General features: G+C 39.4%; 4 protein-coding genes and 1 pseudogene across 4 annotated transcripts; all 5 read left to right on the forward strand.

Annotated features, from left to right (window-relative positions):
• The first annotated feature begins 25,541 nt into the window (after positions 1-25,541).
• On the forward strand, positions 25,542-27,192 carry HBE1 (hemoglobin subunit epsilon 1). Its single transcript, XM_037521749.2, has 3 exons — positions 25,542-25,729; positions 25,851-26,073; positions 26,918-27,192. Exons 1-3 carry the CDS (start codon positions 25,638-25,640, stop codon positions 27,044-27,046), a joined length of 444 nt encoding a protein of 147 aa, XP_037377646.1. The 5' UTR covers positions 25,542-25,637; the 3' UTR covers positions 27,047-27,192.
• Positions 27,193-29,931: 2,739 nt separating this feature from the next.
• On the forward strand, positions 29,932-31,933 carry LOC119254987 (hemoglobin subunit epsilon-like; annotated as a pseudogene).
• Positions 31,934-38,608: 6,675 nt separating this feature from the next.
• On the forward strand, positions 38,609-40,029 carry LOC119254650 (hemoglobin subunit beta). Its single transcript, XM_037521751.1, has 3 exons — positions 38,609-38,793; positions 38,908-39,130; positions 39,777-40,029. Exons 1-3 carry the CDS (start codon positions 38,702-38,704, stop codon positions 39,903-39,905), a joined length of 444 nt encoding a protein of 147 aa, XP_037377648.1. The 5' UTR covers positions 38,609-38,701; the 3' UTR covers positions 39,906-40,029.
• Positions 40,030-46,704: 6,675 nt separating this feature from the next.
• Positions 46,705-48,122, forward strand: LOC119254651 (hemoglobin subunit beta). Its single transcript, XM_037521752.2, has 3 exons — positions 46,705-46,865; positions 46,980-47,202; positions 47,869-48,122. The coding sequence occupies exons 1-3, from the start codon at positions 46,774-46,776 to the stop codon at positions 47,995-47,997; spliced, it is 444 nt and encodes a 147-aa protein (XP_037377649.1). The 5' UTR covers positions 46,705-46,773; the 3' UTR covers positions 47,998-48,122.
• A 9,967-nt stretch (positions 48,123-58,089) lies between these two features.
• Positions 58,090-59,049, forward strand: LOC119254652 (olfactory receptor 52Z1P-like). The gene has a single exon (XM_037521753.1). It carries the CDS (start codon positions 58,090-58,092, stop codon positions 59,047-59,049), a length of 960 nt encoding a protein of 319 aa, XP_037377650.1.
• Positions 59,050-65,030: the final 5,981 nt, after the last annotated feature.

Below are 65,030 nucleotides of genomic sequence, written 5' to 3' on the forward strand. Positions count from 1 at the left end.
CTTGGTGGAAAGGAATATACAAAGCCAATGTGGCTCAGAATCATCACTCTTGGCTCTCAGACCCTTGCCCCTATCCCATCCCCAATGACATTGACCACTGTTTATCTGTTTGGTAGACCTGTTTGCTTTATTCTATTATTTTCGAATCTCCCAGAATCACCTAACTCTATGGTTACCCGAGGTCAGTGGTACTTAAAGTGGTTGCAGAGTCTACACAATGAGGAGAATGAGATAAATTGACAGAGTTCCCTGCACTATGTGGAAACTCTGCAAAAAATGCATTTGTGCCTGACAATACATCAGAGGTGATAAAGATTCTTAGGCAACCCTACTGATACTGCATGCTACTACAGCACATCAGAAACAGATAAAAGTGAGATAATCAGAACAAAGATATTTTGATGCCAAAACAACCAAAGACCAAAAATCAATTCAGATTCCAGATGCCTTGATACCTCCCAAGGATTAATGAGAAGACTCTGAGTTGGTGATGTCTGATGTATTTCATCTAAAGGAATGAGGAATCTGAATCATATATAACACAATAAAATACCTTTTTTGCATACATGAGTTATTGTTCTGTGTTCTGAAATTCATAACCACTTATACTTACAAATAAGTGATAATAGTCACAGAAGCATTCAAATGAAATGTTTGCAAAGGTAGCATTTTATCTTTTCCTAGATTGGAAGACTTGGTAATAAACTTGCCAGGAAGTACAATTTTATGGTTTTGAAGCACATAAAATAGTGAATGAATATTCACATAGGTGCTCCCATACATTTTATTGTCTGCAGTGGCTGTCATGATTAGAATTTGTGGACATGACAAGGATCTGCATGCACATGTGTACATGTGTGTCTGTGTCAGGGTGTGTCCAGAAACACCTTCTTGCCATGGTTTTCTCCAGACCTCATATAAATCTTCAGTTTCTCCATTTGTTAAACATGGATATTTTGTTTTCTCCCTCTCCCTCTTTCAATTAGCATACTGTAAAACTGACTTGTTCAGAATTCAGAATACTTCAACTCTGCAAAATAAATTCCTCACACTGCCTTTTTTAATTATGTATCTCACCCTGAAACCTCTTATCCCTGGCAATAACTGATCAGTTGATATTTTTCTGTCACTATAGTTTTATCTTTTCAAGAATGTCAACAAAAATATCATGCAGAATATAACTTTATCAGATTAGTTTCTTTCATTTAGCACAATGCCTTTGAGATTCATCTAAATGGATGTGCAAATCATAGCTCATTCCATTTTAATTGCTGAATAATGTTTCTCATATAATGTTCCATTACATGGATGTGAGTGTTTTCCAAAACACATGGATGTAAGTCACTTCCAAATCATTTTTAATTGATTAGCCTTCACTTCTATTCCATTTAACCACTCTTTCCCTTGTTCATGCATAAGACATTTCCTTCAATCAGAACTCTCTTATATCCAAAGGTTCTGTTTTTCCTATCTTTCTATTTCTCTTACTCATGTACCTTATAGAAATCATTGTGACTTGGTGTCTCTGTTATAGGTATCATTCTCCTCCTGCCTTTATGCTTTGTCCATCCTTTGCCCATCTGCTTCCTCTATGTGACTTCTTACAGATTCCATTTACTGCATTCCTACCCTCAGCTCCCCTGACAGCCCACCCATGCCTTTTTGGCCATTATCAAATATTATCATCATTGAACAGGTGGATAGTAAAGTATTGTTTATAGATGGGGTTAGGGAACAAAACCAGCAAGATAAATTGTAATAAGGATAAACAGATACTGCACTTTGATTAAGACTGAACTCCACAGCCAAAAGTGGGAAAGTGGGAAATACAGGTAATTCTCTAAGATGGCTTGAAAAACTTCAATTTGAAACCTGGATCTTCACATGAGTCTAAGCTGCACCAATTAAGTACCCAGATCCTGTTATTACCACTGAATGCCCTGAACACTTTCTACTTGTATCTAATCGAGCTTCACAAAAATTCTTTGGATTACTTTTCATTATAATTCCTAATATGCAAATGAAGAGACTGAGACATAGATGGATTACTCTATAATGTGCCTGGATGTCTCTGTTTCTCTGAATGTCAATGATAAACTCATAATAACTATTAAAAAACATCAAAGGACCATTTAGCATTTATCCACCAAAATTCATTAAGTGCCTAATATGTACCAAGTCCTGCAATAGTTATTGCAGAAACAAAAATGAATAAAATATAATCCCCAATATTTATTTATTTATTTATTTATTTATTTATTTATTTATTTATTTATTTATTTATATTTTAGATCATTCTTCATTTTGGTACAATGTATGCTTTCTCCTCTCACATGTAGTCCCTGAAATTCCCACCACCAAATCACCTGTGCCTGGTCACCATAGTCCCTTGTGCTTTTCCCTCCCTTGTTTTTATCTCTCTCCCTCCCCATCCCTTGCAGAATGTCTCTGATTTATAGTTGCCTGTTAATTTTGTTTTTTTATTTATTATAATTATTTTTCTCCTGATCCCTTATTTAGTCCCCCTCACTAACTTATTTCACTGACCCAGTGAAATAAGCCAGATGGAAAAAGAAAAATATCAGATGGTTTCACTTATAGGAGTTATGGAAACAACCCAAATGCCCAAAAATAGATGACTGGCTCAAGAAGATGTGGTACATATACACAGTGGAATATTACCCAGCAATCAAAAAAGACAAACTCATGCCATTCACAGGCAACATGGATGGAGCTGGAAGGGATTATGCTCAGTGAAATAAGCCAGAAAGAAAAAGAAAAATATCAGATGGTTTCACTTATAGGAGGAATGTAGAGGAGACAAATAAGGGATGGGGGGAAAAGTAATTATAATAAATTAAAAATCAAAATCAACAGGCAACTATAAATCAGAGACATTCTCAGGGAAGAGGAGAGAGAAGGATCAGAACAGGGGAGGGAAGAGCACATGTGGACTATGGTGATGGGACACGGGTGAATTGGTGGTGGGAATTTCACGGGGACTACACCTGAGAGGAGAAAGAACACATTGTACAAGAATGATGTAAAATATATACAAAATGAAAAAGAAAGAAAGAAAAGTAGGCTGCAGCTACTGCTATGACCAGTAGAGGGAAGGGCAGACCTGGAGTTCATAGCCCAGGTGATGGGAAGTCTCACTGGAGGAAAGTGTGGAAGGGGTCTCTTGATTGAAAGTGGGTGGTGCTCTCACTTTATAGAGACAGAACATATGGATACCCTCCCAGCTTTCCTTTTCCCCATTTATATCTCCTGAGGAAATATCTACTCTCTCTTCCCTATTTTTTTATTAAATATTTATTTATTTATGCATATAAGAACTGGGGTACAGGGCAGAGGTGTGAGGGGTGAGAGGATTCACCAGAGACAGAGTGGGCAACAGAACAGGCCGACTGACTGAAACACACTGCTGAGGGGAGCAGCAGGCGAGACAGGAGAGGTCTGCTGCGCCGTGTGGGTAGCTCCCTGGCTGGGGTTGGAATTGGTGCTGCAGAGGCTGAGGATTGCTTCATAGTGCTGTGCTTAACCCCTTGCACCACCAGGGAGGCCCCGCTTCCCTATTTTTTAACGATAAATGAAAGAATAGCAAAATATCACCTTGCATTTCCAAAATATCACACAGACCTTCAAAATGACTTTAGATATTAGTCTGCCTTTATTTATCCCAGGATTGTAGGAAGGTTAATATTACTTTCAATTTAATGTAATGAATGGAAAGAGTTTTTTCAAGATATAAGGAGAAATTTCTTTCCCAAGCCTCCCATTCTTCTTTCCTTTCCTCTCTCCCTCTCGATGTCTCTCCAGATATTATTAATGTATTCTGGAAGATTCCTACCAAACAGATCAGACTGGTTTCCTCTGGGGAGAGGAATATGATTGGGAAGGAAAGTTTGCAAGGAATCCTTTAATTTTGGGTTTAAATGTTTTTACATTGTTAGAGTATTCTATAGCATAAATAAAATTATTTTAGAACTTAATAATGTTTGGATATTTCTCACATATTTTGAGATATCCTTTACTCATTTACTTACTGCACAGAGTATTAATGATTAAGTGAAATAATGAATATAACACCCAGTTCAGTATGTGACCCACAGGAGGTACATATAAATATATATTAAAGTAAACTCTTATAAGATTTTAACTTTATGCAAGGCACTATAATAAGTTCATGGATACATTAGATAATTAAGGTCTAATTTAAACACACTATAGTTTAAACACACTATTACCCCAATTTCATATTTGAGACCTCTGGGCTAATAGAATTTAATTAAAGTGCCCAATGTCAATTACATATGTTCCAGAGACTAAACTCAAACTGCAGTTTGTATAATCTCTCTTACACATGGCACTCTCCTGCTTCTTTAAAAAATATTGTTCCCTGGTTATTATGAAGATATGTAAACACAGAAAAGTTTGGGTTTACTCCCTTAAAACAGTCTCAGAATTAAGGTAGGTAGTTGAGAGACTCCAGGGTAGTCTGGGTGCCAAAGAGTGGTGTCAGAGTAATATTTCCACTTAATTTCCATATCCAACAATCTAAGTCCCCCCCTCCCCACCTCCACACCTTCCCCTCACACACACACCTGAGCACTAGCATATTGTGCTATAAGGGTTTTGTTTATATTATGAATGAATGAGTATTGCACAGATAAAGTAAATCCTTGCCTTCATGTTTGTCTTCCTGACCTCTTTAAAATGCACTGGCCCCAGATCTGAGATACTTACTGAGATATTTGTTGATTTAATTCTTTAATGCACAGGTTAGATTCTGATGTAAAAAACACTCATAAGATTTGCATAACAATTTCTGACCCACACCTCAATGTTTCATAGGTGACTATATTAAGAGGTTCAGGAAGATGTTATTCAGGAATGACTAGTAATACCTCTTTTATTATATCTAAGACCTCAGCTTTTCAATATTTTTAGTTCAAATCCTACTGCAACACAGCTCAGAAGTAAATAGGCATGTTTAACTAGGTTAAACATGTTAGATAAAGGAAAAAAGTATGTTGCCCCTCAAAGGCATAGACTCAAATGTCTCAACTGTTCTCTAATCCAGAAAATAGTCAAGAGTCATCTCTCTGAGAGCTTCAGAGACCAGAATAAGGACTTGACTTCACTGTATAAAACATTCCCATTCTACAGCAATTACAGGCATGGGGCAATGCCCTTAGGGGGAACCCTTGTTCTTTGTAGAAATTTCTACCTTAAAATTAAACAAGGTCTTTGACTACACCCTGTCAACTCAGTCTGCATTTTCGGAAAAACTCAAGATTTCCTTTTTTGATGGAAGCTTTTAAAGTTATATAAAAATGAATTCATTTTTTTAAAGGTACCACCACACCATTTCCCATTCAGGTTGCACCAAATGAAGATGAAAATCCCATATGCTCCAATAATATCTCTTCTAGGTATTTACCCAAAGAATATGACAACTCTACTATGAAAAGCCTCTACACTCCTGTGTCATAGACAGCAGCACTGTGCTCAAGTGCCAAGCCACAGAGCCAAACTCAGTGCCCAAGGACAGACGACTGGATAAAGAAAATGTGGAATATATACTCAAGGAGTTACAACTCAGCTATTAAAAGAGATGAAATTGTGTCTCTAGGGACCAAATAGATGGGCCTTGAGGAGATCATGCTAGTGAATAGGTGAGAACGTGAAAGACTGACACCAGATGGTTTCACTTACCTGGAGAACACAAATAACTAAAAAAAAAAACCAAAGTGGACAGCACAGCAAAAGCAATTCTCAGACTTTCTGAAACACATACTGGGGACCAGAGGGAACGGTGGGTGGGCAGGCGGAGGGGCTAGAGGGAGGAGGGGGGTAAGGCACTGGAATGAGCAGTTTGGTGGAGGCTAAACGAAGCATGTGACCCCAAAGTCATAATATACTTGTGAATGGCTGACAAATTAATAGAAATTAATAGAAAAAAACCCTCTAAAACAAAACAAAAAAGAGTAACTTTTGATCTCCATCCTAAGCCAACCCCTTGAGAAAATTAATGTTTTGCGCATTAACCATATATTCTCTGCTGTCTACTGTCTCTCAGCAGGGTCAGAAATCAATCATTAAAATGCTTTGTAATGCTGTTCTTTGACTTCCCACCATGTGCCAGGCACAAACATATGTGCCACACAGGAAACATCATAATAATTTGGTTAGTTTCTTGATAATCATATTATTAACAGAAGAGTTATACCAGGAGATGATAGCGTTCTCTGTTATTTATCAAAATATTACTTTTCCAGACACTAACAGCTGAAAGCTATGGTGAACATTCACAGACATAATGGCTATGATGAAATTAAATCTATTGTTAATTTATCAACAAAACACACCTGCCCACACATTTTTCCCACTGAACAAGAGAAACAGGAAGAGATTAAAAGAATAGCTTTCTCAATGATTGCTTGATTATTAGGGGAGGAGAGGGCTGTCTGTGAATGGTGTGCTGGGCCAGACGAGGGCTTGGTGGGACGGCATGTAGTAAGATGACCAAACCATCATGTTTACAGCACAGAGCCCGCTGGAGTTCAGACACTCTAAAGGGGTTCGGGGGCTACACAGACCTCTGAGTGTGTTACTTTTCTTAGGAAGAGAAGAGTTGTAGCCAGAGATTATGAAGCGTGGGCCCTCTCGCCTCTCTCCCACGTGGCACCAGCTTCGCATGATAGGATCGCCCCGCCCAGTGCTGGGCTGACACACTCCAAGCCCAGTCATGGCAAAGGGCCTGTCAGCACTCTGATAACACTATCTGTGGGGCCAGGGCCCAGGAGGGGCAGGCCCTCCTTCCCAGTCCCTGAATAGGTTTGCGTATTTATTTTTTTAATGTTTTATTTATTTTTAAAAAATAACCAGGAACCCATCTAGTCTTGACTGTGGCTTGGCAAGTTCTTAAGATATTTTAGGTTTTTTATGTTCCTTCTCTCAGAATAAGGACAGTCAGAGGCAAAAGTGTTCTGTGCAAGTGACTGGACAGCGAGTCAGAAACTGAGAGTCCAAATCCAGGCATTTCCAGGACCAGGAAGACACACTGAAAAGTCCTGCTCTTCTCTGCGCTTCTGTTTCTTCTTCAGGAAATAGCAGGCTGGATAGAACACATGGTCCTTCTAACACAGAATTGCTGTTCATTAAATTCATAAGCTCCCTCAGCTCCTAAATTGGGCATGTCTTGAACCCAATGCTCCTCAACCAGCAAGATGCCCCCAGGTGTCACTCAACAATGAGCTTCTTCTCTTGCACCAGGCCCACAGGGTTCTAGCTGTATATCACTGGCTCATGTGTAGAGATGACCTTCTCCCTTCTGTTCTCAGATGCCTCTAGAAAAGAACTTGATACATTCCCCGCATAGCCATCCCCACTAACTCATTTCAGAGATTTAAACCCTTTGCTGCAGGGAAGTAAATTTTGGCAGTAGAGAGCCAGTGAGTAAGTGCAGGGACACTGATGTCAGACTGCATGGAATGGCTGGCAACTCACCCTCCTACTAACTAAGACTCAGTTCTCTCATCTGCAAAATGGGGTTTTAATATCCTTGTAATATTGTGACACTAAGGGAGTTAATACATGAAAGAGTTCTGAGTGAAGTGAAAACCACACTGTTCCCCCATACTGGGGACTCCAGCAGGTGGGAATTTAAGGCTTTTTGAAGTGTGACCTAAATTCAGGAGCCCTGCAAGATATGCAGCAGAAAGAGACCCAGTGTTCACCAAGTAAATTTCGTTCTTGTGACAGGGAACCTGCCCCAAACTACCAGAACCTCTCTCTTCTGTTTGTCCTATAAGAATCTGCTGGTCTCCACCCATAAACTATTTCCACAGTCTTTGTCCATCTTGGATGAAAGAGTTACCCAGGAGGAGTCTGCCAGCATCCAGACTCATTCTTAGATTCCTACCTTCAGCTTCCAGGAGGCCCTGAATCTAGTTGTCTAGTGTTTTTTCCCTCAGTTTTTGCATTGACCTTGATCCTCCTTCTTCTCCAGAACCTTGCTGAGATGATCCATTTAGGAAATACCTCACTGTTCCAGCTGCTTATGGAATGGTGGCCATCTCTGACATGGCACCATGGCTGCCCTCAGGCCTCTTGTGAAGTCAAGGTCATCCAAAAGAGGGCAAAGGAGTCCATTTAGCACCAGTCAGACCAATATGTCAAATTAAACCTAACTGGTAGAAACCCAGGGGAATTTATAACAGAAGAGTCAAGGGCCCACATTGGTTAGGGGAGCCACAACAAAACAAAGTACATGCTATCTATCCAGTGGCCAGAAATTGCTGATGAACAATGTCAAGAGCTTGAAGTGCTGCTAATATGCAGCAAATTTCGCTGTGCTGAGACTGATCACATATACTCCAAGAAATACATAGTTATTGTGGAAAGAGCAGTCCAATGTCCATCAGAATCACCAGTCTGGGCCGCACAGTCAAGAAAAGCAACCCATGTGGCACGTTGAACTGTATTAATAAAGTCATAAAATTTCCAAGTAAAAAAGAGAGAAATGGCCTCCCTGGTGGCACAGGGGTTAAAGACAGCACTGCAGCATGAGTTGGCCAGCCACTGCAGCATGAGTTCGATCCCTGGCCAGGGAGAAACCCACATGGTGCAGCAGGACTCTCCTGCCTCGTCTGTCCGCTGCTCCCTCAGCAGTATATTTCAGTAGATCTGCCTGTTCTGTTCCCCACTCTGTCTCTGGTGAATCCTCTCACCCCCCCACCCCCATCTCTGGTTTACACCTCAGTTCTTGTATGCATAAATAAATAAATCTTTAAAAAAAAACATGCCTAGTAATAGTAATATGGTAATATTATTGTGATATCCAAAATCACTGCAAATAACAAGGAGAATCACTAGGAGACTACAAGTTAGAGTGAATGAAGGGGAGTAAAGGGAATAAGGAGATGGAGAGTGAGCCGGAGGGTTATAGGGGAAGGACAGCAATAATGATCACAAAATCCACTGCTGTTTATTAAGACATTTTATATTTCAGAGTTTAATAAATTAAACCACTGCTTTACAGACAGTGTTATATTTCCTTCCATCCTCATCCTAACTCTGCATGATAGCTGCAAATATCAGCCCTGCTTTTAGATGACAAGACTAAGTTCAGAGAATTCAAGGCATTTTCCTAAAGGTGAGCATGTAAGATGCACCGCTAGTTCTTGGATCTAATTCAGATTCTGAATCTACTGCTCACCAGCCCTTTGCTGCACCACTGAGGAGGATTAAATGGATGAACCTAGGAAAGCAGGGGCTCTGGTCTGTGAACGAAAGAAGCAGGAATGGAGAATGGATGATTATAGCTTTAAGAGAAGGACTTCAGCAAACTTTGACTCAGCAAACTCAAGGTCCCCATAAAGACTTTGGGAGCTGGTCTGTCTATCAAAAGTTGCAGAGAGGGCAGGGCCAGGGTTAGCCTTCAGCTATCAGGGCCCAGAAGGATGACAGGTTTGTGGGCTCAGATAGAGGCTCAATTCAGCTTGGCAACTCTGGGTGGAGCCCATGGCTCTCAGGGGAGATAGACTGAGTACTGGGGTGAGCATGGAGAAAGGCAGGGTGGCACAGCACAGCAGTTTTTATATCCTATTACCAAATGACACTTTCCCTCTTCAAATGAGGGCCAAATACCTTGACTCTTCTGACCTGAGTCTAGGAAACAAGGGTAAAAATTGTATATCTCTTGTGAGGTGACTGTGAGGAGCAATAGAGATATACACTTCTGCCCAGTGCTGACCATTCAGGTGAGCATTGTGGGCGCCCAAGCTCCCTCGCACTAACCACTCTTAAAGATGTAGTTGAAACCCCAATGTTTGATTTAGCAATGGCCTGATGCTGTGTAATAGAAACCTCTCTTCTCCAGAGTGAGCATCCTCCCATGTACTGCAGTCAAAGCCCAGAGCTCAATTTTAAGGGCTGAAACACCTGATGAAGGTACAGATGAAGGTAACGAACAGCAACTTCACAGTTTCAAAAAATCTCACTTCATCAGGAGTACATGAAACCTAAGATTCTGAAGCCCATGAGGTTCACTGAGAATCTGATCGGTGGTTAAACAAGAAACATGATGATTGAAGGGCTGGAGACCACAGGAGAGGGGATCTAGGGTGGAAAAAGATGGAAAGGGGTAGGAATTAATACTTAGTGGAAATTTTCTGCATATTGGGCTTCATTCTAGTACATTTCAACAATCTTTTAATATGGTAATTCAGAGAAATGTATGCTAGTGAACATATAGGAATCCTTGTTCATGATAAGTAATATCATTTGAATACTTAATATATTTTAAGATAGAATTTAAGCTTATTGTATAACTAAATTTATCTTTATACCCATACTCAGAAGTGGATTCGTCTCTCTTAGAGGGAGGAAACCAAGGCACAGAAAGTGCAAGGAGAAAAATTTGAAGTTACACAGTTAATAAGAAATCAATTTATGGTTTGAAGCCAGGGGCTCTGGGCTCCCCTCCTGTCCACGTGATACTGTCTCTCATTAACAGTGACAGTCAAAGAGATGGAACGAGCAACTCTCAGAGCTAGTAAGCAGTGAAGCTAGGATCTAGGCCCTGACCTGCCACTGAAGAAGACCACACACTGACCTCAAGAAAACACCCACACAGTCATGCACTGAGGATCCAAGACACAGAAGCAGGCCCCCTCTCCATTCCCCCTACTTTCAAGATCAGCAGTTTGGAGCTCAGGGTTCAAGTCACAACTGCAGAATGTGCTTCCTCAACATGGGAGCATCTCCTTAGGAAAGTTCAAGCAAGAAAGAAGTAGTGGAAAACCTGAAAGTTCATACCATAAAGAGGTTCTAGCCTGTATTATAAAGATTGTTGCTAGAGACACATATGTGTCCAGTTGTCACCTTGACCCCCTAGGCTAAGCTGTGAGTTTGGTTAAGGAAGAGAGTGTGTGCGTTTGTATTCTTCTTACTCCTCAGGCCTGTTCTGCTCTTTCTGTCTTTACCCTGTAGTAACTTGTAACCTCACTGACCCAAAACATATACATATCTGTTTAAGTCTGTGTGCCATGCTCACCAGAGCCAAGCACCGAGGACCCCAGGCACGCTGAGGGCAGTGGTGATGAGACAGTACAAAGCGTGAGAATGAAGGCTGCAAGTTCGCTGCTCCTTCCTTTGAGGAGTCTGACAACAAAAGTTCCTCAAATAAGATCAGTGCAAGATCACGCTCTGTATGTTAACTTCTCCACAGTCATTTTGGATTTCCCACTATCTTTCTCATCTGGAAATAGTGGAAGAACTCAACATCAATCCTATATTATCTGTGTTGTGCTGAGATTTCCTACTTCCTTTCTCAAAAACCATTCATCATGGTTTCTCTTCTAAATCGAAACATAAGACCTTGCATCGCCTGGGGAAACATTCACAGGGCGATGGGAGGCCAAGGTGAAGGGCACCATGACAGGAACTAGAGTGATGGAGTGGGTGAGTGGGAGGGTCAGAGAAAGAGAAGGTAGACCAGAACTGCAGTATGATATAGTCTGTTGTGTAAATATCTCTAATATAATTATTTAAGAGGTCTGAATATTGCTTCGAAATAAACTGAATCAACTGTGAAGTAAAAAATCAAGAAATGCCAAAGGAAGGAAATAAATTAATTCTCTCGCTTATATGAAGAAGCTAAAAAAGTTGAAGACACAGAAGGAGAAAGTAGGGTAGTGATTGCTGGGGTGGGGAGGCGAAGGAAATGGTGAGAAACTGGTCAAATGGTACGAAGTTGCAGTTATATGGAATGAGTCAGTCCAGAGATCTAAAGTATAGCACGAGTGTAGCTAGTGGTGCCGTGTTGACACTGGCGATCTGCTAAGGGTAGATTTCAGATGCTCTCATCATACACGAATTAAAAGTTAACTGAGTGGGCTTCCCTGGTGGCACAAGGGCTTCACACACAACCTATGAAGCTATCTGCAGCCACTCAGCATGAATTCGATCCCCAGCCAGGGAACTACCCATATGGTGCTGCAGACCTCTCCTGTCTCACCTGCTGCTCCTCTCAGCAGTGTGTTTCAGTCAGTCTGCCTGTTCTACTCCCCACTCTGTCTCTGGTGAATCCTCTCACCTCCCACACCTCTGGCCTGTACCCCAGTTCTTGTATGCTTAAATAAATCTTTAAAAAAAAGGTAACTGAGGAAAATCATGTTAGTTTGACTGTTATACTCATTTAACCATATAATTGTGTGTATATAAATATATTTAAGTTTCACAGCATAATGATCTGTACATCTTAAATATACATTTATTTTTACACCTTAAATATAAGTAACTTTTAGTAAAAATAAAAAGAAAAATGAAAGACCTCAAAATAACTATTTTCAATCATTATTTGAGAGTAAGATGTTGCCCTAATAGTTACATGTATGTACTTACTATTATAACAATAGGTAACATTTAATGAATGTGTTCTGTGTTCCTATCTCCTATGCAATAAATAAAATGAATCCTGATAACGAACTTACAAGTTAAGTCATTTATCCTATATTTAAGAGATGTGGAGACATTAAGAAACCAGCCCAAGGTTATATAGAGCAGGTGGGGCTGGTGTTACCGAGTCCCTCCCAATTCCTTATGGCAACATTTGACTAAAACATTGACTGTCTTATTTCATTAGGATTCATTGCAGACCCATCAGGGGAGAGAGACTGTGACTCTTCCTTGCTGTGGTTTGCCTGACCCCAGTGGGTATATAAAACTTCTGATGTGAAGAGAGAAAAAAGGGGGAGACTTTTGTGATAAGGATGCAGTCTCTTTCTCTGACCAGGCATCTGGGGGGCTTCCCCTTTAATACTAAATCACATGGTCTCATTGTATTTTAGCTGATTCTATATACTTTGCCTGAAGGGAGGTGGAGAACAGGTATTTGCCACCATGAAAAATCTATTTTCATTTCTTAAGGTTCAGATTTCATTTCCTTAATTCTACAAAATCTTCTGGTCCATTCATTAGTCCCTCAAAAGAACCCCACACTTTAAAAGTCATAATCTTTCCATATATATATATATATATATATATATATATATACACACACACACACACACATATATTTTTATATATACACATATATACTCACATACACCCATATGTGTAGATAAATGTATATATATATGTTTGGTAAGGAATATTGTAATGTTATGTTTTAATTAGCTGCTGGTTTTGACAAGGCCTCTTGCAAGGCAGGGTATATGTGTTATTTGTGTCTATGGTATGAGCACTGAAATTAGTGCCTAGCACATAGCAGGTACTCCAAAAACATTTGTAGAATGACTGAATTTTCTGTAAGCCCAAATCCCACTAGTCTCCTCAACTCTATTAAATAAGCTTACATTTTTTTATTAATGTATATTCCATTTTTGTATTGGCCTTTACCGTTGCTCCCATAGCCCAAGCATAGTCATTTCTACCAGGGCGCCAGTCTGACTCAATATCCTGCCCCTGTCTTCTTGGTCTGCATATTCTCCTAGGCCAGCACCTGCCCCAGGACAGCTGTGATGAGTCATGCTGAGTCATGTTGGCTTAGGGTGTGTGACCAGATGTTTTTAGGTTTGAGTGATGACTGCTATCAAACTCCCTAGCAGGAGACTTACACACAGATGGTATGAAAAGGAGAAGTTGTCTGCCTGACTGTAACTCCACCCCAGCCAGCTTCATGAAGCGAAGGGGATCCCCAAGGCAGAAAGTGACATGTCCCAGAATAAATTCCTCTCTATTTCAAAAGACTTTTTCTTATTGTCCCAATAGATACAATAGAACGATCAGTCACTATTCATCAAATATTCACCTTGCGGGTTGTCTCTCACACCTGGAAGCAGAAGAAAGGCATCCATTGTAGTACATGTATACAGATTTCTAGTTCATAAAATATATAGTCATTAATGAAATGCTACTAGCATAATTTGAAGCATAGGCCCTTTGCTAGTGAGCCTTCTGGCTTTCTTGTGTACTGTAGAACCCAGGGAGGAAGCTGAGTTTCCTTGTATATAAAGATGTAGCAGGGCTGCATGACTAAAAGCTCTTTCCAGCTTTCACTTTTCTAAGATTCCATGTTCTGAGCATCACCTTTGCACTGAATCCTGTAGAATAGGGCTGAGATGCAAGTATGAATGAGGAAGGCATGAAACAGAGAAGAAGGAAATCACAATTCACCATTTTAAGGTGTCCCCACACATCTAGGTGACAAAGGCCCTGTGGTTTCAGAGGGCACTCACGGAAATTCTGGGTCAGGTCTGACAATGCCTATTACTTGGGAACCTTCATTTTAAGAAAATTCTCAGGCCAGTCTTGGTTCCTATCACTCCAGTCGGGGAAGCACAGAGAATTCCAAGCATAACACAGAAGAAGCATTGTTTGAAGATTGTTGTGACAGGGAAATGAAAACAGGACAGCTATCCTGTTAATGTTTTTTTTTTTTAAAGATTTCTTTATTTATGCATGCAAGAATGCAGGTTCAGGACAGAGGTGTGGGGGCGGAGGGTGAGAGGACTCACAAGAGACAGAGTGGGGAACAGAACAGGCAGATTGACTGAAATACACTGCTGAGGGGAGCAGTGGGCGAGTCCAGAGAGGTCTGCTGTGCCATGTGGGTTGCTCCCTGGCTGGGGATCGAACTTGTGCTGTAGTGACTGCGGATAGCTTCATAGGTTGCATCTTAACCCCTTGTGCTACCAGGGAGGCCCCTATCCTGCTGATATTTATTGATCTCCCACGTGTTGGTAACTGTCAAGGACCAAAAATGAAGGAAAGCCATGAGACAGAGCCTGGGAGAGAAACACAAAGAGGTTAAAGGGTCAGAGAAGGCCTCCAGAGGAATGATGTTTAAGTAAGAGTTTTAGGAGTTTTTCAGGAGTTAATGTGTGAAATGACATGAGGAATTATACAATTGGGAAAAACTTTAAAGAGGTAGATAGAATAGTTCAAATGATCCATGAGGGATTTTTAGATTTATGTCTGCTCAATTTATTACATTGCATTTCTTAAGTTGTGCTGATTCTGGACACCTGGTGTCCACTTCAGACTCTGACATAATTTTCAGTATTTGTTGGTGATTCAGTGACTCCTTGTCAGCCTACTTGGTTCTGATAGGAGTATAAAAAGAAAATTTAGTGATGCCATATTAATACTGTCTTCTAGGGATAGAGACAGGCTACATGATACTTGTCTAATGTAAATACAGGAATGTAAAAAAGAAAATCTGTCTGAAGAATATTTACAAAGATGAGAACATGAGAGTGAGATGAGTAATACCAGTGAGAGAGGCTAGAATAGGATTGACTTAAATTACAAATTAATGAAAGCAAAATGATGGAAGAAATTGGGGCATGGTATTAGAGACACTAGTATAGTTTAGGTTGAGGAGGGTGCTTAAAAGAGTGATATTTTACTGAACTTAAAAGTTGTGACTAAAGACCCAGAGAATTGCTCACTCCGTCATATTAAGTAAGGAGGTAAGCCTGATGGATGACGTCAGAGAGTTTAGGAATAAGGCACTTTTGTCAATGAATGGAAAAAGCCATTCATTCATTCATTCATTCATTCAAGCAATCACTCAGCAAACATATCCAGAGTACTGCTACATAACAGGCTCTGTGTTAGAATCTAGTTTATTAATTTAAATAAGTGTAAATAAAACAGTTAGTAGACTTCAGGATTTCATGTATTCTGGTGAGGGCAGTCATTCAAGTAAACAGATTATTTTACTGCAAAGTAATAAATATTGTGATGGAGATGTGATCACAGAAGCAAGTTATTTTGTCAATATTCATAGACGAAAATTATAAATATAGATGAATGATGATCCAGTACAAGGAACTGAAATTAGGAGGTGAAGTTAGTAGATGATTAGAATAAGAGGAGTTAAAAATGACAGGGTTCTGAATTAGAACAAGAAGAAATGAGGCATTAAATCAAGACCAAGTGGTCTGTTATAGTCTAGTGGTAAATCAGAAGAGATTATAGGCACTTTAGCTACCAGCTAGAATTCAGTCTCAGGCAGAAAGTTCAAAACTCAAAGAAATTCAAGATTCAGAATAAAGGAAATCCTGCAGACCAATGTTCTAGTAGACATTATTCAATCTGTGTGGAGTTTAAACTCAAAAAGTATTTAACATATGTGCAACTCAGATCCTAAAATTATCCATCTTAAAGCAAATTTGTTTCATATTTTCTAAGGAACTGGCAGCATTTTTAAAATTGTTTCTGTTTTGTTTGTTTATTTGCTGATGGATTGCCATACCCTTGAATAGTGGTTTAGAGTAGGTAATCAACAAATAACCATCAAATGAATGACTACAGCAGAAGACATATTAATAGGAAGGGACTCTGAAGGCCACAATCTAAAAGGCAAGTCTTGACCAGTAGTGACAGAAGCTACATTACAGATTGAGGAAATTATGAATGATGAATGAGTAGCCAAACACACATAACTCTAAGTACAGGACACACATACATACATCTACTACTCTAAGTATACAAACAAATCACTGGGATAATAATGGAAGTGGTAAGGCCAGCTAGAGCTAGTAAGACCTCAGACCTCAGTAGGCAGAACCTTAATGGAAGTAATGAGCTTCAGGATATGATCCATTTGTTTTTGTTGGTTGAGATTGTTTCTTGAAGGCTTATTCTGGTCAAAATAAAAGTACATTAAGACTAAAATAGAAGCCAGGGCACTTATTTATTAATTTACATTGAGATTTATAGCTGAATGCTCATGTCTGTGAACATTGAAGGTCTTCCTTACACCAGTTAGGTAAAAGTAGAGCAAGGAAACTATGCTAAGGCAGGTAGCTGGATGCAATCATCCAAAGTAGTCATCTAGCCAGTGGAGTGGGATATGGTGTATTTATCCATCTTCATGATGAATGCTAAGATTAGCCAGGATATAAATGTTATGTGAAGTTCAAACCATGTGTAGGCTCTAAGCCAGCAGAGCAACTGCCCTTTGTGTATACTTCCCTTGTCGACCCACCACTTAGTGATTTACACACTTCTCTTCATACATCTAAACATTCCATAAAACTATAGTTTGGAACTTCTGGCCCCAGAGTCATTCTGTCTTTTTTTGAGTGCCTTTGAGTTTTTTTGTCACTAATTTCATTTTTAATCTTATTTAATTTTAGAGAATAAAATTTATTTCCCTGGATTCCTAGACTTTATACATTATCTAGTCACTATAATCTTCACATTTGACAACACTCAATTATTTGTACACACACACACACACCCACACATTACAGAGTATATTTATCAGGCATTTCTGAGACTTTAACTATTCAGGACCCTCAAACACTAACCCAGAAAATCTTTTTTATTTATGATCTACTTGGATAGGAACCAAGAACAGGGTCTTTGAAGGCAGTAAAAGAAGCACTCTGGCTGTCAGGCTGTCATGTCTTTAACTAGTCCCCTCTCTTGCCACAGTTCTGTGTGGTCCTGAACCCCTATCTGTGTCCCCAGTCTCTGACCCCACCCAGTTATCCCCAGCCCAGTCTCCAGAAGGAAAGAAACATTGAATCTGACTGCCTCTGTTTATTAAAAGCAAAACAAAATAAAATAAATGAACCCAGTCTCAGAAAATAAATGAATAAACAAAGAAGAAAAATGAAGAGAAGAAAAAGAAACAAAAATGATACAGGAAAGTCTATTGACATTAGGACCTAAGTGAGACTAGAATATAAGAAAAACCTATATTATCCTGTTGGCATAAGAACCTAAGAGCTGTTTCTGTCCCTCACAAATGCCTCAAACTCAATGAGATAAGGGTTGTAAGAATTTGGTTTCAGAAATAACCCTTTTAAGGCTAAAAGAGTTGTGGGAAGGGCAATCATTAATTGTCCTCCACTAGTTGATACTAAACAAAGGAGCTTGGTTTGTCATTATTCTTCATGGTGGATGCTCTTTTTTAACAGATGGGGTCTACTGTTATTACTTACAAAGTTATTACATTGCAAGTTATTACTTACACTGTGATTTTGCTTACAAAGTCTCAAATTTATCCTTTTTCCCAAAAGATACTTATTTTCTACTCAGAGAACATGCTGAAGCAAGAGCTTCAATATTGAATACCCAAAACACTGCAGGTAATGTGCTTATGAGTAAAAAAAAAAAAAAGTCATTAACTGCTTTTTAGAATTCAAAAACCACCAAATCAGGGACTTTCTAATCTTCTACAGCGAGGTGGAATCTTAGCACAGAATTGTATTTTTCCAACATTTTCTGGATATAAAAATTTAAACCTCACACCTAGAAGACTCCCATTTGAATTAATACTAGGTAGAACTTTAAATATTGAGTTTGTGCTTCAAAAGACTACATTTGAACAAAGTTTATAAATTACTGCTTGACTTAGGGATTGGTTAAAAGAATTTTGATATTGACCTATGATCTATGATAGTTTAATAAACTGAAGGGAAGAAAGATTAGAAAACACTGGCTTAATAAGTATCATTCTCAATGGTGAAAAGCTGAAAGCATTTTTATTAAGATCTGGAACAAGACAAGGATGTCCACTCTCACCACTGCTTTTCAATATAATACTGGAAGTCCTAGCCAGAGCAATAAGACATGAGAAAGACATACAAGGAATCCAAATAGGAAAAGAAGAAGTCAAACTATCACTATTTGCAGATGATATGATAATATACACAGAGAACCCCAAAAACTCCACAGAAAAACTAATTCAACTCATCAATCAGTTCAGTAAAGTGGCAGGATACAAAATCAACACGCAAAAGTCACTAGCCTTCCTATACACAAACAATAAATCTGAAGAAGAAGAAATCAAAAAAACCATCCCTTTTATTATCAAAACAAAAAAAAATCAAATACTTGGGAATAAATCTAACAAAAGAGGTAAAGGACCTATACAAAGAAAACTATAAAACACTGTTAAAAGAAATAGAAGAAGATACAAAGAAATGGAAAGACATTCCCATGGATTGGAAGAATAAACATTATTAAAATGGCCATCCTACCAAAAGCAATATACAGATTCAATGCTATTCCAATCAAAATTTCAATGTCATTCTTCAAAGACATAGAACAATTATTAATGAAATTCATATGGAATCACCAAAAACCCTGAATAGCCAAAGCTCTCCTGAAAAAAAAAAGAAGGGAATGGAGGCATCACACGCCCAGACTTCAAACTATACTACAAAGCCATAATCATCAAAACTGCATGGTGTTGGAACAAGAACAGACACACAGACCAATGGAATCGAATAGAAAATCCAGAAATAAACCCACAGATTTATGGTCAACTAATCTTTGACAAAGGAGCAAAGAATATGCATTGGAGCAAAGAAAGTTTGTTCAATAAATGGTGCTGGGAAAACTAGATTCCTGCTATGAGGGGGACCATCTGGTATTTTTCTTTTTCTTTCTGGCTTATTTCACTGAGCATGATCCCTTCCAGCGCCATCCATGTTGCTGCAAATTGCATGTGTTTATCTTTTTTGAATGCTGAGTAATATTCCATGGTGTATATGTACCACATCTTCTTGATCCAGTCATCTATTTTTGGGCATTTGGGTTGTTTCCAAAGCTTAGCTATTGTAAACAGTGCTGCTATAAACATAGGGATGCAGGTGCTCTTTGGAATTTATGTTTCTGTGTCCTTTGGGTAAATACCTACGAGTGGAATTGCTGGATCATATGGAAGCTCTATGTTTAGTAGGTCCAGAAATCTCCACACAGCTCTCCATAGTGGTTGGACCAGTTTGCACCAGCAAAGAAAGTTTGTTCAATATGGTGCTGGGAAAACTGGGTTGCTACATGCAAAAGAATGAAGCTTGACTACTACCTCACACCATACACAAAAACCAACTCAAAATGGATTAAAGAACGAGACATAAGACCTGAAACCATAAAATACATAGAAGGAATATAGGTGAAACACTACGTGATATGCACATCAAAGACATCTTATCAGATACATCACTCAAAGCAGTGATAGTGAAGGCAAAGATCAACAGCTGGGACTACATCAAATTAAAGAGTTTCTGCACAGCAAAAGAGACAATAACAAAAACAAAGAGAAACCCCACTGACTGGGAGAACATTTTTGCACACAACACTAATGATAAAGGACTGATCACAAAAATCTGCAAAGAGCTGATGAGACTCGATAACAAAGAAAATAATCCTGTCAAAAAATGGGCAGAAGAGGGCCTCCCCGGTGGCACAGCGGTTGAGCGCTGGGTTGTGAAGCTGCCCGCAGCCTCTGAGGCGCCGGTTCGATCCCCGGCTGCTCCCCGGCAACCAGAGGAGGGTCCCACATGGCGTGCAGACCTCTCCTGCCGCCTGCTGCTCCCCTCAGCAATGTACTTCGGCCCTTCTGCCTGCTCTGGTCCCTGCTCTGGCTCTGGTGAATTCTCTCACCCTCCCGCGCTTCTGACTGTACCCAGTGCATGTATAAACAAAAACAAACAAACAAATAAATAAATAATACATACCTCTTTAAAAAAAAATGGGCAGAAGAGCTAAAAAGAAACTTCTCTGAAGAGGAAATGCAAATGGCCAACAGGCATATGAAAAAATGTTCAACATCACTTGTAATCAGGGAAATGCAAATCAAAACTACCATGAGATACCATCTTACACCAGTGAGAATGGCACATATTAAAAAAACTAGCAACAACAAATGTTGGCGAGGTTGTGGAGCAAAAGGAACTCTCCTGCACTGCTGGTGGGAGTGCAAACTGGTCCAACCACTATGGAGACCTGTGTGGAGATTTCTTGACCTACTATACATAGAGCTTCCATATGATCCAGCAATTCCACTCCTAGGTATTTACCCAAAGGACACAGAAACATAAATCCAAAGAGCACCTGCATCCCTATGTTTATAGCAGCACTGTTTACAATAGCTAAGCTTTGGAAACAACCCAAATGCCCCAAAATAGATGACTGGATCAAGAAGATGTGGTACATATACACCATGGAATATTACTCAGCATTCAAAAAAGATAAACACATGCAATTTGCAGCAACATGGATGGCGCTGGAAGGGATCATGCTCAGTGAAATAAGCCAGAAAGAAAAAGAAAAATACCGGATGGTCTCCCTCATAGCAGGAATCTAGAAAACTTAAATAAGGGTCCAGGAAAATGAATAACTATAAGAAAGTGAAAATCAAAATCAACAAACAACTATGAACCAGAGACACTCTATGGGGGGTGGAGGGTGGGGAGGGGAGGGATTGGGGTCAAAATAAGGGTGTTGTAATTGTATGGGGAATATAAAAATAAAATTTATAAAAATAAAAAAAAATACAAAAAAAAAAGAAAACACTGGCTTAATAGTAGTATCATTCTTTATGACTATTTGAGAGTATTTTTTCTTATGTTGTCCTTGTTCATAGAATGCATTAGGCAATACTATTTAAAATAAACAGAGTAGGAATTTCCTAAAATTTATAGTCATTAAAATAAATAAAGACAACTTACTTAAGATAAAAAAAATAACAATAATCAGGAAACCAAGACACTAAAGCTGCATTCAGGGAAAATGGGAAATTTTTAGCTCCCTTAAATTGTCTGATTAAAACTTTGAAAATTGTGCAATAATGATTGGTCCTGGCTTTTCATTTCCTTTTCCAATTAAGACCCCTTTTACTCAACACTCACACATGTCTCGTCTCTGGTTGTACCTTGGGTCAGTGGCCTCAGAGGTCAGTCAAACCACTAAAGTTCCTGTTCTAAGCTGCCAAAGGAAAGAAGTTACTGTACGAATGAGACCCAGTCTGGTTTAGACACATCTACAAACTGAGAGTTGATACAGAGGTGCAGTGTGTGGAAAATGGTGTTACCTGACAGTTAGTTCTGGTTTGTTCTCTTGTTCTTTTCAGTCGCACCAAAAATTATTCATGGATTCCTGCACAGCAGCCATAAGAAATTCCTGCTACTTGCAGTACCCAAATTATTCAGGGCTAAAGCAATATCTAATATAATTTTTGACCCCATGTATTTCTGTTGTGGGAATATAAAGTCAGATGCATAATGGAAAAACAAATTTACAGCCTCTCTAAGTAACTTCAGATATTTTAAAAACCTATTTATCATCTTTCAATTTTAAAATTAAAAGAACTCATTTGTGGTAAAGAATAATTTTTGATGTAATTTATGTCAGTTAATAGTCTAAAAATATGCAGTTGATCAACTTGTTATAAATTTATAATTTATATAATTTTTCATACTAGTACAAACTAAAAATAATACATCATTTGAGTCATAATATTAGTATACACATTACGAAACAATTAGCAAGGTTTAAATAAATACTTGCTCTTTCTTGCTGAGATACCTTATATTTTAAAAAAATTCTTTATAGAACTTACAAAAGTACAAAAGTTATAATATACCTTAAGAGGCATAAATTAATTGTTAACAAATTTTACAGTTTCTTTTTAAAAGTTCTTTAAAAAGTACCTATGGACCTAACTTACTTTATTAATTTTTAATTTTATAGCTAATAGGTGAATATTCTTACTGCTTATTTTTCTGACCATTTAATTGTCCTGAGTTCTCCTGCCTAAATAACCATGTCACTTATCTCCCTAAACTTGGCATTTTCATCCAAGAAAGGGACACAATAATCATGGTATTTCATAGGAGAAATAAATGAAATACTTCCAAATGAGCAACTAAGATAATTTGGCTGGAATCAACAAGCAGCTAACCAGTAGTGAGACCACAGTCAGACACCACTGACCTCAGAATCAGAAGGAATAAGCCTTGTACTATTGAGCCACCAACACACTGTCTTTCAACCCAATAGCCTTTCTTGAAGTCTGTTCCCACAATCTTTAGTAATAATAAAGCAGGGGGAAGCAAGTGAGCTCTGGTCCTGAAGGCTGTTTATAGAAAAAGAGAGAGGAGTCCTGCAGTGAATGTGAGGCAAGGAGGAGGTAGACCACTCCCACACTCTGAATCTAAAAGAAGACTGTCCTCTCTTCACCACAAAATGATCAATGATGTAAAATATATATAAAAATAAATTAATGAAAAAAATAAGACAAGTGTCTACACTTTGAATTGGAAGGAGAATGGGACAAACTTACAGGGTCTGCTTCAAAAAGAGGCTTTTTCTCTAACCTTTTGTCTTAAGAGTCTGATTCTTTCTTATTTCTGGGGTTTGGCAACCTCTGATCCCTACACACAAGGTCCAAGGGAAAAAACCACTGTCCTCACACTGTGGATATCTAGAAAACTTGTCTTGTAAACCTAGAGCCCTACCAAGAGATTAATTAAAACAACTCTTTTTCACCCAGAACTATTCTTCACTGAGTAGCAAGCTGTTTCTATTTGTTTGTTTGTTTATTTATTTGTATTTTATATCATTGTTCATTTTTAAACAATGTTTGCTCCCCTCCCCCCCTTCAGGTGTAGGCCCCATGGAATTTCCTCTACAAATTCACCTGTAGATTCATTGGTCCTCTGTTTCAGTGAGCAAATATCTCCGCTCTCAAGCTAGAAGCCTGTCACCCCAGGCTATCTACTCCACCCTAGAGAGACTCTCCTGTGTTTCTTAAAGGGGAAATCTTAGAAACCTTGTTGAAGGTGACATTTCAGCAACACCTGTCCACTAAAGATTGAGTTTTAGAAGTATAATTAGAGAATGCTTCTCCTCCACCATTTCTTACTAACTGATTGCCTGGACTCCAGCATAAGAACAGTGGATCGCAACTGAAAATTTGCAAAATACAGATTTTATTCCATGAAGGGTACTTGGAGTAGTTCAAAGACAAAAGTGCAATCAAAACACAAGGACAAAAAAGGAATTTGAAGCCTCTGGCACCTTTGGCTGCAAAAGACATTCCGTATACTCCAATTCCTAGCCTGATTAACACAGCAACTCATCTTTTTCTCTGGTCACATTTTATTTTTAAATAATTTCAAATACCTTGGCTGTCTCATAGGCATAAAGAAGTAAAAGTAGGACAGAAAAATCAAGAAGCAAATTCAGGGAAATCTTGCTAAAGTAGCCAGAACTCTCTGTAGTCACAGAGAAATGAACAGAGAGGGTTCCCTGGTAGCACAGAGTGAAGTTTATTCTCTGCCCCCCCTGTGAAATAGCCCCAGGCTACTGTAGTTTGCTGCTGGAGTCTTGGCCCTTTGTAGATCTCTTGTTACTATGTTTGACTTCCTGAGGTAACCGCGCACTTAATTTGTCTCCTTTGGAAACTGAGTTCTAGAGGCTGAAATTCTGTGTCAGCAATTGTGCATTGTTTCCTTGGCCCTCTTCTTGTCCCTGTCACCATTCTCAATCTAAACAATAAAACTGTTTTGCCAGAGACCAGCTTTCGGCAAAATGTCGTGTCAGGAGTCCCTGAAAGGAGGAGACAGCCTAGGTGAAGCGAAAGGGGCTGAGGGGAAGGAGATGAGGTAGTGAGGAGACACTGACACTGGACGAGGTGCAAGTATCTTCTGCCGAGAGACTTAGCAGGTCTTTATTTATTCATTTTTAGCAAGCAGAAAAAATACATCATCATGTGTAAAGCAGAAACAATTAGTGTATTTTGTTCCCATGGACTACTGGCTCCTACGGGTCCCAGCTAGACGGTAGCCTTCAAGGTTCATAGATAAAAAACTAAGCCTTACAATGAAACTTATTATTTCAGCTAGACAATTACCCAAGACGGTTGATAGCCACCAGTACACTCCTATCAGCTAAAGCCTAAGCATCAAAAGACTCTTCTATTCATATGGCCTTCAGCTGGAGACCAGCTGCTACTCAGCTATCAGAACTTTTTCTACCTAGAAACTCCTTAACACGGTTAACTTCATTTAAAAACTTTCCTAAGAAACTTCCTAAATAAAAGGAAACTTCCAAAAAAGCAAAAGAAGGATTTACTATAATAGTTGTGCTGGATTGCTTGTCAGATATGTACAATAAATTGTCTCCCATTGTCAAGTGGGCCAAATTGTTTAATAACTAATTTTATAAACAGATAATTTTCCAAACAGATAATTTTCCATGCCATTTACTTGCAGTATACTGATACATGTAATTTATTGCCTAATGTACTTTTTGAGAAATTTTTCTCTCTTTATGACCAAGAACAAAAAACAAAGTGATGTTAAATCTTCAGCCCCACAGTGTGAGGCCCTTTAGCTTCGGCCCCACGTTGTGAGGCCCTTTTTCTTAGCTGCTAGGTGTCTTATCTGGCTGGGGCAACAAGGCCCCCTTAGCACTGTTTCTATCAGAACTTTTTCCCTCTCTAGGGGATAGTTCCTATAGGATTTCCCTGGAGAAAGAGAATGCAAGAGGGGGATGTTATCGTGGAAGATGAAAAGGGGGAAATGAATGGGAAATTGTGTTGAGGATCGTGGAGGAGCTAACAATGGAATGATGTCTCAGGAACTAACTCGTTATCACAAACTCAGAGAGTGTCCCTCCCTGCTGACCATTTCCTGGCCTGACTCCACCCCTGAAGGACACAGCTCAGCTTTGACCAATGACTTCAAAGTTCCAGGGGGGCCGAGGGCTCAGAAGTTCAGCAGCAGAGAATAAAAGGCCACAACTTCCAGCAGCAGTATCCACTTGCTTCTCGCACCTCTGCGGTCGATCGCTGGCAAGCTCCCAGACTTGACATCATGGTGCATTTCACTAGCGAGGAGAAGGCTATTATCACTGGCCTCTGGGGCAAAGTGAATGTGGAAGATGCTGGTGGCGAGGCTCTTGGCAGGTAGGAACTGGGTTTCAGTGCACAGGAGAGGATGGTAAATATGAGTCTAGCAAATTGACCAGGAAAATCCTCAAGGTTTTTGAGACTCTGATTTTCCATCTGCTGTGGTCCTATCTCGTAGGCTCCTGGTTGTCTATCCCTGGACCCAGAGATTCTTTGACACCTTTGGCAACCTGTCCTCTGCCTCTGCCATAATGGGCAATCCCAAAGTCAAGGCCCATGGCAAGAAGGTGCTGACCGCCTTTGGAGACGCTGTGAAGAACATAGATAACCTCAAGGGTGCCTTTGCTAAGCTAAGTGAGCTGCACTGTGACAAGCTGCATGTGGATCCTGAGAACTTCAGGGTGAGTCAGAAAATGTTCATGTTTTTTTTTTTTTTTTTTTTTTTTGCTTTTTTACTCTGGAATAGTGATTGAAGTTTAGTCTTTCATTTTAAGAACTAACAAAGATCTCAGAAATCATGGGTTGATTTCTAGGCAAAGTTCAAGGGTACATGACCAAAACCACCTTGATGCAGGACTAGTGACAATTAAATGCTTAAATAGACTCACAGCTTGAGTCGATTTAAAACTTTTAAGGAACTTTTGAAAGATATATGTCTACTTTAGAGTATTGTATCAGAGCATAGCAGAATTATTCAAGAATTATTCACTATTCAAGAATTTCTCTTTTTTTTCTAATGAAATTTGACTTTTGATAGATGAATATCTATCTCAAGAAAGGGTACATGTTTTATTGTACGTGGTTACCAATGACTGATGTTTAGGAAGGGACATGGTGGGTATTTTTAGACAGATTGTCGCAAATGCAACTTCTCTCAAATATGTTCAATTACTAGTCAGTATGGTGACCAAGTAGAGGGCTGTTTCTGCATTGAGACTTTAACTAAACTCATTCTAAGAATCTGTGCAGCTCAGAAATCCATTTTTCAATTTGTTAATGAGAGAGGGAGGGTGAGAAGCAAACAAAGATGGTGAAATGGGAGAGAGGATGGCAGGCACAATATTAAATGAAGTACTTAAAAAATTAAATTGAATTCAGGTACTAACTCGTTTGAGTAATTAGATAAGTACAACACTTATAGCAGTTTAACGCAAGGAATATAGGTGTTCAGTCATTTTTTCTGCAATTCTTTTTGGAAATTTCTACTGAACATGTCTATTTGTCCCTCTGTCTTTCATCTAACAGCTCCTGGGCAATGTGATGGTGATTGTTCTGGCTTCTCATTTTGGCAAAGATTTCACCCCTGAGGTGCAGGCTGCTTGGCAGAAGTTGGTGTCTGGGGTTGCCACGGCTCTGGCCCACAAGTACCACTGAGTCTTCTTTCCAATTCACCAGGGTCCCTTTGTGTCCCCAATGACCTCCTTCTGTACATGGGGACTGGGGTTTGACCTTGGCAGTGAAGAGTCTGTTTAATAAAGTGCATTCTATTCAGTAATCAGAAATTGATATTGTTTTTTCTTCATCTTTTACCCTTGAGTTAAAGGAGGACAGGTTTATTGGATGAGGGTGAGGCAGACATTTGCAGAAACAAGAGTTCCTTTGAGAAGCATGTAGGGATTCATCAAAGGAATGTAGACATTATGGGAGGACTCTCAATGGTCTAGGAAGATGCCAAGATGAAAAGAACATTTTTCTTAGGTAGGGAAAGGGTTAGTTATTGAAGGGGGCAGGAGCTTACAGAGAAAAGTGACAAAAAGTGGCTTCAGAGGGGAACACAGTTGGTGGTAAGCAGTGCTGGGATGGGCAGGGTGGGGGTAGGGAAGTGTAGATTTGTGGTGCATGACAGAGTTCACTTAAAAATAGTAAAAATCTTTGTAGGAATCCAAGGTCTAGGCTAGGGTTATTATTTTAACTTCAACTATTGTGCATTTTGAAGATAACTTGTCAGATGCCTTGTGAGACTGAGTTGGAAATAAGGGGATAAGTTGAAGGATGGCTGAAAGATTTCCAATAAAAAGTCTCCATGAACCAACAATAGTCTGCTCTTTCCAGAAAGTTTCAATTGTCTCACTGGGAAGCCAATGAATCATTGTGCTTTATCTTCTGATTGAGAGTAACATGCATTAAGCTAAAGTTAAAATTAGGACATTGAGAGAATTTTTGTGGGGAGAATGACCAAGACATCAGGTGGGAGATAAGATACCAACAAAAGTTCGTAATCTAAAACCAGTAAGCTAAGACTTAGTGACAGTCATGAAAATGACTCTTTCAAAGCAGTAGTATAAGACATAAGCAGAATATTATGAAAGACTAGATAATGCAAGGCCTTGAATATAAACATAAAAGCTATCACTATGCTTTTGGCAAGAGTAAACAATACATATTCTTAGAACTTTAAATAATTCAAGGAATAAGATTTGAGGGGAAAGTCATACATACAAAATGACTAGATGCAGATGCTAATTCAATAAAACAGACACAATGATCTGGTTGCAATGAGACTTGCAAAAGGTAAAAGATGAGTAAGGAGAGGAAGACATGGTATCTGATTGGTTGGGGTGGGTGGGAAGGAAGAAATGAGATGGGAGTAGGTGACTGAAAGATCCCAGTCTGGGTCAATTTAACAAGAAGAGTCCAGACACTAAGCTGGTGAAACTTGTGTAGAAATGAATTTACAAAACCACACTTGAAGGAGCTATAGCTAGGGTGCTCAGGGACACTTGACCTTTAGGTCATCTGTCAGTCTCCCCTCAAGACTTGAGCCCTTCACACTACAAGTTAGAGTGTCATTAGCTTGACAACTTAATTCTATTATGCATTTTATTATCCCACACATTGATTGCAATTTGTTATGAAAACTTTCTAATTTGACCTTATGTCTCCATAACACCAGTGAGAAACCAGTGATTATCATAGTTGCAGACTGTCAACAGCACTGGTCTTTGAGCTGCATGGTCTCTCATTATTCCACTAAACAGAGTAAGTAGAAGTTATTCATAGCACTATACAATACATTTTTTTTTTTTAACCTAGTCAGTCAGTGAGTCAGTCAATGAACAAATAAGAGAACATTTTCCCTCTTTTTTGCCCTTCAACAGTTATTCTGACTCTGAATGTCAAGAAGTAAAGCATGGTGATGATGAAGTTGTGGGCATAATTTACTTTCATTTTTCCTTAGGGATTTAGATTTTTCCAGTTCAAAACAACTTAACTGAAAACAGTCTGTAACAACTTCATAATTAACACACACCTGCACATACACACTCATACATGCAAGTCTAAATGACTCAGATCTGTAAATGATGAAAGGATAGGTCATTGTCAATAGACAACAAAATACATGAGCAAATTCATAAATGCGTGGAATCTGTCAGACTGTTGTCCAATGTTATCTTTTGGACAGATAACTACACTGACTATTAAAAGAATTAAAAACACTAGGTAACATGCAATTCTGCCCTATTACTTAGTTCCTTCCTGTCCTGCTTCCTTTTGAGGTTGGCTAGAGGTATTTATTATTTTTTTAGAGTATTTTTTTAAGACTTATTTTTATTTATACAAGAATTGTGGTATAGGCCAGAGGCACAGGAGGGTGAGAGGATTCACCACAGACAGTGGGGAGCAGAACAGGCAGACGGCCTGAAGACACTGCTGAGGGGAGCAGTGGGAGAGACAGAAGAGTTCTGTGGCACCATGTGGGAATCTCCCTGGCCGGCCAGGAATTGAACCCATGCTACAGAGGCTGCAGACAGCTTCACAGCGCTGCGCTCAACCCGCCGTGCCACCGGGGAGGCCCTAGAGGTATTTATTATACTTTAAAAAGTGTTGAATTGTGCACCCAATGTCATCTTAAGAGAACTGGCAGCCAAAAAATGGCTGTAGCTTCTTCTATACAAAGACTTACTGAATAACAGAATGATATATTGTCACAGCTCTTAACCCAATGTCTCATCCGTTTATAACTCAGTTCTCATCCATGCCTTATCATCAGCCTTCAATCATTTCAAGATAGTGGTGGTAGGGACACTGAGATATGAATTGCTGGCTAGATGGAAAGGGAAAGGTGAGCTATAGGAAGAAACAGCATGAAATTGAATGGCAGAGTCTCTCTGAGGGGGCCACTCAATACTATCAGAGCCACAAATGTCCATCTTGCTGATCCTCCCTAACCGAGCCCCTCCCCTGCTGGTGGCATTCCACCCTTCACCAACAGTCTCATTTCATTGGGAGAAGCAAGGATCTGGGGCCAAAGATGTGGGATGAGAGAGCACCTCAAGGAAAAGAGGCACAGGATTGCGGCTGGTGCATCAGTGGCCACCAGACATCTTCCAGACTCCATGTTATCTTTTGGACAGATAACTACACGATTAAAAGAATTAAAAACACTAGGTAACATGCAATTCTGCCCTATTACCTAGTTCCTTCCTGTCCTGCTTCCTTTTGAGGTTGGCTAGAGAGATTTATTTTTTTTTTTAAAGAGTATATTTTTAAGATTTCTTTTTATTTATACAAGAACTGGGGTACAGGCATGTTGCTGCTGAGGAAAAGGCTGCTACTGCTAGTCTGTGGCCAAGGTGAATGTGGAGTTGGCTGGAGGAGAAATCCTGGGAAGGTGGGTCTGGAGGCCAAGGCAGGGGGCAGAAGGGCAGGTTCCTGAAAGAGGAGGTGGTCAGGTTTCTTACATAGTCTTGACACTCCGTCTGCTCTGTGACTGTGATCATCCCGCAGGCTCCCGGTGTCTACACCTGGACCCAGAAGTTTTTTTGGCAATTTTAGCAGTTTGTCTTCAGTCTCTGCAATAATGGGCAACCCCAAGGTCAAGGCTCATGGCAAGAAGGTGCTGACCTCTTTTGGAGATGCTGTTCAGCACATGGATGACTTTAAGGGTGCCTTTGCCAAGCTGAGTGAGCTGCACTGTGGGTCCTGAGAACTTCAGCATGAGAGCTGGATGTGTTTGTGCTTTTTGTTCTTTAACCCTAGGTATTTTCTCCATGGCTTCTTTTGAAAATAAAAACCCCTCTTGCAAAATAGGGGTTAGATGTAGGAGATGCTATTTTAATGATAGGACTGATTTACAGAGTTAGGTTGCTGCAAATGATATAGATACGATTAGGAAGAAATATAATCAAGGGCAGTGGAAGGTCACTTGCATTTGATATTTCTGAAAATTCTATCTTTGAAGAATGCTTACCAAAACTGAACTAAGTGCTTTGTACTAAAGAACGCAGCTTCTGGTAGGGAGAAATCCTCTTGTCTTTGGTAACTGAAAATTTACATATTTTTTACATAATTGTTCATTTTTGTACAATGTATGCTTGTATGCTTTCTCCTCTCAGGTGTAGTCCCCGTAAAATTCCCACCACCAATTCACCTGTGCACCATCACCACAGTCCCTCGTCTCTTCCCTCCTGTTTTGATCACCCTCCTTCACCCTCCCCTGCAGAATGTCTCTGATTTATAATTTTTTTATTTATTATAATTATTTTTTTTCCTGATCCCTTATTTGATTCCCCTGTATCCCTCTTATAAGTGAAACCATCCAATATTTTTCTTTTTCCTTCTGGCTTATTTCACTGAGCATAATCCATAAGGAAACAGTTTTGAAAGAAGTTGACTGCAGCAATGACAACTGCCTTATGCACGCAGCACAAGGTCCTGTGTGCCTTGTTTGTTTGTTTGTTTGTTTTTTCACATGGGTGTTCTGAAAAATTGTACCCATGTAATACCCATGTAATGACCAGGGATGCATACTATCCCTTCACACCCCTGGCAGCGCTGTAGTCTTGCTTTTTAAAAAGACAAAGTGAAAACAATCCTAAATGGTGATGTGGAGTCACTAGTCAGCAGGGCAGACAAGAGGATGGACTGCAGTGGGAGACACAAGGCGCAGATCCCATGGAAGTCCGTGTGACATCCACAGGGTTGCCCCTTTGTGGAGCACGACCCTGATGAGATCTCATAGTCTCATCGGGAAGGAAATGGGTGTTGTCTGTTAAGACATCCCATCTTGAGATTTTATATTAGTTATACACATCTCTTTATCTCTGCTTCCCTCCCCAGCTCCTAGGCAACATGATACTGATCGTCCTGGCAACGCACTCAGGCAATGACTCTACCCCCACATGCAGGCTGCCTGGCAGAAGCTGACAAGTGCTGTGGCTCATGCTCTGGCCCACAGCACCACTGAGTAGCCGTCCATCTGTATTGGGGGTCCCTGGAGCACCTGTGTCCTCAGAGTCCATCTCATGAGGACAGAGTACAGTGTCCTGCCTCCAACTTAATTCCTATATGATGCAACAAAATAAACTCCATTCTAAAAGAAATATTCTTTTCTTCTCTTCATTGTCTTTTGTGTCTTTTCCAAAGAAAGCAAGAACTCCATGGGGCTTAGGGGGTGTATGGAGAGGACAAAAAGGATGCTCTTGGATATTACAAAATAGTTTTTGATCACTTTACTGGGGTAAAAGTGTTTCCCAGAGTATAAGTCAAGGACCTTTAACTGATTTTTCTCAGTGTTGTCAATTATACTGGTGAGGACCCATCCTGAAGACATTGGAACCTACTCCATTGGAGGGAATCTGAGCAGCACCCACTGGCTTTACAGCCTGCGATGAATTTCTAAACACTCTAGGCCTTCATTTCATTATCAAGTTTATCAAAGATTATTTTGCAAAAATTAAATCGATTGGTGCATCCACCATAATAAATTCTCTCTCAACATATATAATTAATTTTCCATATAATGTTAATCTATGGTAATTATGTATGTATCTACATGTATATTTGTATGTGTATTTATATAATCTTTTTGCTCCTAATAGGATTTTAATTTTGTATTTATTTGTATGAGTAGCTATCATTATTGAAACCAACTGAGCTTTGATATAAATAAAAAGAATGTTGTGAGGAAATAGTAAATTCAAAATCTGAGTTTCAGGAGTCATCATGCCAGGTCTGGGTGAAAGGGAAGAGATGAGTCTTTTAAACACAGGGTGTTGATCTAGTTAAATTTGGAAAACAGTGTAGAGAACTCTGATGAAGGAAAAACAAGTTAGTATTACATGTAATAGGAACCAGTTAAAATTTTTGTACAAAACTGCAAATATGGGCCTCTCCAGTGGTGCAGTGGGTTGAGCGCAGCGCTGTGAAGCTGTCTGCAGCCTCCGTGGCAACGGTTCGATTCCCGCCCCGGGGGGTTCCCACATGGTGCGGCAGACCTCTCCTGTCCTGCCCGCTGCTCCCCTCAGCAGTGTATTTTGGTCTGTCTGCCTGTTCTGCTCCCTGTTCTGTCTCTGGTGGATTCTCTCACCCTCTGGCGCCTCTGGCCTGTACCCCAGTTCTTGCACAAATAAATAAATCTTAAAAAAAAAACCAAGACTGAAAATATAAGTAGCTAGTTTGGGGAGCAGTGATACATGTATAGATGTGTAACAGATCAGAGAAGTGAGTCTAGGCGCAGGTGTGGCTGCTGGAGCCTGCCTTACCTATAAATGAGGGATTGGCCAAGTATTGGACTGTGACAGGAACAATGTGGTAAGACAAAAAATAATGCAGAAAGGGACAATCAGGGCAAAGATTCAGCAAGGCTTTGAAACTGATTAGTACCTCTTGGATAAATCACAGATACTAACCTGATTCCCAGAGTAGTAAGTAAGGAAGAAGGGAGTGTATTGATAGAATGAAAAATGCCTAGATGTCCCTTTGGAGCTGTCAATGAGTTAGTCACTCTTGTGGGAATCATTTCAAACTCCAGGACCTTGAAGCAACCTCTATTATGCTCAAATTGACTCAAGAAATAGTTAATAGGCTTGAGAAGGAAATCTCATTTTGTATTATTTTTAAAAGTAATTAATTAATTTTTGCTGAATTCCCTTTATAGAGCAACCCAACACTATCAGAGGAGTAAAGGTTCATCTTACTGACTTTCCCTTGTCCAAATACCACCACCATGATCTGATGATTACAACTCATCCTCGATCAGTAGTACTATTTCAACAGGGTTCTGGGGGCCAGAGATGAGGAATAAAAGACCACACAGAGGAGCAGAGGCACAGACTTGCACCTGACACATTACTGATCACCAGTAATTTCCCACACACCATGGTGGATTTTCTGGGTCAGGAGAAGGCTGTTAGTGCTAACATGATGGACAAAGTGAAGAATATTTTTGCCTCCTTGCAAAAAAATTCTTGAAAGAGGGGTTGATCAGATTTCTTACACAGTTTGGCTTTCCAGCTGATCTGGGACTAATCATTCCATAGGCTCCTGTTCATTTACCCAAAGATTCACAGGCCATTTGACAATTTTGGCATTTTTTCTTCTGTCTCTATAATAATGGAGGACCCAAGATCACAGTTCATGGTAAAAAGGTGATGACTGCCTTCAGAAATGCTATTGGACATGTGGATGACCTCCGATGAAGTTTTTCTGACCCAAGTGGGCTATACTGTGACAAGCTGTGTGTGGATCCTGGAACCTCAGGTGCATTCTGGTGCCCTTGTGCTTTGTGTTTTCAACCTAGATATTGATGCTATGGATAAGTTAAGACATATAGGCACTTAAGTCTTATCCTTACAGTTATTTTGGAAAGCTAATATTTTAGGGATGAACTTGATTCTTTTAGGTAGGTGGTTTTAAAGGTCATCCTTAAGTCCATTTATAATAGTCATTGGAAGCCACTGGCTTTCTGATTTCTGAAAAAATACATATTGTGACCCGCAGTGGCCAAAACTGAGCGAAATATTTTGGCCAGGAGAATATAAATTGGTCCAGGGAGCAGAACATCTTTTCTTTGGTAGGTATCTAAAATTTTCTATATGGTTCTTGAGTTACAATCAAGATTAAGCAGTGCAAAGTGAGGGCATCTTTTTCAATAAATGCTTATAATTGGCCCTCCCTTTCTCACCCCACCTGTTAGTGATAAAATGTTTTCTTATATGACATGACATTCTTTTTAATAGGAGTGTCCAAACAATTTGAATGATTATACTATCTGGAGACCTAGACTACATATCTTAAAGATCTCTGCAGTACTATAACCCTACTTTTCAAAATATCCAAGTCTTTAAAGGAGAAAAATAATCTATAGCCATATTTTGAGGTCAGATGTTGGCAGGGTGAATGAGAGGATAAAACACGTTGGAAGCTAGAGGACTGGGAGTCATACTAAAGCCAATGTAAAGTCTAAAATGATGCCCCTTGTAGGCACATGGGCCTGACAGTTGCTCAGACTTTTCAGGTGGGAGATGGCTTTTGTGTCTGTTTGCTATAAAGCCAGCTTAAGACCTTCTGTTCAGTGTATCCAATTTTTTCCTACACTCTTTCTTCCCAGCTCCTAGGTAACATGATATTGATCATCCTGGCAACCCACTTCAGCAAGAAATTTATCCCATAGATGCAAGCTGCCTGACAACAGAAGCTGACAACATTAGCTGTGGTTCTTGCCCTGGCCCACAAGTACCACTAAGTTACTATGTTGGTGCCCACTGGAGGTTGTATTCCCCAGAGCCTTGTGAAGACTGGACAACTATGTCTTGTCTCCAAACTTTTAATCCTATATGATGCAAATAGTTTAAAAGAAAATATCCTTGAATATCTTTCTGTCTTTAAATTTTAAGTTGATTCAACAAAAGAAAGTGTTCATATGGGTGTGGGAGCTTTGGAAATTGGGAGTCTGGGAGGATAGGGAAGATACCGTGTGAGATCATGCAAGAAGAATGGCTCCAATGGGAAGTTACTCCTAGAAAGGGAAACTATATTCTTGAGTCAGTCAGAGACTTTAAAAAAAAAAAGGAGAAATATGATAAGATTGTTGATAGTGAATAGGGGAATGTTAGTATCATAATAGGGGCCCTATGTGGGCTATTATTTTATAAACTCAGGATAGTGTTCTTCCTGGGCTATTGTTCACTTCTATTTAATTCAAGAAATAGATATTTTATTAGTTATAATACAGTGAAAATAGGAGCTTCCCTCTTGTGCAGGGTCATGCCTTAAACTTTTTCTCAATATTTCCAGAGATTTTAATGGCAGGACCATCCATAAGGCACATGGATGGGCTGTCTTGGTTTGAGTATGTACTTCATCTGCACACTCTGTGAACTGGAACATATTCTAATTCCACTAATCTTTGGAAAGATACAAGGCCTTTTCTGAGGGGAAATGATAGGTTAGGGAATTAGCATGTCACGTTGAAGTGAGAGAGGAGAATGTGGTCTGTAAAAGAAGTGAGATGGTATAAACTTAGAGAAGCTGCTAAAGAGAAAGGGCAGGGAAGAAGCTATTGTACTAGCAAAAAGAACCAGTAAAGGTTCTGGTATATAAGACTAATATTTGAATAGGGAATTTAAGGGAAATTGATCCATATGTGGGTGAAGAACTAACGAGGGTCTAACTTGGGTATAACCTAAGAGTTTACTCTAATTATAATGAAGCAGTAGGCAGAGGTGAACTTGAAAGAAACAATGGAATGAAGAATAACTAAAATAAGAGACCATGTGGCAGAGACTCTTTGGGACTTGGAGCATTGTGAAATAGAGTTGAAAGTCACAGAGTAAAAAATGCCTAGAAGTCTCTCATTAGCAGTTGGCAATGAGTTCACTTTTGTAGAAATCACTTCCAAATCCTGTGCACAACTGAAAAGAAATGAAAAAGCAGGACTTTGGGATTAACAGAAAAAAGTCAAACTAAGCCCCATCACCTTAAAAAGTTTAGTTGACATTTTTAGAATTAATATCCTTGTTTGTAATACGAATAACAATCCCTACCTTACAAATACATTCCAAGATTTCAAGGAAATATTTGTATAGATGTCTGTCGTTTTTGAAAAGCCAGTTCAGTGGCTTATCCAGTGTACAAAGGTCTGTTTCTCCATGCTGACTCATCATGCATTCTTGACCTCATTGTGCTTTTCTGAGCTCTGAGCTCATTTATCTGTTTTCTTAATATCCCATTTTGGATCATTCAAGAGCACATGACCTACAGTATGTCCAAGACTGAACTCCTAATCTTTCCCTAACTTACTCCTGCTAACTTGACCTTCTTTTAGTGTCCCCATGACAGTGGCCAACACATCATTCATTTCTCAAGTTTGAAAAATAGAGATGGCCTTTTTACTGTGCCTCCACTATAGTATCACCCAAACTATTTGTCTCTCATTTATTCTACTCCTAAAATCCATTTTTTCATTGAAATCAGAATAATTAAAAAAAAAATCAAACATGCTCCTTCCTTCCTTCAATTTTTCAATAGTTTCCCTTGGCTTTCAGATAAAAGATAAATAATTGATAACATTGTTTAAAGATCACTCATGCCTCCTTTGTGCCTTCTTACTATATGATACTCCTTCTTGTCATCAAAGTTATAGTGACATCATACATCTTTCTATTTAAGTCATATGGTTTCAGTTATTATCTCTGATTAATTTCAATCAATGTTATGCTCTACAATTCATCTGTATTGCTGCATGTGAGGCAATATTTGTCTTTATTGCTTTGTAATTTGTACAAAACTATTTATCTAACAGAACAATTTATTCCACTAAATCAGAAACATTTAATTTGCTATTAGCTTGAGGTTCTAATGCATATTAATGTCACAAGCTTTCCTTTGTTTTTTTAAATTGTATTTATTTTTTTACATCATTGTTCATTTTCAAACAATATTTGCTTCCCCCCAACCCCTCAGGTGTAGTCCCCATAGAGTTTCCTTCCCCAAGGCACCCGTGCACCATCACCTCAGTCCCCTGTGCTCCTCCCTCCCTCCCTCTGATCCCTCTCCCTCCTCCTCCCCTGCAGGATGTCTCTGATTTATAATTGCCTGGTTTTGATTTGTTGTTTCGTGCTGTTATTATTTTTTTCCCTTGAGTACACATGTCTCTGAATGCACTCAGACACACATTTCTATATACCTAGAAGTATAATTTTTAGTTCATAGGTTTTGCACCTTCAGCAAAAGTGTAAGAAGGTTTTCCTTCATCTACTTCATTACCAAATTTTGGAATGTCAATCACACCTCCCCTTTACTGATATCCTCCTCCTTTCCCTCCCTTTCATTTCATTCTCTTTCCTCCTGCTGCTTGTTCACTCCCTCCCTCCTTCCTGTCTTTCTTTCCAGCTACACTGGTGAGTGTGTACTGACATGTTCATTGCAGTGCTACGTGAACTGTGAAAGGAGTGAAATTCCCTTTGAATTTTTATTTCTGAATCTATCTTAGCTTTTTTTCCCTAAGGAAACAGTTTTGACATTTGTGTATTTGTATTTTTCTAGAAATCCTTCCAACTTAATATGAATGAATAAGGTTAATCTTTGCAAAACATATCACATGCTTTATATATCATATATTTTTCTTTATTTCTAATCAAATAGTTACCCTTTTATGCATGCTCCCAAACTCTATTTCAGCAACAGGTAGAAAGACAGTAATAACTATTTTTGAATATTTTAATGCCCATTTATTTCAATGAAGGAATGAAACAAAAGAATTTTCTGACTGGAAATACTCAGCCAAGATGAAAAAGAAATCAAATAAAAACTAGGGCAGAATATGGATCAAATCTAATCACTTATAAAAATTTCTAAGGACAAAAAGAGCTTCCACAAAGAGTAAAATTGACAAAGTTAATGTTTTCTAGGTTTCAATTTTATTACATATAAGAGGAAAGGACAAATTAAACTAGTCCACTTTGTGAGATGAAAACATTTGTGCATAAATGAGCCCAGGAGAATGTTAGCAGAAAGCACTGGGGAGAAGAAGAGGTCAGAAATAAGTAGAGGGCGAGCAAGTGTCCTGAGCCTGACATGCTGAACTAGAACCCCTATGCCAGCTGAGCTAAAGGGAACTGAGGAATGAGGGTGTATCATAAATGCTAACTACCCAATGAATTTCTTTTTTTGCATTGGGCCAATCAGCTCCCAGCAGCAATAAGGGCAGGGCCAGGGATGGGCATAAAAGGAAGAGCAGAGCCAGCTGCTGCTCATACTTGCTTCTGAAACTACTGTGTTCACGAGCAACTAACACAAACAGACACCATGGTGCATCTGTCTGGTGAGGAAAAGGGCCTTGTCACCGGCATGTGGGGCAAGGTGAACGTGGATGAAATTGGTGGCGAGGCCCTGGGCAGGTAGGTGTCCAGGTTACAAGGCAGGGTTAGGAGAGTGAGGAGCTGGGCATGAGGAGGCCCTGGGCTCCCAGAGGCTCTGACTCTCTCTGCCGTCCATGACTCTTCAACTTCTAGGCTGCTGGTTGTCTACCCCTGGACCCAGCGGTTCTTTGACAGCTTCGGTGACCTGTCCTCTGCTTCTGCTATCATGGGCAATGCTAAGGTGAAGGCCCATGGCAAGAAGGTGGCCAACTCCATCACCGATGGCGTCAAAAACCTGGACAACCTCAAGGGCACCTATGCCAAGCTGAGTGAGCTGCACTGTGACAAGCTGCACGTGGATCCTGAGAACTTCAGGGTGAGCCTCAGAGATGTCCCCTTTCCTCTGTTTGCACTTTCCCTCTGGTTCCTTAACCAGCATGTTCTCTCTCCCATTCCTTTTATTTTTCCTCTGTGTCAAAGTGTAAATAACTTGATAAATTTCCTTTCAATGTTCCTTATTTCTTCTCTTTTTAAAATCAAGTTCTTTTTAATGATGAATCTTCCCCACCACTTTCTAATTTTCCCCTAGCTTCCTTCCCAATACCCACTTATATATGTGAGCTCTCATCTGCTACTTCTAATTGGGGAAACGCATTCCAATACTCAACACAGGGACTGAAAAGTCTCCGCAAAGAGCAGCACATAGAGGCTGTTAATAATTTATGATTAAAGAATCACTGGGACTTTATAATGTCAAGACTAAAAGGAAAGGAAAGGAAATAGGTGATGATAAAATACCAGAAGACAAAAAGAAGGCAGCAGTTATTGGTAAAAGACACCCATTGCACAACAATTAACCAATGAATTAATGTACGTGTGTGTGTATGTGTGCGCGCGCGTGTGTGTATATTTTCATTTTTGTTGGTGGGGATAATCTGAAGATCAGTTTGAGGGAGAGTGTGGGTAGAACAAAGAAGCCAAGGTTGATTTCTCTGTTAATCGTGTCTGTTTCTCCCTCCCAGCTCCTGGGCAACGTGCTGGTGTGTGTGCTGGCCCGCAACCTTGGCAAGGACTTCACCCCCCAGGCTCAGGCTGCTTTCCAGAAGGTGGTGCTTGGTGTGGCCACTGCCCTGGCTCACAAGTACCATTAAGACCCTGACCTCTTCCTGGGGAGCATTGGAAGACCCTAATTCCCTACATTCTATCCTCTGAACTTGGGGAATAATGCCCACCTTCAAGGGTATGTTTTCTGCCTAATAAAGAACTTTCAGCTCAGCCCTGCTTCAGCTCACTTATTTGTTGTCTGAGGACTTGGGGAATTCCCTGAGGGTGTAATAAGTTGGGGACTCTTGTGTGTTGTAGAAAGAAATCAAGAGAATTTAGAGGTGGAAGGGGACCATACTTGGCCACTGATAGGTGACACTTCACCTGTAAATCATAGGAATGATCAAGAAGGTCTGAAATAGAGAAAGAATATTGGCATTCAAGGGCTTATGGAGCCTCAGACCTAATATTTAACTCTTAGGGTAAGTTCATTTCCTTTTTTACCTTTACTCAGAAGAATGAGCTCAGTCAGTGCCGTAATGGTTGTTCAGGCACAGTTATATTTCTTTTCTTTCTGCTTCCCTTGCCTGCCCATTTTAGCACCCAGTGCTCTACTCCCTAAGGCTCTGGGCTCTATGGAATAACCTCCCTCCCTCACTTGTCAAAAACAACCCCCAAACAACCCTCATCCTAACCTATAGAGGCAAAATTCACTGCTCACATACGATTTGTGTCCTGTCTTGACCCTGACCTCAATGAACTCCCCAATATCTTGCTTAAGGATATTTATCCAAACCCTCCTCTTCCACCTCTCATCCTTCCATGGTGAAGAGACATTTCAGCCTTTGTGCTACCCTATGTTACTACTGTGCCTTGTTAAGCTCATGCACAGACAGTAAGTGAATATTTATGTGGTGGAATAATCACGAAGTTCCTTGTCTTAGACCTCTTGGAACTAGAGGGCAATCTGAACAGTTGTCTAATACCCACTTTCCTTTGGTGGTTATGTGCCAATATGTACTTAGGATCACTTGGGAAAGTAAAGCACTCTCATCAGCCATCTGCTTTGTGGTCATAGGTAGTAACATACCTACAAGCATAACTTTTGTGAAATGGAAAATTAGATTTCTAGTGGCTTTGTAGAGGTAGGATAGCCACTGAGCAGATTATGATTCAGCAGACCAGGTAAAGGAGATGCTTGGAGCCCTCAGTGGCTTTCTGAGGCTTTTATTGAGCTGTAACATGTAGAGTAGCGACCAGGTACACAGCAGGCAGGGGTGCGGGGATGGGGGTGGGGGCGTGGGGGGTGGGGGTGGTCAGGAGGCTGACAGGTCTCCAAGCCCCTCGCAAGTCTTTACTCTGTGCTTCTCTGGCTTCTTTCTCCCTTTCTCTCTCCTGCCTCTTCTCTCCTGCTTCTGCTTCTCTTGGTGACTACCTCAATACTCCTCCCATGGCCCACAGAGGTAAACAAGACAGCTTACAACAGTAACTGCAGGTGCCCCATCAGGCAGGGTAATCCTAATGGTGGGAGGGCAGAAAAGCCTGAAAACCATTCACCCTGCAGGCTTCTAGTTTGTATGCATTTAAATCCAGGTCATGCTCCTTTTAATAATTTTAGACTTACCTGACTTCCTGATACAGAGCCAGTTGTTTCCTTCTGTATATATGAGCTTTTTTAAAAAAACTCTTCCTGTACCAGAGCACAATGTTTTACAGTTTACTGTTTTCACTGCTATATTTTGAATTACCTGAGGACAGAGGCTTTTTTATAGCCTTTTATTCCCCATTCTCATTTCATTATACTTAGTAGGAACTGAGAACTCTCTAGTTAGATGTGGTGTGTAATAACCACAGCCTCATGTCCCAGAATCAGTGTCTTTGGGTACAATTTTAGGCAGATTACTTTTGACAGTGGACAACGAAATGTGATCCTGATCCTGAGCCTGATCCCGGTCTCCCCACAAAACAGCTGCATAATAGCAGCATGTCAGTGCCGTCCACTGCTCCACTGCCAGGAGTCAGAGGGATGGACCAAGCGTTTTTGTTCCATGGCCAGGAAAATGGCTCTTGAGACCCTCTGGCTGTGGTTAAAAAGAGGACTCCACAGACACTGACTCTAAGAGACAGACTCTGGGAGGTGTGGAGGTTAGGGGTCTCTATAGGCTGTAGGATTGGAGTTCGAAAATAAAGGAATTAAACTTTATTGCCTGAGAAAGCAAGAAGAGTGGACTTGGTGAAAGTCCATTATTGTTTCTGATTGTAAACCCCAGCCCGCGGCAGCTCGGGGGTCATGCAGGGCTGGTGACCATCTCCCAGGCGAGCATCTCGTGAAGGCCGTGTGCTCCCAGCTCCGGTGTGACCCGGTCTGGTCTCAAAGTCTGACTTCCTTTTTATCATAGCAGTTATTTTGGTTAGTTGTGGAAAGATAACTCAGAAATGGTAAAGCAACAACAACAAAAACCAATAATGAGTTAAGGAAATTTATGGCAACAGATAGCGCCTAGAGTCATCAGGTTTTTAAACTCTTGTTTACCAGTCCATAGAACAGTAACATTCTTGCAAAATTTTAGTCCTTGATTCCTATCCTGTCCCAGGACACTTCCTGCCTTACTTTCACTTTTTTGAGCACAGAAATTACTCATAAGTATCAGAAATTTGGAGACGCGCTCTTCAGAAGACTTGCAGGAAGGTAGGAGAGATTGTGGATTTCGTGTTTATGAAAGGGGAAAACAGACTACCCTTCTTCCTTTGAGATGATTGCAAACAAAATAAAAACACACAAAGGTTCACTGTACAAACTTTAATGCCTTCTCCCCTGGAACTGGTCAATGAATCTCGACAAGATGTGACTATTGAGAACTCAAGCGAACATCACTTGAATAGGGCTGGGTCAAGTATAATGATGACTATATTTAAGGTTTTGCTGTCCTCATTTTAGTACTGAGTAGATCAAGGTATGCAGAGAGACTTGGAAGTTCACAAAGCTCTAGGAGCGAGCTTACTAGCTTAGTATATGATTTTAATTTTGTTTGTTAACTTATCCATAGATTATTTCTATTTTCTTCCTATCTTGTTGCTTTATAAACTATATGTGATATGTTTGATTAAAGATGGAGTTTATGTGTGCAAGACAGAAGGTTGGAGAGAGAGAGAAAAGGGAAGCAGAGAGGTGGCAGAGAGAGGAGAGGCAAAGAGCATAAAATAATACTGTGAGGAGGTTCCATCATCATTTTAAAATAAAATAATTTAACTTAATGCCAAGGCAATTTAGCAAAAGTCTCAATTATCCATCTCTTGAGCCTCAGTGTCCTGGATTTGGTCTCATGAATTAATACCTTAAATATTTGCAAAGTGTACACAGACTGAACTTAAGAATCTGCCTCAAAAGTTACACAGGTTCAAATTTGACTTGGGAAAGCCTGCTTATTTGCATTCCATAAATCAAAACCATGACTCGGAGATAAACAAAAGGTCATATTCCTGCACCCAGGGTCCAGCTGCTCACTGTTTGAAAGTCAAAGTTCCAGAGACAAAAGTTGGTAGCAGGAAATCGGGCATAATCAGGAGCTGGCAAACTGAGGAAATGGCACACCCTTGTCCCAAAGTCCACCTCCCCAATTAAGAAAAGAAATGAGGGCAAACAAGTTTTGGGAGACCCAGATTGAGAAGAAAGGAGTCAAATTTTATCAGCCAACAATGAGCTAGTGGCAAAGAAATGCTGACTCGATTTAAATTCATTAGCTAGTCACGAGCGCTTCATATACAGATATGAAGAGGTTTTCTTTCTTTTTTTCCCTCTGATAAAAGAAGCTTTGAATTTCCGTTGGCACACTCCTGGGGTAGCCCCCACTTCTTTCCCCTGTGTTTTCAATTCCCGGCCAGCTTTGGTGCACAGTTCAAGATTGTTGATAAACCTCCAGCCTTTGCTGTGTCTATAAATACAAGCCTCAAAAAGAAAGTTGATAAGTGTTTTCTTCTTTTTTTTTCCTTTCTCCACTCTGTGCTCTTAGATCCTGAAACAAATTTAAACCTGTAGACTCAGTTTCAGTAATTCTGAATGAAAATTTGAGCCCAATGAAGGAAATATTAATGTTGATATCAGAAATTTAGACATTAATTTTCCTGTGATAATTAGAAATACTTCATCAAAGTTGTGCCTATATTTCTTTCTAGGGTTTTTTAGAGAAAAATATGATTTTTTTTTAAAAAAGTAGTAATCTAACCTATTGCTAAAGCATTCAGTATATATGTCCTTTGCTTTTGTGATTTCTGCTCTTTGTGGAGCATTTTAATTTAATTAAATTTTATTAACTGAATCAAATTGAAATGAATATTTGAAAGGAAGCTGAGATGAGATAACCAAGAGACTGCGCATTGGGAAAAGTAAAAAAATAACTGTGCCTGACTGAGGAAAACATAGAAGTGGTCCACTTAGGAAATTCAAAATTGAATATTATAACATGCACAAAAGTACTAGTTGAAGATAATTTATGAAACAAATGACAAAATCACAACCCCCTGGATAAAATGTCATGATTCTCTTGAAGAAATTTAATATCCATCCTCTTAATTATTGCCTTAATTATGTGTCTCTTGGGGACTATAGTGTGTGTGTGTGTGTTGTGTGTGTGTGTGTCTCAGTGGGGCTGGTATCAAAGTAAAACAAAAATAGGGCCTCCCTGGTGGCACAAGTTGTTAAACACAGCGCTATGAAGTTGTCTGCAGCCTCTGCAACAAAACTTTGATCCCCTGGCCTGCCCTCTCCTGACTCACCCGCTGCGCCCCTCAGCAGTGTATTTCAGTAGATCCCTCTGGTCTGTTCCCAACTCTGTCTCTGTTGAATCCTCTCACCCCCTACACCTCTGGCCTGTAACCCCCCACCCCAGTCCTTGTATACATAAATAAATCAATCTTTAAAAAAACAACAAAGTAAAACAAAAATACTATGGTATCCTTCAGAGGGTAGAAGTAAGCTAACCATACGAAGATAGCAGTGGGCCTAGGAAATTTTCTAGAACCTTTGAATGCTGAACTGCATTTGAGTCTAAGACTCTGAACATAAGTACATTTATCACTCTTCAATCTTTCTTATGTTTGTCTGTTAGTCTGAGCTTTTGATGTCATTACAACTTGCCTTGTCCCTGCAGGGTTTGGGGTAACAGAAGGAAGAGTCTGATTCATTCTTTAGTCATACCAAGTAGCCTTTCCTGTCTTGAGGATGGGAAGATGGATCTGCTGCAGTTGCTCATACAAAAGGGAGGCACATAGTCACTGAAGACAAACGGAGGCTTAAAGAAAGAAGAATTTAGAAGAATTTAGGTGAATCTAATAAAATGAAATTCAAAATCTAAAAAAGTTAAATTAATTTTTTAGCATTCAAAACATTTGAAAGACCTCTTTTTTTTTCTGGTCAGCTTATAGAATGTTTTCCTAGGGATAGACTAATAGTAAAATACATGCTTCAGGATTTTAAAGATGAATGAATTTAACAGACTATATTTAAATTCAATCTCATTTACCCCTGTCATCACTGTTGGGCACATGATTATGACCTGACCTCCAGATAGCCAGACGGGAGCCAAGCCTTTCTTACATTTCTGAGAACTGTTTGTTCACAAGTACTTGATGCAGCTTGAGACAGGCAAAGGTATGAGGAATCAACATCTAGTAAGGATGGAGAAAGTATTTGGGATAGTGGAAAATGGAAGTGACAATCGTGAATATATTTGAAATAACTAGAAATAAAGACAAATTTTTCTTCTTATAAACCTGTTTTTGTAGTTACTAGGATGACAGATTAAATATTTGTTGCCAGGGATAACAAAGGAGAGAAAAAGATGATACTAGACATTGGTGTGCCTGAGTCAGGAGACAATTTTAAGATAAGTAAAAAAAAATCTATGTGGTTCTTTCTTACTGAAAGGAAATGGAAATTTGGGAAGGGGGAAACATCTAAGAGATAGAGATGATGGAAACTAGGGAAAGTAACTAACAGCACCCTCAGGAAATTCTGGGGTGCTCTGCTGAGCTCAGAAATGATTGCTGCCCTTGCTCTTTACATTGTCTGTCTTAATGGCAAGGGAGAGAACTCCACACTCAGTTTTTCTTAGCCTAGGAAGTGAACAGAAGGTTCTGTTTTCCCAGACACTTTGCAGTCCAGGAAGAAGAAAGTTTTATGTCCTGGGTTAGTGTTTGAGAGCAAAGCCTCCATCAGTATTATTAATAATTTGGGATTTTAATTATTTTTTACTTATTAGTATTTCATACTACATTGAGGGGTCTTGACATAGCCCCCAGGACATACATAGAATAACTATTTCGAAGGCACTCATATTTGTTTTGATTCATATTTGTTTTACTTTTTAATCGTCATTCAATCTATTATATGATTTAATTAAAATATAATGAATTTTTTCTTACCAGGGGGATTTAATCCAAACCAAAGGGAGGAAGGATGACATACCTAACCTGAGGAAGAGCTTTCCTCCATGCTGTCCAGGTAATCACCTTGCAATTTTGAAGACACCATAGGAGATCCATCCACTCATCCTTACTTTGAACCAGAACAAGAAAATCACTATCATTTTCTGGACCTCAATTCTTTATTTCTGTGAAAAGAAAATTAAGGAGTCAGTCTCAAAGAGATTACTAAATTATGATTCTAAAATCCATACAAATAAATTAATATGAGGAAGATTTTACTAGAAAATTTTACGGCTAATAGGAGAAATAGAGAGAAAGGTCTGGGTCTGAGTTAAGTCAGACTCATAAGCTATTGAGAGAAATGCCAAGGAGAGCTTGGCTGTATCATTCAGACTTCACCCTGCAGAACCACACCCTGACATAAACCAATCTGCTCCCTGGAGTAGGGAGGCAGGGCCGGGGTTGGGCATAAAAAGAGGAGCAGAGCCAGCTGCTGCTCATACTTGCTTCTGAAACTACTGTGTTCACGAGCAACTAACACAAACAGACACCATGGTGCATCTGTCTGGTGAGGAAAAGGGCCTTGTCACCGGCATGTGGGGCAAGGTGAACGTGGATGAAATTGGTGGCGAGGCCCTGGGCAGGTAGGTGTCCAGGTTACAAGGCAGGGTTAGGAGAGTGAGGAGCTGGGCATGAGGAGGCCCTGGGCTCCCAGAGGCACTGACTCTCTCTGCCGTCCATGACTCTTCAACTTCTAGGCTGCTGGTTGTCTACCCCTGGACCCAGCGGTTCTTTGACAGCTTCGGTGACCTGTCCTCTGCTTCTGCTATCATGGGCAATGCTAAGGTGAAGGCCCATGGCAAGAAGGTGGCCAACTCCATCACCGATGGCGTCAAAAACCTGGACAACCTCAAGGGCACCTATGCCAAGCTGAGTGAGCTGCACTGTGACAAGCTGCACGTGGATCCTGAGAACTTCAGGGTGAGCCTCAGAGATGTCCCCTTTCCTCTGTTTGCACTTCCCCTCTGGTTCCTTAACCAGCGTGCTCGCTCCCATTCCTTTTATTTTTCCTCTGTGTCATCATTCATCACTTTTCAAAGTGTAAATAACAATAATTTTTCTTTCAATGTCCCTTATTGTTTTCCTTTCTCCCTTTAAAATCAAGTTCTTTTTAATGTTGACTCTTCCCCACCTCCTTCCATTTTCCCCCTAGTTTCCATTCCTTTACGCAGTACCCACTTAGATGTGAAAGTTCTCATCTGCTACTTCTATTTGGGGAAACACATTCTGATACTCAATGCAGAGACTGAAAACTCTCCTCAAAGAGAAGCAATAGAGGCTGTTAATAATTTATGATTAAAGAATCACTGGGACTTTATAATGTCAAGACTAAAAGGAAAGGAAAGGAAATATGGGATGATAAAATATCAGAAGTAGAAAAGAAGGCAGCAGTATTTGGTAAAAGACACCCATTGTCACAATTAACTAATGGATTAATGTATATATGTGTGTGTATATATATATATTTTTTTTTTTTTCATTTTTGTTGGTGGGGATAATCTGAAGATCAGTTTGAGGGAGAGTGTGGGTAGAACAAAGAAGCCAAGGTTGATTTCTCTGTTAATCATGTCTGTTTCTCCCTCCCAGCTCCTGGGCAACGTGCTGGTGTGTGTGCTGGCCCGCAACCTTGGCAAGGACTTCACCCCCCAGGCTCAGGCTGCTTTCCAGAAGGTGGTGCTTGGTGTGGCCACTGCCCTGGCTCACAAGTACCATTAAGACCCTGACCTCTTCCTGGGGAGCATTGGAAGACCCTAATTCCCTACATTCTATCCTCTGAACTTGGGGAATAATGCCCACCTTCAAGGGTATGTTTTCTGCCTAATAAAGAACTTTCAGCTCAACCCTGTTTCAGCTCACTTATTTGTTGTCTGAGGACTTGGGGAATTCCCTGAGGGTGTAATAAGTTGGGGACTCTTGTGTGTTGTAGAAAGAAATCAAGAGAATTTAGAGGTGGAAGGGGACCATACTTGGCCACTGATAGGTGACACTTCACCTGTAAATCATAGGAATGATCAAGAAGGTCTGAAATAGAGAAAGAATATTGGCATTCAAGGGTTTATGGAGCCTCAGACCTAATATTTAACTCTTAGGGTAAGTTCATTTCCTTTTTTACCTTTACTCAGAAGAATGAGCTCAGTCAGTGCCGTAATGGTTGTTCAGGCACAGTTATATTTCTTTTCTTCCTGCTTCCCTTGCCTGCCCATTTTAGCACCCAGTGCTCTACTCCCTAAGGCTCTGGGCTCTATGGAATAACCTCCCTCCCTCACTTGTCAAAAACAACCCCCAAACAACCCTCATCCTAACCTATAGAGGCAAAATTCACTGCTCACATATGATTTGTGTCCTGTCTTGACCCTGACCTCAATGAACTCCACATTATCTTGCCTAAAGAGTTTTTTCTACCCCTTCCCCTTCTACCCTTTTCCATTTTCCTTTCATCGTTCCATGGTGGAGAGACATTTTTCTGCCTTTGTGCTACCCTGTGTTACTACTGTGCCTTGTTAAGCTCATGCATAGGCAGTAAGTGAATATTCGTGTGGTGGAATAATCACGAAATTCCTTGTCTTAGACCTCCTGGAACTAGAGGGCAATCTGAACAGTTGTCTAATACCCACTTTCCTTTGGTGATTATGTGCCAATATGTACTTAGGATCACTTGGGAAAGTAAAGCACTCTCATCAGCCATCTGCTTTGTGGTCATAGGTAATAATGTACCTCTAAGCATAACTTTCACAATATGGCAAATTAGAGGACCTCTTGAGTCTTCTAATTTGCATGAATTTAAGTCTATGTCTTATTCCTTTTAATTACTTTTGGACTTACTTGACTTTTGATATAGAGCCCGTGCTTCCTTCATATAATGAGCTTTCTTAAAAACTCTGCCTGCACCAGGGCACAGGCAACATTTTACAGTTTACTATTTACTACTTAGTAGGCTCTGAGAACACTTTATGTTTGTATAGGATCTGTAGAACCACAGCCTTATATTTCAGAATCAGTGTTTCTTTGGGATGGTCAGACCAGAGAAAGTTAATAATGCACAAAGGAAACAGGTGAAAGAAGGAAAATATAAAGAAAAAAATGAAGAAACACTTCAATACTATCTTTCTCAATTGGGAAAGGCAATGTTAGAATAATGGATATTGGGGGCCTCCCTGGTGGCATTGTGTGGGTCAGCAATCAAAAAAAGATAAATTCATGGGCCTCCCTGGGGGCGCAAGGGGTTAAGACGCAACCTATGAAGCTGACCACAGCCACTGAAGCACGAGTTCAATCCCCTGCCAGGGAGCAAACCACATGGCGCAGCAGACCTCTCCTGACTCGCCCGCTGCTCCCCTCAGCAGTGTATTTCAGTCAGTCTGCCTGTTCTGTTCCCCTCTCTGTCTCTGGTGAATCCTCTCATCCCTCCCCCTGCCCCTGCACCTATGGTCTGTACCCCAGTTCTTGTATGCATAAATAAATATTTTTTAAAAAGATAAATTCATGCCATTTGCAGCAATATAATGGAAGTAGAAGGAATTGTACAGTAAAATAAGTCATAAGGAGAAAGATCAATACTGCATAGTGTCACTTATATGTGGAATAAGTCAGTCCTACACTGCGTATGCATCACACCTGCTTTTGACATTGATAGATCGGAAGTGTGGACTTTAGTTGACTGTGTACACACACACACACACACACACACACACACACACATGGACACACAGAAAGACCATGAATGATCTTTTATTCTTAGACATCTGCACATGCTGCCTTCCCTTTCCAGTCACACTGTGCTATTTTCCTCAATATACGGTTCCTGTCTTGTGTTAGATATTACTTCCTACCATACATTTTTTCTGACCCTTCATTCTCTGTGATAGTTTTCAATTGTGGCCTTTTCTTGTGTTTCCATGACCCAGGGAGACACATCATAAGAGTTACCATAGATCTCACACCAGACACTAGCATCACTCATCTTCAGGCTCTGACTTCTTGATATAACTTGTTTTTTAACCACAACTCTTACCATAGAGTCTCTACACCGGTGCTGGCTCACAATGTATTTTCAAAACAAAACAAAACAGTAAAAAAAAGAAAAACTGATAAAATGACTAGAAAGACTTAAATGAACAAATCATTTCTATAGCACTAGTGGTTTTCCTGGATATTTTGCACCATCACAGGACAATAGATCCTTCTGAATAATTACTATTTTTTTGTCTGAGAGAATGCCTACCTCATATCTGATTTGAAAGGCTATGGAAGTTAGAATGATCTGATTTCCCAAAATGTCAAACTCTGGTATATCCCAAATGTCAAACACTCTCATATCCCTCCTAAGAAAGTAAAAGGTTTCATCTGCTAATATTTCACAATTTAACTATTATCAATTAACACTGAAATTTGATTCATAGAAACAAAAGATGGCACTTTCTCGTCCAACCCACAAATACATGTTGAAAGCCACAGCGAGGCTAGTCTTCCAACACTACCCTATATCTTTCAGAATAAATGGATCCTGGACAGGGAAAGCAATGTGGCCGCATACAGCCCTAAAAGGAGGCCCGCCCATACGTACTCCACCATTTGTACTCCCAGTAATAACATATCTTAGCAATAACATGCTGATAAACCGTTATGAGTAACTCCCTGAAATTCTGTGGCTACATTCCCAGGCCTCCCTCATCTGGTTTAGGTAAGAGATTCACTCAGTAGGTTGATTTATGGTCCTCAACAAATTTGTCATCCTAAGATCTTGGCCGGCATTATTCTCTGCACAAGTATTACAGTAAAGAGCCCAATCTCTGAGGCAGCAATAAGACTAGCAGACAAATCTTTGGGAATTTGGGGTTACACTGATTATGTAAAAACATGGGCAGTCATTTGAGGTTTCCCCATTGTTAGTCACTCTGGACTCTGTTGTCTACAACATCTTCTGTGCTCTGGGGACACAATTACTTGTACAAAAGCCAGTCATCAGACTTTACTCAAAGCAAAATACTGCTCTCTTTTGGGGATGAAGCAGAACTACTTACTTCTCCTCATAGCCTCCTCTTGAAGCAGAGAGTATAACTAGAAATTAATTCTAGTACATTAATTTAAAATTTTATTATTAAATAACATCAGTAATGTACAGATGATCACAGTACTGTGTTTCCACGATTAAATGTGGATTATAGATAGATAAAATTCTATATTCATAAATTTTGTATAACTCTTTTTTGAGATCTGACTAATTTGATATGTCAGCTTTTTGTTTTTTAATTGCTTCAGAGCTCTTCTCCACTATGTGAGGATCAGAAAGTGAGAGAGTGATAAAGATGACAATTAAAGTTGGCCTCAATGAAACTGTGGATATGCCTTGGACACTTGGAGAACAATTAGATCTGGAGTCTACTTGTCTGGTGTCAGTATCCAATTTCTTAGAAAGTCCTTACAAGTTTTTTGTCTTAAAAGAAAATGACTAAATTATATTACCTTGGCCTATTCTGTATTTTTCAGGAGGCAATTCTAAATATCTGCAACAACTTATGTATTTATATTGAAATATTTAAATGCTTACTTTAGTATAATTTGACATAGGTTTAGTTACCACCACTCTGCACATTTCTGATTAGTTTTCACCTTTCATGCACTGTATGTCATTTTATTATATTTGCTTTGTATTGAGTTGTTTTGCATTTTTCTTCAATATAGGGTAAGAGTTGCAGTGGATACATTCCCTTGAGAAAGGTCATTTATATATTATCTAATCAAATGACACTAATCCTAATGAAAACTTTTCAAAGTTTTCACAATTTAACAGATATACCATGTAATATAATTTTTTTACCATGCTTCTAAATTATGGGTAATCATTTTTCAATCATGATGGAATTGTTATTTATAGAAATATTATATATAATACATAATAAATAATATAATAATATAATTCATAATAAAATTATTAAGACATAAAAATGTGTAATAAAGAGATCATTCACAAGATTAAAAATAATGTTATTCATGCAAACTAGGATTTTAAGCCTCTACTGGTTGGTGGTAAATATTTTGTTGCTCTTGCCAGCACAGGCAGACCCCTGAACACCTGATCTTTGGACTAGTCTTGTAGATGTTCTTATCATTTCAGCCGTTCCCAAGCTCTTAAGGGCTTGGCCTCACTTATACTTACCCAGCTCTAAAACAATTTTTTGCATCGTTGTAAAAAGGGAAATTTTAATGGACTGCTTCTGCCCCCTGCTGGTGTCCAAATGAGAACATTACAATAATTTAAACAGGTGACCATACATATTGTCCAAATTGTGTGGGTGTCATTGAATAATTACACTGATAAGCAAGCAAACCTCTACTATCCTGGCAAACAAAGATTTTAATTATAAAGATACTGACTTTGATGACTAGTTAAAAAAACTAAAACCTCATTGTCCTTCCTCAATCTCTTTTCCTTTAATATACTTTGGTTCCCTTAATTTTCCAGTAAGAAGGTGAGTGCTGCTCCTTTTTTAAAAATGCAAAACCTCCAGGAGAAACCATCTCATTCACTATTACTGATGGTTTCACCTTTGGATGAAAGCATTTGAAACGGAGGGAACATTTAGTGTCCCCTTCCATAGAGTTTCCACACCCTGTAATAAGATAGTCTCTCTCATCCAAAGAGCACAACATTCTAGGTTGCTGACTGGGCAATCTGAACACTTGCTTAGCACTGGTCATCCAGTCAAGATCAGCAGATGGTCAATATGCACATTTTTAGGGACTGATACTAATATTGATATAAAAGGTTTTCAAGAAGGCCTTGCAAAATACCAGAAAACTAGATATTTGGAAGACTTCATTTGAGAGAAGTTAATAAGAAAAAAATCTTCCTGCATAAATCTTTTTTAATTTTTTTTCCTGAGGTAATTCTAATTTACATTGTTGTTGACATTTTGAAAATATAGGATCTCTCTCCTCTTCCCTTGCATGTGCAGTTACCGTAGCACTTAGCCACCAAGAAACCCATAGTCCCCCATCTAGTAACAAATTTCTTTCATCTGCATGGAATTAGCTTTGTATCCATTAATGTAAAGGAATCTATCTATCGATCTATCTATCTATCTATCTATCTATCTATCTATCTATCTATCTATCTATCTATCTTCATAATCATCATCATCATCATCATCATCATCAATTATCTATCAATCAATCAATCAATCATCTATCTCTTCTTCACGCCATGTAGATCCCTCACTGAAGTGTCCATCAAAGGATAAGCAGGGTCTCCATAGCAGCTGATGACCTCTCTAGACCCCTCTGATGTACTATGTGACCAATGGAAAAAGGGAAGTTAAGGAGTCTTACAATTTCAAGATTAAGTAAGATGATAATATCTAGTTTTAGTTTTAGGCACCTTCTAAGAAGTATACAATTCTCCAATATGTGGTTATGACAACTTGTATTTGTAAATGCCTCCATAAATTGGCGCATTGATCGTAACAGAGTATCACTGTAATAGCATGAGACACTGAGTGATCAAGAGAGCTGGCAAGGGCAAAACCTGCACAAATTGTAGAGGGAAGAAAAGCAGGGGTGTTTTTCCCTGAGGATTATGCAGCAGAAATAAACTCTAGGGCATCTTTTTCCATAAGAGGAATAAATTCAATCCTCTGGGAATTGAAGATCTAGGGCCCAAAAGATGTGAAGCAAGAGGTATAAATAGATGTTCCAGATTTTCTACTTGTGTTTTCTACATATCCTTGCTTTTATTTTTTCTCCACTCAACCAGTGAAATATCTTCAGGATGTTAAAAAATATAGGTAAGCAAACTGAGTTATGCCTAGTAGAAAAGAAACCAGAAAAAAACCCAGAAAACTGCAGACATACTAATTATTTTTGGCATTGAAATCATCTTGCATTTTTTAACATTGATCTATAATGTGTGTCTTTAACTGGACTCCATCTGCATTTTAGTATCTGTTTGTGTTCTTTGAAGGGGATCTTTTGCAAAGGTCACAAATGTATTTAGATGCTTTTTAAGAATATGCTTATGCCAAAGTCATTTTTTTTATAGGAATATAGAAATGTTGTCCTTAGATGTATTGAATTTATATTACACTAGTTAAAAAACAAGGTTCACTCATTAAACAAGCTTAATAGTTTAAGATAATGTACTTTGTGAACATATATGTAAATATATGCATGTTTTTTCCTCATATAATGTACTGAATATTTATTGTATGTTGGATGCTGGGCTAGAGACAGGTTAAGATTGAAACTCAGAGATTTTTACCCCCTTCCAAATATAACAAAAACATTGTATGAGTGAGGGGGCAATAAATAATAAGTCTCCATTTCTAAGCCCAAGCATCTATCACTGTGCTGAGTTCCTAGTACCTTATAAAAATCAAATGACAAATTTGGGAGGAAAAATACCTGTTGATGTAATGTGCCCAGGATAAGAAAATGAACTGTGGTCTTTATGGACACCCTAAACCAGCTCAAAGTTCTGTTTTGTGGATTATAAACTCAAAGTCCAGAAAATTAAACTTGTTCAAGTAACAATTATTTTGGTAATTTTTCAAGCTCCCTAAACTCTTCTGTTTTATGAATAGAAATATATCTGATTTATACAGCAACCATCACAAAATGCTAATTTCAGAATTAGCATTTATTTATTTATTTATTTATTTATTTATTTATTTATTTATTTATGCGTACAAGAGCTGGGGTACAGGCCTGAGGTGTGGGGGGTGAGAGGATTCACCAGAGACAGAGTGGGGAACAAAACAGGCAGATTGACTAGAGTACACTGCTGAGGGGAGTAGCAGGCGAGCCAGGAGAGGTCTGCTGAGCCATGTGGGTAGCTCCCTGGCAGGGAATTGAACTCATGCTGCAGTAGCTATGGATTGCTTCATAGGTTGCGTCTTAAAGCTTGCGCCACCAGGGAGGCCCCCTAGCTTGTATTTGAATTGATAGTTATTTGTAAATATTTTACAAATGAAAACTGAACTTCAAATTGAGTAAAATTTTTAAAAAGATTTATTTATTTATGCATACAAGAACTGGGGTCTGGGGTATAGGCCAGAATTGCAGGGGGTGAGAGGATTCACCAGAGCCTGAGTGGGGAGCAGAACAGGCAGATTACTGAAATACACTGCTGAGGGGAGCAGTGGACAAGACAGGGCCACCAAGGAGGCCCTAAATTAAGTAAATTTTTAAAATGATACTGAGGCCAGATTATGACCTAGACTGTATTTGAATCCAACTCTGCATGGCCTTAAAATCACACAGCTTCTATTACCACATATTGCCTCTGTTCAAGTACTCATGACACAGTTAGAATATGTCATTAATGATATAGAAAAATGCTACAGGAACCTCAGGTTTATAAATTAGATATCTGCAGGTGATAATGTTATAGGTAAAACAAAACCAACTAAAAGAATAACAGATGGTGTCTCAAAAGATCACCAATACAGTTGAAAGAAAACCTACACATTTTTAAAAATTGTATTGATTTTATTGCTTATAATTTAAGGGTATAGGTTCACACCTCTTCTGATGGATAATACACTGCACAATTAATTTCAGTTACATGTTTAATAGTGAAACAATCAGTTTATGTAGTTATAATAGATACATAGACTTAAGCATCTCGATATTTTATTATATTATTTTTAAAGAATCACATGCCAACTTAAGACCTAAATGGGCTGACCGTTCTAAACTGTAACTCAAAAAACCTGCTCCAAACAGTTTACTCATATAAAATGAGAGTTCCGATACTCAGCACAACAAAGATAAAAGTAAATGAAGTAAAACTAAACTGTATAAATGGCAGGTTTACTGAACTGGAGTGGATTAAGGGATGAAGAGATAGTAATTGCATAAGTCAGTAAATAAGAACTTTATCTAGCTGTAGTGCCAGCAAGGCATAGGGCCGGTTCTCTATTGATTTGGGAGACAGGTAAAGGAGAGCCCTGGAGCCCTCAGTGGCTTTTTCAGGCTTTTAACGATCTTTCCATACCTTTTGGGGTGAGGCAACCAGGTCCAGAGCAGGCAGGGAGGTCAGGGGGCTGGCAGGCTTCCAGGCCCTGGCGAACTTCACTCTCTCTCGGCTCCCTGGCGCCCTCTCGTGGTCTCTCTGCTGATCTCTACTGCTTTCTGCCCCATGGTCTCCTGCCACTGCCCTCATAGGCTTGTCTCTAGGCTCAGGTGTGCCCACTCACGCATGTACTCGCCATACTCCAGGCATCCACCATCAGACCCAAGTGTAAGACCACGGGCGTCAGTCATTGATGCTAATGGCGGGAGGGCAGAAAAAACTGTCACTTCCATTTACCCCACACTACTCTTATTGGAGAATGGGAACTGAGGAAGCTTGGGAACCACCTGACATTCACTTATTTTGTGTCTGTGTCTCCATCCACACTTACATCTGTTTAGGTTCACACGCATATGCTGTGCATGCAGCCTGCCCTGATCTTGTATTTCCTAGCCTGTCTTTTCACCCAATACCTACTTTGTTTCTATCCACCTTCTTTGGAAATTATGGAAAACAGTCCTCAATAAATTTCCTCCCTCCCATTTAAGTTGTGTGGTCTGCTGTTCTATAATGTGAAGTCATTCTTTGCTGCTGTGGTGGCATTTGGAAATAGAAGGTATACTCTGACCCAAGTGAAACAGTATACTTTTTCCTACACCACATGCTGAACATATCCATTTAAGAATCCAACACATTGAACATATCCATTTAAGGGCCTCCCCGGTGGTGCAGTGGTTGAGCCCTGGGTTACGAAGCTGCCCGCAGCCTCTGCAGCACCGGTTCGATCCCCGGCCGCCAGGCGAGGGTCCCACATGGCGCGCAGACCTCTCCTGCCGCCCGCTGCTCCCCTCAGCAGTGTACTTCGTCCATCTGCCTGTTCTGCTCCCGGTTCTGGCTCTGGTGAATCCTCTCACCCTCCCGTGCTTCTGACTGTACCCAGTGCTTGTATAAATAAATAAATAAATCTTTAAAAAAAGAAAAGAAAAGAAACATATCCATTTAAGAATCCAATGTCATTGAAAATAGCTCAGCTTTTCAGTATTCATGCTACAAATTCAAGAAGTGCATTGATTAGAAGCCAGGAATCAATTTAATTCACCTGCATATTCCTAGTGCCTAGTAAAGATTTAGCATCAAATCAATGTTGAAAAGGATGCATCTACTATATTGCCTGAAATCTCATTTGTCAAAACTCAGTTCCCTCCCTCTTCTGTAAGCAACATCATTCAATTTCACAAGTATCTACTCTACTCAGGGATAGGCTCAGTGAAAAATTTCATGACTTTTTTTTTAATCTAACTTTATTGTTAGCAGCAGTAGTAAATGGTGGTTAAGATCAGAGCTTTCCAGTTTACCCTGATTTTGAATCAAGTGGGACTTTTAAGCAAGAGGCTTAAAAGTCAGTGGGATTATTCTTTTTTCATTTACAGGAATAATAAGAGTATCAATGTCATAGATTACTATAAAGGTTTTTTTTCAACAAGATATTGTAAAGATGTAATAAGTTATATATATATATATAAAGTACTATGGCATATAGTAAGCAATTTTTAAATGTAATCTGATTTTTTTAAGTTACAGATGCAATTCTTCCAAGGAAAGAATTGGAGCACAATTTTTTAGCTAATTAACCCATTTCATTGTCCTTTCATGGAGGACATAATGGAAACGAAATTCTGATCAAACATCATCCATCCTGAGGTCTATGGGAGTATTCCTGAATCTTTACTCAGTCCTGTGGTCTTTCATTAAAGGTCCCAGGTCATTAAAGGTCCTCGAAATATATGTGGCCATAGATGGCTTCTTCCTCGTACAATCACACTAATTACCAAGATATGTGGTACGTCCTTATTGGAATCCCAGGACTGGAAGATGTGCACATCTGGATTGCCATCCCCATCTGTTCTATGTACATTGTGGCCATTGTAGGAAATATCTTCTTGATCTTCCTGATCATGACTGAGCGCAGTCTCCATGAGCCCATGTACCTCTTCCTTTCCATGTTGGCCTTAGCAGACATCCTGCTCTCCACAGCTACAGCCCCGAAGATGCTGGCCATCTTCTGGTTCCATTCCATGAACATATCCTTTGGTAGCTGTGTATCCCAGATGTTCTTTATACATTTCATCTTTGTAGCAGAATCTGCTATTCTTCTGGCCATGGCATTTGATCGCTACGTGGCCATCTGCCACCCACTGAGATACACCACAATCTTAACCTCCTCGGTCATTGGAAAAATTGGCATAGCAGCTGTGGTCAGAAGCTTTCTAATCTGCTTTCCATTCATCTTTCTGGTATACCGGCTTATATATTGTGGGAAAAACATCATTCCCCATTCCTACTGTGAGCACATGGGCATTGCCAGGTTGGCTTGTGACAATATCAAAGTGAACATCATTTACGGCCTGACTGTGGCCCTACTGTCTACAGGACTGGATATAGTGTTCATCATTACATCCTATGCAATGATCCTTTGTACGGTTTTCCAGATACCGTCCTGGTCTGCCAGATCCAAGGCCCTTAACACATGTGGCTCCCACATCTGTGTCATACTTTTGTTCTATGCCCCAGCATTCTTTTCATTTTTTGCCCATCGCTTTGGGGGCAAAACTATCCCTCACCATATCCACATCCTAGTTGCCAACCTGTATGTGGTGGTCCCCCCGATGCTAAATCCTATCATTTATGGGGTAAAAACCAAACAGATTCAAGAGCGAGTGATTTTGTTTTTCTCCCCCATCAGCACCTGTTGTTAAAATGAAGAAAAATGCCAAACACTGGGTATTTCTAAATAAGACACATTTACACATAAGTTTGTCTTTCAGTGAAGAATAGAAATAAATAAAATTTATACAGAACTCTCAGATACACTTAAAAGGATGCAATCTTCCAAAGTTTCCAGCATGTTTTCCAAAATTAAAGATTTTGAAGGAAAATGTTTTAAACTGATGATGTACTCAATTATCCTGAGCATTCTATTATTTCCTGTCTAGGGTAGGGGAAGGGGAGTGATGAGTCATTGAACTTTTTTATACAGAGTTAAAATTCTGCTGAAATATATAAAACTCCCACTGCTAGCAGCAAATTGATGGAACAATAGCATAAAGTCACCATATAGTAGGGGGGTTTGTCTGCAACTGCTTTTTTTTTTTAAAGATTTATTTATTTTATACAAGAACTGGGGTACAGGTCAGATGCGCGGGAGGTGAGAGGATTCCCCAGAGACAGAGCGGGGAACAGAACAGGCAGACTGACTGAAATACTCTGCTGAGGGGAGCGGCCAGGGCGACAGGAGAGGTCTGCTGTGCCATGTGGGGCCCTCGCTGGCAGGCAGACAGCTTCACAGCGTGGCGCTCAACCACCTGCACCACCAGGGGAGGCCCTGAAACTACTTTGTAATTTAAAATGTGAGCTCTAAAATCAGTTATTTTCTGTCACAATATATACTTATTAAATTAATGGACACTATTGAATCAAAACAATTAACCCACCTGAAACTATACAGATAATGCAATATCTTTTTTTTCTCATGCTGGTTATTTTAGGCCCAAATCATCAGTGGGACTTCCTGATATCAAGAGAGACTTCTCTGAGGGACCAAGAAAGTAAAAAGTTCCATACCCAGCAGAAAAAAGTAAAGGCAATAAAGGATTTAGTAGGATATTTACACAGAATTTTACATAGAATGTTTCAAATTATCTGTAAAATTGTCTGCAGGCTGTATCTTAATTACTTAATATCACAAAAATATTTTTGCAATCTCTCCTCCAAGGCCTAACACAATGCTTTGAAAATGTGAAATCTGATCTTACTTACACCTAAAGAAAGACAAAAAATAAACTTTGTGGCATTATCTTGAACATTGGCAATCTTTTCATGGTAAGAGTATTCTTTCTATGTGTGTTGGATAATTACTTTGGCTTGTAATATATGTTATAGTCACTTTAATTTCAGCAAGGATATCTATTTTAATTAAGAACAAACTTTGATGTTAGAAATCCTGTTTGGACTATCTTATTCTAACTATATGAAACTGGATTGAAATTTAACTATTTAATATTAGGGTTTCAACTAGTAAAAAGAAATTAATACTTTTTCATTTCTTTTGATAATTAAGTTAAATATGTCATTTGAGGTAAATATTACTATTTTTTTTATTTTGACAATGATGGTAATTTTTTAAGAAGAGAACACTAAACAACCCAATTCACCAAACCAATTCACCTGCTGTTAATAATCCACACAATGTTCGGAATGGGTGATCTTCATAAAAGGGGAGTCATCAAATATCGACAAAAGTTGTAACAAGTAAGAAGATTTTGGTTCAGAGGAAAACTCTTCAAGGAATAAAGGATTGGGCCTTCCTGGTGGCTCAGGCGGTTGAGCGCAGTGCTGTGAAACTGTCTGCAGCCTCTGCAGCGCGGGTTCGATCCCAGCCGCCTGGGGACATAACCACATGGTGCGGCAGACCTCTCCTGCCTCGCCCACTGTTCCCTTCAGCAGTGTATTTCAGTCAGTCTACCTGTTCTGTTCCCCACTCTGTCTCTGGTGAATCCTCTCACCCTCCTACACATCTGGCCTGTGCCATGATTCTTGTATGAATGAATAAATAAATCTTTAAAAAAAAACCCACTTTTTAAAAAAGGAATAAAAGATTATTAGAAAGTAAATAGAGTCCAGCATGAAAGCATATTTGAATGGCATTTGTTTTAAAGAAGAAGATATTTTAATGCTTGATTTTGACAATGGAGAAATTAAAAAATAATGATTTCACATCTAGAAAGTTTGAAACATGATAGGACAAAAAAATTGGCAGTCTAAATTTTAAAGAATATTTTTTGGTTGAGGGCTCAGGTATTTGTTAAAATAAGTCAGGAGATTGCAATTTTCCTTAGCTGCCAAATATACATCACTGATGAAATTCTATTTTTCGTAGAATTAACAATGTATTTTCTGTATTATTAAGGTCAGTGTTACTAATTATTCAATGAAGGGAAGTATCAAAATCAATTTTTAAATATCTAAAAAATATCTTCATCCAAACATGCCAGGGTACATGAGGAGATTTTGTAATATTATAAAAGAGAGCAAAAAAAAAAACCCCAAAACAGGAAAATAATCCCAATTACAAACATGTCAAAAAGAATTCAATAACTTGGAATAAATTTAAACAAAGAATTGAAAGACCCATACTCTCCAAATTATAAGACATTGTTGAAAGAAATAGAAGAGACAAGGAAATGGAAAGGCATTCCATACTCATGGGTTGATAGAATTAGCATCATTAAAGTGGTTATATTGCCTAAAGCAACATACAGATTTATTGCAATCCCCATCAAAATTTAAATGGGGATAAGTGGGCGGAGCAACATGGCGGCGAGGAGAAGCTGCGAGTAAGATCTCCCATTAAAAAAAGTTAATAGGGAGGAAAAGCGGCAGGTCCCAGTGAGAACTGGGACACGGAAGATAAACGGATGACTCCAGCAAACTGCCCGAAGAAGAAAGTTGCCATAAAAGAGGACGAGAAGGGAGGGAAGCGCAGAACCCTGCTCCCCTCCCCCGCCCACAGAGGCGGCACTCTCCCCCCGGCAGAGAGGAGGAAACAACAAACCAAAACGGCCAACAAGAAAAACGGACACAGCAAGCGGGACTGTGAGTGGAAAGGAACTATTGCAGCCACCACACCCCGTGAACGGGAGCTGAGGCGAACCCTGCAGGATCCGCCGCGGAGGTGAGCTCCAGGCGCCATTAAAGAGAGCCCCGCCCCCCAGGAGGAGACCAGCCCCAGCACACAGCCCCGGCCGCCCGGCTGCTTGAAACTGACAGATGACTCCTGGTAGAACCAGAGGGGAACAGAGAAGCCCACCCAAGATGCCGGCCAGTCCCAACAACACAGTGTCCCAACACATACGGCAAATTAGAAAACAGACAGTAGGGAGGAGAAGAACCACACGCAACCTAGCAACTCTCCAGAGAAAAAGCACACCACAAAAAGAAAGCCAGCCCCCAGATTGCAAAGACAATAACTTGGAAGAATTTCTGAGCCTTCCAGAAAGAGAATTTAAAATTGCCGTGATTAAAAAACTGACAGAAGTCATAAAGGAAAACAATGATAAGGGAAAAATAATCAACGATCAGAAGAATGCAATTGAGTCCCTAGAGAGGGAAAACAATGGTCAGAAGAAAGAAATTGAGTCCCTAAAGAGGGAAGTAAAAGAAATGCAGGAGATCAAAGAATTAATGGAAGAACTAAAGAATTCTGGGAAAAGCAATGAAAGCAGAATAGATGAAATGGAAGAACGAATAAGTAATCTTGAAGACACAGAAATAAAAAGAACCAAAACAGAAAAGGAAAGAGAAGTACGAAGGAAAAAGAACGAAGAAAGACTTCGGGAACTATCTGACTCCATGAGGAAAGGAAATATAAGAGTTATAGGAATACCAGAAGGAGAGGAGAGAGATGTAGGAACAGAGAAAATATTCAAAGAGATAATTGAAGAGAACTTCCCAAATGTGAAGAAGGAGCTGAAAATTGATATACAAGAAGCAAGAAGAACACCAAACTTCCACGACGAAAGGAAAAATACAGCAAGACACATAATAGTAAAGCTCCCAAGAATCCAGGACAAGGAAAAAATAATGAAGCTGGCAAGAGGGAAGAAACAGATAACATTCAAAGGAAAACCAATCAGGCTGACATCAGACTTCTCCGAAGAAACACTACGGGCAAGGAGAGAGTGGAGGGACATAGCCAACAGACTCCAAGAAAACAGATGCCAACCAAGAATACTCTATCCCGCAAAGCTCTCCTTCCTCTTTGAAGAAAGAATATGGACCTTCCCAGACAAACAGAAACTCCGGAATTTCATTGCAACTAAACCCCCACTCCAAAAATACTACAAGGAGTCCTAAAGCCAGAACCTCAGAGGGACGAATAACAATGAAAGAAGGCCAAAAAAAAAAAAAAAAAGTTATTAAAAGAATAAATAAATAAAATCAAAGGAAAGACAAACACAATGGCAAATACAGATGTTAACATATCAATATTAACTCTAAATGTAAATGGACTAAACTCTTCAATAAAAAGACACAGAGTGGCAGCCTGGATTAAGAAACAAAACCCAACCTTTTGTTGTCTCCAGGAAACACATTTAGCTACAAAAGATAAAAATAGGCTCAAAGTTAAAGGATGGAAAACAATCCTACAAGCAAATGGACCAAAAAGAAAGCAGGAACAGCTATACTTATATCAGATAAAACAGATTTCAAACTCAAAAAGATAAAAAGAGACCCCAATGGTCACTACATTATGATCAAGGGGACAATACTTCAAGAAGAAATAACACTCATTAACATATACTCACCAAACGAAGGAGCACCAAAATATATCAGACAACTGTTGTCCTCTCTGAAAACAGACATCAGAGAAAACACATACGTAGTGGGAGACTTCAACACACCACTATCAACAATGGATAGATCAACAACACAAAAAATAAGTAAAGAAACCAAAGCTCTAAATAAGGACCTAGAGCAATTAGGCTTAACAGACCTCTATAGAACACTAAACCCCAAAAAAACGGAGTACACATTTTTCTCAAGCGCACACGGATCATTCTCCAGGATCGATCACATACTGGGGCACAAGACAAACATCAACAGATACACCAAGATTGAAATCATATCAACCATCTTTTCTGACCATGAAGGCATCAAACTAGAAATAAACCATAAAAAGAAGGCAAGGAACTTTCCTACCTCATGGAGATTAAAAACCACACTACTGGAAGACCATTGGACTAATGAGGAGATCAAAGAAGAAATTAAAAAATTTTTTGAATTGAACGACAAGGAGGACACTAATATCCTAAATGTATGGGATGCAGCAAAAGCAGTAATAAGAGGAAAATATATAGCAATAGAAGCTCACATCAAGAAACAAGAAAGAACGCAAAGAAACAACCTCATCTCGAAGCTCAAAGATCTAGAAAAAGAACAACAAAAAAACCCCAAAACCAGTAGAAGAAAAGAAATAATAAAAACCAAAGCAGAAATAAATGAAATTGAAACTAAAAAAACAATCCAAAAGATCAATGAAACCAAGAGCTGGTTTTTTGAAAAAATCAATAAAATAGACAAACCCCTAGCCAGGCTCACAAAGGAAAAAAGGGAGAAAGCACAAATAAACAGGATCATCAATGAAAGAGGAGAAATCACAACGGACACAGCAGAAATCAAAAGAATAATCAGTAACTACTATGAACAGTTATATGGAAACAAGTTTAACAATCTAGAGGAGATGGACAAATTCCTACAACTCTACAATCACCCAAAGCTAGATAAAGAAGAAATAGAACACCTAAACAGACCAATTACAATTAGCGAAATTGAAATGGTAATAAAAAACCTCCCCAAAAACAAAAGCCCAGGACCTGATGGATTTACAAATGAATTCTACCAAACATTCAGAGACGAATTAGTGCCTATCCTTCACAAACTCTTCCAAAAAATTGAGAAGGAAGGGACAATACCAAACACGTTTTATGAAGCCAACATTACACTAATACCAAAACCGAACAAGGACAACACAAAAAAGGAAAACTACAGGCCAATCTCCCTAATGAACACTGATGCAAAAATCCTCAATAAAATTTTAGCTATCAGAATCCAACAATGTATCCATAAGATAATTCACCACGACCAAGTTGGATTCATTCCAGGGGCACAAGGATGGTTT

Source organism: Talpa occidentalis, unplaced genomic scaffold (genome assembly GCF_014898055.3).
Source record: "Talpa occidentalis isolate TD23 unplaced genomic scaffold, MPIMG_talOcc4v2.1 talOcc4.3, whole genome shotgun sequence".
NCBI classification, from domain to species: domain Eukaryota; kingdom Metazoa; phylum Chordata; class Mammalia; order Eulipotyphla; family Talpidae; genus Talpa; species Talpa occidentalis.

Bases quoted from the DNA above. Each gene is read 5' to 3' on its own strand.
- HBE1 (XM_037521749.2), top strand. From the start codon at position 25,638: ATGGTGCATTTCACTAGCGAGGAGAAGGCTATTATCACTGGCCTCTGG. The intron at 25,730-25,850 runs GTAGGAACTGGG...CCTATCTCGTAG, and splicing joins GGTGGCGAGGCTCTTGGCAG to GCTCCTGGTTGTCTATCCCT. The intron at 26,074-26,917 runs GTGAGTCAGAAA...TTCATCTAACAG, and splicing joins TGGATCCTGAGAACTTCAGG to CTCCTGGGCAATGTGATGGT.
- LOC119254650 (XM_037521751.1), top strand. From the start codon at position 38,702: ATGGTGCATCTGTCTGGTGAGGAAAAGGGCCTTGTCACCGGCATGTGG. The intron at 38,794-38,907 runs GTAGGTGTCCAG...TTCAACTTCTAG, and splicing joins GGTGGCGAGGCCCTGGGCAG to GCTGCTGGTTGTCTACCCCT. The intron at 39,131-39,776 runs GTGAGCCTCAGA...TCTCCCTCCCAG, and splicing joins TGGATCCTGAGAACTTCAGG to CTCCTGGGCAACGTGCTGGT.
- LOC119254651 (XM_037521752.2), top strand. From the start codon at position 46,774: ATGGTGCATCTGTCTGGTGAGGAAAAGGGCCTTGTCACCGGCATGTGG. The intron at 46,866-46,979 runs GTAGGTGTCCAG...TTCAACTTCTAG, and splicing joins GGTGGCGAGGCCCTGGGCAG to GCTGCTGGTTGTCTACCCCT. The intron at 47,203-47,868 runs GTGAGCCTCAGA...TCTCCCTCCCAG, and splicing joins TGGATCCTGAGAACTTCAGG to CTCCTGGGCAACGTGCTGGT.
- LOC119254652 (XM_037521753.1), top strand. From the start codon at position 58,090: ATGGCTTCTTCCTCGTACAATCACACTAATTACCAAGATATGTGGTAC.